General features: G+C 49.2%; 1 protein-coding gene across 1 annotated transcript; it reads left to right on the plus strand.

Annotated features, from left to right (window-relative positions):
- The first annotated feature begins 297 nt into the window (after nt 1–297).
- Anxa2 (annexin A2) lies at nt 298–43,640 on the plus strand. Its single transcript, XM_051156739.1, has 13 exons — nt 298–400; nt 12,143–12,205; nt 17,548–17,647; nt 28,190–28,284; nt 32,256–32,369; nt 35,633–35,723; nt 36,317–36,396; nt 38,085–38,144; nt 39,177–39,270; nt 40,114–40,209; nt 40,696–40,754; nt 42,309–42,431; nt 43,474–43,640. Exons 2-13 carry the CDS (start codon nt 12,158–12,160, stop codon nt 43,531–43,533), a joined length of 1,020 nt encoding a protein of 339 aa, XP_051012696.1. The 5' UTR covers nt 298–400; nt 12,143–12,157; the 3' UTR covers nt 43,534–43,640.
- The last annotated feature ends 10,638 nt before the right edge of the window (nt 43,641–54,278 follow it).

Raw genomic sequence — 54,278 nt, forward strand, 5'->3', positions numbered from 1 at the left:
AGGACTCCAAATATATGTCTTGAAACAATTCTACTCTCCACTACCTCGCCACCCGCCTAGAAGCCTAAAAGCAGAAGAAGTGAATTGGGCAAGCCAGTCTGCTGAAATCTGAATTACCCATGGCCTGGCAGAGCCCTTGGACCTACTCTAGGAGTAAGGGGGATGGGTGGAGGCTTTTTGGGCCTGGGGAGGTGGTGGGGTTGTCACGTAGGGCAGGGCAGGGCCTGGGCTGCGTTCCAGGGAGGGTGAGTCACACAGAGGAGGGTCGGAAGAAGCCGGGGAGGGAGGGGAGGCGGGGCGACCTCGCGCAGGGAGGATGGGGCGGGTATAAAAGCCCCACCCAGCCCAGCCGGGCTGCTCGGCTTCTAGGGAGGCTCTCAGCGCTAGGTGCCCAGCCCAGGTAAGCGGGGCGCGGCCCGACCGCCCGCTATGGCCTCGGGGTTGCGGAGCTGAACCCGGAGCGGGCAGGCTCCGGCGATGGGGACCCCGGGAGGCATAGAGAGAAGGTTCTGCAGCAGAGTTGCAAAGTGTCCCGCGCGGGGTCGTGACCGGGCTCTTTGCGTGCCACTCTCCTGGGGGTTCAGGGCAGAAGTGTGTAGTGGAATTGTGCTTCCCCTCGAAGTCTCCTGGGAAGCGGGGAGACCCTCTGTGTGTGTGCAGGCGTGGGGTGGCGGGGAGCCGAGGGGCGCAGCATTCCAGACGCGCTAGGTGCTAACGGAGGAGGAGGGGACTGGGTGTGGCTGCTGGCCCAGCAGTGGGAAGTCTGGACTTTTTGCCTTCGCCTTCCGCACTGCGATCTCTCACTCCGGACCATAATTCCTGCAATTTCAGGTGAATTTCCTTGCAACTGACAGATGTGCACTTGTGAAGTCGGAGCAGGGTACATGGGGGAGGCTCCTGGGGCACCAGAACCTCATGTCTTGAGTAGCCAGTGTCCTTCTTTGCCCATAAAACAATCTTAGCTCAGTCTTTGTCATGAACTCTAGATTGTCTGATAGGACAGCGACCTTAGACTTCATTCCTTATGGGGAGTTTGCCACTGGATAGAACGTGTGCAGAAAGAAGTGTGCCGTTGTCCCCCCTCCCCCCCACCCCGCCCCTCCCACTCCCCAGTGGTTGTAGGGGAAGTTACCTTGACTGCGCAGATGCCACCATGAGTCAGTTGATAGGGCCTAGGGAAAAGGGCGTGGCTCCTGGGCAGCAGGTTCCAATGCTGACATGGAGGGCTGTGGTTCCAAAAGTTTATCTATGAAGGTGGTTTTTGAACTCTTGTTCTTAGCGCCACTCTCACTGAGTTTATTGAAGGTTTCTGAAAACAAGTTCATTCAAAAACAGATAAGTAAAGCACACTGAAAAAAACAGTGTCATACAAATGTTTAAAAAAAAACTGTTACTTGAGACATAGAGGTAATCTCAGGAGCCAGAGGCAGCAAGATCTTGAGTTTGAATCCAGCCTGAGCTACAAAGTGAGTCCCTGTCTCAAAACAAACAAACAAAGCAAGAGCTGATGATCTAGATCATTGGTAGTGTACCCTAGTAGGGCAAGCTTCATTTCCAGAACCAGAAGGAATTATTCATTTGTGTAGTAGTTTGCCATATTCAACTCCAGCGCTTAACAACAACCATAAACTCTTGGAATCCAGTCTTCAGCCTGTGGCACAAAGGGTGTCATTAAGTGAGTCTGCAACTTGGCTAGGAAGCCACTCCCTTGCCCCAACCCTACAACGCTTTGGTCTTTGGAATCCCAGGCTAGCACTGGGTGAAAAATGCCTCGCACTGTATTTGAGTGCTGCCTAATGGCCAGGGAACAGTATGCAAAGTCGGAGGGGGAGGGGGCACTCTGTGGGTAGGAAGAAGAAATCCCGACTGGGGTCCAGGTTTTGCCTCTTTGTTTTAAAGGCGGTCTTGATTAAATCATGTCAGCTGGAAACCGTGTCTTTGTGCCTTCTCCTCTTTCTTTTCCCAGCTTTCCTTCTGCCTCCTTGCAGCCTGTGTCCCTTGCCGTGTTTCTGATGGCTTTGGGGACCTGCAGTCCCTCTCCACACCCACTTCCTCCTCACTTCAGAGCGTGCTACACCCAGCCAGTCTGTGGCTCTGAGTCAGGGAACTGGGAGACCAGGACAGGGCCCTGTCCTCGTCCGCTGGTGTTTCTGCAGACGTGCCCATGGCCTCTACTCCACAGAGGAGGGGAGACCTCCCAGGTGCATCTCTCTGGTGAGGGTTTCCTGTTTGTGGGGTATAGGTTCATGAAGTTTTGCCAAGTAGCCAGACAGCACTTGAGGCTTTGACTGAGAGCTCGGGCTTGAACTGACGCTTTGATGGTTCACATCCTGTGTCTTTGAGCTATTAAAGTACTCTATTGATTGGCATTAGGCAGGCAGTCTTGGTCACTGGCTTCCTGGCTAATTTCTGATTTAAGTAGGTTTCCTGGCAAGGCAGGCACTCTTCTAAATTACTATTGATTTTTGAGGACTGTGGTTTCTCCCTGCACCTTTGAGCCTGGATTAATGTGTGTGAGCGTTCATGGGGACTTTTGTTCTAATTCTTGGCTTGTGCAGGGATCTGTTTCATTGGGGGAAAGGTGCATGTGTTACAAAGGAAATCCAGGCACTGGGGGCTGTGTTAAGCATGCATTTGTTTTGTAAACTGTCTTTTAGGTATCCATGGTGTCCTAATCAGAGTTATGGTGCTGAGACTCCAACAGTGGACTAGACACACATATGAATGCACACAACAGGCCCACACTCACACTAGCACACTAACACAGACCTTGCTTTCTAGATTTTTAGTCTATTGAGGAAAGAAAAAAAAGAAAAGAAAGAAAAGAAAAGTGAATTAATTCTACAGATAGCAATTTGATTTGACATTTTTATGTTTTCCCAAATGAATATTCACTCCCAAACCCAGCTGGGCCTTTTCCCCCCCGGCTTCTACCCAGCTGTCTCATAGAACTGGACATGGGCTGAGTTATCCCAAAGAAGTGTACAGAGTCCCTGGATTTAACTGGCTTTTAGAGCAACTGTGAGACTTGGGTTAAAGTTGCTGTTCTCTTTTTCTGCACCTAGGAACAATTCTGCTCTTTGCTTCCCTAGGCCACACCCTCCTCTAGCTGTGGGCCTCAAGAGGAAATTCCAGGCCTTAGCAGAAAAATCTCTCCACCCATTGAGTCTGGACGGGGTTTTCTCTTATTGCCAGAGCCAGTGCCTGCCCATGTGGTTGAGGGGGCCTGTGATTCTGGTCTCCATGTGTTTCCATTAGAGGGCCACACGGAGGGTGACAAGTGCTCTGAGCTCAGATCTTCTTAGGGCACCGGTCTGCAGCACCCAAGTGGTCAGAGTTCTAATCCCAGACTTTGTGTGGACACTCTGACTGCACCCAGTGGCTGTGGCATAAAACCATTTGTCTGTGTCCTTTGTCTCCTGGCCACACCCGAAGGACACTCACAGCTCAGAGGAGTCATAAGGCCACGTGGATCCTCTGCCTCCTTTCCTCTCTGCCTCCCTTCCTCTGCCTCCCTCTTTGCCCTCTGGCTCTCCTATGGCTTGTTCCTCTGGCTGCTGTGGTTCCCATGCTGTCCTGAGGCGGAGCTAGGGCTGGTGGTCACATCCAGATAATGTGGAGATGGGGCTGGGTACCAGCTGTTTGTCACAAACGGGAAGAGGCAACCCTAAGATGAGCTGCCAGGCTGTAGGATGCTGATCAGAGGCTGGGGATGGGCACTCCCAGGCCCGAGTGGGTGGAACTGGGCCTGGATTTTATACACGCAGTCCTAGGTAGAGAAAGGAAATCGAGAAAGAGGACTTTTGGAAAAGAACCAAGCAGGACTTGAAACAGAAAGACCTGTGAACCATTCCAGATTGCCACTGACCCACCTGCTCTACGCCAGGAGTCAGGAGTGAAGTAGAAGCCGCAGGCCCCATGGCTAGATGGCATGGAAGATGGCCTCTACACACTCAATGCTGGTGTGCACAAGGAAAGGCAGGTCCGGGCAAGGTGACATCTGTTGTGATTCTCTGTGGCTTAAAGCCTCACTGAGATTTCCATTGGTCAAGACAGAGCACTCCTGGTAGAGGGGCAGATAGTATTGAGCATGCCAAAAGGAGAGCTAGTGGTCTAGCCTGGGCATGTACATGTGTGCATTTGTACACCAGTGCAAAGATGGTATTGAAGAACTAATAGCGTGTCACGGTGAGAGTGGGTAGAGTATTTGCCTAAGATCTACCTTGGCTATGTAAGGAGTTTGAGGCCAGCCTGTGCTACAGGAGAGACCTTGTCTAAAGACAGAGAACGGCAGGAGCGCGGTTGGGGTGGGGTTGGGGTGGGGTAGGGGAGAGAAGAAACCACAAACCTAAAGACAGGGAGGTAGGTTCAGCGTGCGGTGGGTTATCTTGCACTTGGGCTTGTCTCTGGCAGCCGAGCCCTGGTGGGAGAAGCCTAGTGTGTGAGCCATAAGACACTGAGGTTGAATTATAGACGTTCAGGCTGCCTTTCCCAACCCTGAACGTGTCCCACGCCAAATGACATCATTCTTCCTCGCTGACCTCTTTCCACCCACTCCAACTCTATTAGCAGGGGCTGCCGAGGCAAGAGTGGCAGTACTCGTAGCTAGCAAACAAATATTGATTCAGACCGGACAGCAGGAGAGACAGCGAGTGCCCGAGGGGCCTCTTGCTGAGTCTGATCAAGGCCCTGGGCAGAATTCCAGGAATCCTGGGGCTTGACTTGGCCCTGTGACTCAAGCATTAATCAGAACCATAAAGCTAAGGGGGAAAGTATGTGCCTTCCAGAAGGCTCTGTCGGGGCGGAGGGTGGGGTACAGTGGGAACTCCCTCACCCTCACCCATCGTCCATGGTTTTTTTTGGGTTTAAAATCCCAGTGTGGTTTGCACACTGTGGTGTCCAGGCCCTACAGGAAGGGCTGTGGTGGGGAAACCCATTCCTCCACACTCCCACCCCCACCCAGCTCAACTTTAAAATCCTGGCTTGAGGCCAACCATGGTTGCTAGGCATCTGTTTTGGGGGTAACCCAACAACACTGCTGTGTCTTCAACTACTCTCCAAATGGGTGTGTCTCAGAAACTGTTGGTTGGAGTCTCTACAGGCCAGCCCTGTCTCAACAGGCTCTTGGTTTTTTGTGCACATTAATATCTGGGCTTTCTGGAACTAGAATGTTTAATTCAGTGAATTGTGGTTTTACTGTTTTCTTATGTTTCCAGCGTTGCCCGTGAGGTTCTCCCCCCACCCCAGACTTTTTGCAAATGTTTGTGTTTCGCTTTCCTTTTGCAAGAGAGAGGTTACAAACCAACTTCAGTTGTGCTTTTCTGTCATTGTTGTAACTACGGTTTTTGGAAAAAAAACAATAAAATGTAGTAAGATCTAGTTATTAGTTGTTTTTGTTGTTCTTGTTTTGTTTTGTTGTTTGTTTGTTTCTTTGTTTTTGATAAACCAAACACCAAAGTTATTTGTAAAACAGATTAAGTGTTACGTATAGATGACTGAGCGGCCTTGCAACACCTCTGCAGAGTCGCTCACTGCCGAGCTGTGTCCTGAGAGCCTTGTGGCAGCAGGCTGAGCCTTAGTGATTAATGTTTCAAGGCCACAGGAGACAGTCTGTTCCCTTCATTTAGGGAGGCGCTGAGGCAGTCCCTGTTTTCCCACCAGTGGGGGTGGGGGGACTTCAGATTGCTGGAGCGGGGTGTGGCTTCCAGAGTCTCCCAGGACTTGGCTGTTTTTTTTTTCTCAAACAGAAACACCTGCCTGAGAAAGAGCCCTTTTCACAGTGTGGCCAAGTGCAGCCAGGTCCCAGCCCGCCCTGGGAGGGAAGGCCCTGGCAGAGTTCTCATGGACAGATAGCTCACCAGATAGTTCCTTCTGGTATGCAGGTCGAAACTCGTTGGTCAGATGGGTGAGGTTGAGGTACTGGGAGGAGAGACACAGTTCTGGGGAGCAGACTGCCAGAAAGGGAGGGTGGATCTGCGTGCAGTTAAGGTACCCTGACTTTTACATTTTGGAGGAGCTAGGAGTTACTTCAAGGAGGATCCTCTCATGTGCAATGTGAACTTTTTTTTTTTTTAAAGACAGGGTCTCATGTAGCTCAGATTAGCCTCAAACTCAAAATGTAGCCAAGGATGACTTTCTCACCCTCCCACTTTCCACCCCCTAAGAGCTGAGATTGCAGGTGTGTACCTTCACACCCAGCTTGTTTGTTTGTTTGTTTGAGACAGGGTTTCTCTGTGTAGTCTTGGCTGTCCTGGACTCACTTTGTAAACCAAGCTGGCCTTGAACTCACAGCAATCCGCCTGCCTCTGCCTCCCGAGTGCTGGGATTACAGGCGTGTGCCACCATGCCTGGTTTAACACTTAGCTTTTTGGAGAGCTCTTTTTAATCTTGTGTTTTGGTTAATGGGTATTATTCGGCCTAACCACTTTGCCCCTTACATGTTCCACCATTTCTGTGACCGACTTAACTTTGCACCATTCATTCAGGTCCCTGGCTTTCAGGGTCACCATATGGACATGACTTCCTTGGTTTTCTGAGGTGGGCTGGGGCTGTATCCCTCCCCAATCCCTTCCTTACTCCCTCTTTCCCTGATGTGTTCCTCTGGCTAGTGACTCACCCCTCTCAGCTTACATATAGAGGCCTCACCATTAGGCCCTGCCCTGATCCTTGTAACATAATATCTCCATTGAAGAACTGTTGGGGTGAGGTCTAAGGGACAAAGGCGGGGCACTCAAAGGTCCTGGGTTATAGCCCTGCCCTGCTGCGGGCCAGGGCTAGTCTCTTAAGTGTCTCTCAGACAGGTGGTGTATTCCTAACTTTTCTGGTTACACCTGGGAGGGAGAGGGGCCTATTTCAGCTTACCGTTTTAAGTGGATACTGTCTGTAACAGCAGGGAAGGCAGGGCCGCAGGAGCTTGAGGAGGCAGCTGGTCACATCACATGCACAGTCAGGAAGCAGAGAGAACCATCCTCAGCACATTGTCTTTGTTTGTTTGTTTTTGTAGCCTGTGACAGAAACTCATAGCACAGTGCCATTCACATTTAAGATGGGTCTTCCCATTTTAATGACCCTAAACTAGGAAACACCCCACGGAAACATCCAGAGGTGTGTCTCCATGGTAACTCTACGCCCACCCCAGTCCTCAGCAAAGACCTTCCATTACGGGTGGGAAGCTGTGGTTCAGAACGCTTCATCTGTGGAGTGCAGGCTCGGCGCGTGTTTATTCTGAGTTTGCGTGCGACCTGACTGTCGGCACCTGGGTCTGTATACTCCACCAGCAGCACAAAGGCCTTTTCTGACCTTAGGAGTCGCAACACGCAGACCCAATCTCATTACTCACACTAGTGCTTTGGCAATTGTAGTGAGAGGCAAAGCCCACACTGTTGTTTTTTTCCCTAGCAACTGCTCAACCCTCTTCAGAGAAACTGCACAGCCAGGGGATGAGGTGAAGAAGCAAAGGCTGTATTTTATTTCTAAGCTAAAATAGGGTTGTCATTAAACTTGCATGAGATGGGAAATATTTATGGATATGAGCACTTAGATATTGCTTGTCAGTGCCTGTGACTTTGGGGTTATTATGATTTTTTTTTTTTTTTTGGTACAGAATAGTTGTGATATAAATGTGACTTACATTAAAAACTGCTCTTAACCTGCATGTTTGGAGGCTCGAGAGATGCCTCACTGCTATATGCAATGAGGACCAGACTTCAAAGCTCAGCACAAAGGCAGCAAGCCAGGTGTCCCAGCTCTGAAGTGGGCTGGGACAGGAGGATGCCTGGGCTGCTAGCCTCAGCTTACTCCAGACAATGTGGCTCCAGGTGCAGGGAGAGAGATGCTGCTTCAAAAGAAACAAAGTGGTAGAGGAGGACACCCTCACGATCACACAGACAGACAGACAGACAGACACACACACACACACACACACACACACACACACACACACATGTATACACACACGCATGCGCACGCGAGTCTGAGTCTGTTTGTCACCTAGTTTGCGGAATATATACTCTTCATTTGTGTTGGGGTCTGGTAGGGGGACACGAGGAAAAGTGAACTTCCAGCTTTGAGTCATGGGTAACTATGTGCTATTTCACTACTTCTCAAATGCAGGGCACTGAACCCTGAATGAATGAAGGGACTTGGTGTAGAAAGGCTGGAGAGAGCTGTGTGGGATGGGGTTCTTCTGACCCTATGGGGCGATGTCAAAGCCGTGGTGACTACTTTGAATGGTACAGTGTGTCATGAAATAAAGTGAGAGCCTGGTGTGGCAACATCCCTACATAGTGACATCTTGGCGCGCTCTCTCTCTCTTTCTCTCTCTCTCTCTAACTCTCTCATTTTTTGAGACAGGGTCTCTCTCTGTAGTGCTGTCCTGGAACTCACAGAGATCCGCCTGCCTCTGCCTCCCTAGTGCTAGTGCAAAAGGCGTGTGCCACCACTGCCCTGCTGGCTCTCCGTTTTGTATGATATGCACATGCATATGTGTGTGCATACATATGGAGGCCAGAGTTTGGCCTCAGTGTTTTCCTGGATCACGTTCCATTTACTGAGGCAGGGTCTCCTGAAGGAGGAGCTCTCCCAGTTAAGACTAGCGAGCTGTCTTACTCCAGAGATCTCCTGTCTTTGCCTCTGGTGCACTGGGATTACTGGTGGTGGGCTGTCGCTCCCACTTGGCTTTCAGGTGGGCCTTAGGGATCTGAACTCTGACCTTACAACTGTGTGGCCAACACTTTATCCCCTGAGCATCTCCCCAGTTCCCTGACAACACCCCGATTTGAGGGGGAAGGACAGGAGCCAGGGGGACAGTAAACCAGTTTGCTACAGAGAAAGCCCAGGCAAGGAACACTCTGGGAACTAGTCTTCTTTTGTAAGGGGTGGGGCGCATGTTGGGGGATAGAGGGGGGCATGGCTGAGTCCTGATGCTAATCTTTGAAGGCCGTGCTCGGCTGGGTTTAGAGGAAGCACTGGCCCTGATTTCTAACTATCTCACAAGATCAGATGGGGAGATTGAGTTGGTAGCAGCAGGGAGGACCAACTTGATGAAAGGAACAGATGATTATAAAAGCTGGCACAGAAAGCAAGAGTTGTGAGGCTTCCAAAAATCCCTCTTACTTGTCCTCTCAAGGCGCTGAGGCACTGTGGGAGAAGAATTAACGGGGAGGGAGGGTGTAAAGTGGCCCATCAGACTGTCTTTGATCTGCACAGTCCTTAGGGGAGGCCTCCCTGAGGGTAGTTGTCTGTAGAGTGGGAGGACAGCTCGGAAGAACAGCTCAGTAAGACCTGGCTGTGCTGTGCAGCTGAGAGAGCGCCTGGACAGCAGAGCCGGGGGAGGAGCCTCATCTATACATGGTGATGGGCATCCACACCGTGTCAGTGGACACAACTGTGCCACTTGGGCAGCCAGCTGGCGCTCCTCACTAGTTTTATTCTGCTTTGCATTTTAATTCCTTAGTTTGCAATCTTGCAAGGCAGATGCTAAGTGCTCTTATCTGCTCTGGAAACTCTCAGGCTAAGTGAATCTTGTGTGGGAGGGGGGGTGAGGCGGAGCCTCTGCCAGGTGTGGGCCCAGGTGGAATGTAGGGATGGTCCACCAAGGAAGATGGTGACTTGTCTGTGTTGGTTGTAGCAAAGGCTTTGGGGCTAAGACAGGACTGTGGCTTTCGGGAATCCATTTTGTCCAGCGCCAGCATGTGGAGTGCTTATTTCAGTTTATTCTATATAGATGTAGATTGTGAACTGCACGTGCAACCTTGAATTTGTAGCAATCACATTAAACAACGACAATGGCCAGTGGGAAGGCTTGTTGCAAGTAAAAGACGATTGCTACCAAGACTGAGGACCTGAGTTCAGTGCTTGCTTTGGGACCTTCATGATGGAAGGCTAGAACCTACCACAGTTGTCGTCTGACCGCCACATGTATGCCACGTCATCCACCTGTGCCCATACATAAGTTAGAGCATTAATAATGATGATGATGATGATGATGATAATAATAATAATAATAATAAAACAAGCTGCACATGGTGGCACACGCCTTTAATCCCACACTCGGGAGACAGAAGCAGGTGGATCGCTGTGAGTTCGAGGCCAACCTGGTCTACAAAGCGAGTCCAGGACAGTCAAGGCTACACAGAGAAACCCTGTCTCAAAAAACCAAAATAATAACAACAACAGGTGAAGGGGCTGGAGAGAGCTTATAGGTCTGAGGACCTGTATCTGGTTCCCAGCACCCATATCAGTGGCCTACAATCACTTTAACTTCAGTGCCGGGGGAATCCAACAACCTCTTCTGGCCTCTGTAGGCACCTGCACTCCACATGCATGCCATTGACAAGTGAACACACAGGTACACACACTCACACACACACACACACACACACACACACACACACACACACACACACACACACACACTGTGCTCTGCCTTTATCTTTTCCCTAACCTTAGCAACCATTCATAGTCTGTCTATCTTCACAGAACCGCCTCTTCCAGAATTCCCTGTAACTGGAATCAGCCATGTGCCAACCAGCTCCTGTCACTCAGTAATGTGCATTCAAAGTTCCTCTGTGTCTTCCAATGAGATTGAGAACTTCTTAGCATTGGGCAACATTCCATTTTTTGGATGCACTACAGTTTGCCAATAGCGCAAGAGTTTTTTTATGAGCACACGGCAGGAGAATAGGCAGTGAGGGAGTGGAGGTGACTCAAACATCTTTGATTAGCGTGTGTGTGTGTGTGTGTGTGTGTGTGTGTGTGTGAGAGAGAGAGAGAGAGAGAGAGAGAGAGAGAGAGAGAGAGAGAGAGAGAGAGAGAGATATGAGCATCTTACAAAAGGACATCTTGACCACAGATAAAGGCGGCTCTTCTCCGGCACCCTCCCCCGTCACACAGTCTAGCACTCACTTAGTTCAGAATATGGCAAGCGGCTGTGTCATCTACTGTCTTCAAAGCAGTTCTAAGAAAACATTTAGGCAAAGCACGCTCCTTGAACAGAAGCGAGAGCTTAATTCCCGCAAGTACCAAGGGCACTGCTGGTGCAGACACTGTTGGCGAGCTTTTGGGGAGGCGGCTGTGTTCTTCTTTGGGGTCATCATGCAGAATGACTTGTCTCTCGCTCTCTGTGGTGGGGGCTGGGCGTGTGGGGTTGCCAATGCTGAGAACTTCCTCCATTCATCAGTGAGGCAGCCCTGACTGAGAAAATGTATTCGACTGACGATGACAACATTGCAACTGCTCTGAACCTTAAACGCAAGGTCAGCCCTCAGTGAGATGTGCTCATAGCGGAAAGGCGGTCTGTTTACATTTCATAAACAGTTTAAAACCTCTTTGCGTGTGCACACATGCATATGCATATTTGTGTGCCTGGATGTACTTGTGTGTGGAGGCCAGACGTCACCCCCAGATGTTATTTCTCCTCGGGTGATATTCACCTTGCTTTTTGAGGCAAGAACTCTCATTGGCTTGAGCCTTGCTGATTAGCTTAGCCTGGCTGGCCACTGAGCTCCAGAGATCCACCCATCTCTCAGTGCTGGGAGACTTCCAGACTTTTTCATCCAGGTTCTGGGGATCGAACTAGGTTCTTGTTCGCATTAGGCAAGCACACTGTGGGTGAACCCATAGTCCCTAGCCCCTAGTAGCTTCTGAGTACCGGTCACTAGAGGAAATGGTTGTGCAGCTAATAGTTAAAGGTTCTGTTTGGGATCGGGCCAACATGGAACCGCTGCTGAGCCCAGTTCCTGCCTTTATTACCTTGTGGAGTCACTTGTGAGTGGCACACGAGCCATGGCACTTTTGATGTGTTTATCACTTTTGACAGAAGAAAACATTCTTTGCCTGAGCAAGTGGTGTTCGCCACAGGAAGCTTTTGGACTTTGCGTTCACGGACCAGAATTGCCAGGTCGCTGTTTAACCAGAGCAAGAGACAGACCAGCTTAGTAATCCATCCCCAACCTAAGGCATCCGTCTCTAAGCTTTAGTTTTCTCAGTGGTAAGACTGTGAATTGTCTGCTTGAAACAACATTTGCTTTAACCTCCTCCGACGCAGTGGTCTAAGAACACACTAAAGTGATGCACTGCCGTGCTCCAGGGGAAAGAAAGCTTTCATGTAAAGACTTTGTGTTTTTGCTTTTTTTTTTTCCAGCTTTTCTCCCCCAAAATGTCTACTGTCCACGAAATCTTGTGCAAGCTCAGCTTGGAGGGTGATGTAAGTACCTAATCTTCACTTTGTGTGATTTTGCAAATTGGACAGCTGTGTTATGATCTCCCTGTATACACAAAGGAAATGGGGCCGTAATTCAGTCATTATTAGGTGTCTCCCTCATGCCTGGGCTTCTCATAGCTTTAACTGTTCCTAGCGGTTTCATTTGAAATAAATGTCACGCTGCTAAAACCTTTTTTTTTTTTTTTTTTTTTTTTTTTTTTTTTTGGCATCGAATGAAACTTGGACAGCATCATAGAGAAGGAAGTGGCTGGAATTGTGTCTGTCAGACTTAGCTACACGAGTGGTAATCAGGCTCTGACGACATGCGGGCTTGAATGTCAAGCCTTGAAGGCTCCAACCATGTTAGAAAAACATTCTTGTGTCATTCAGGCTCCTTAGACTATCTGGGATAGTCTTCTACTTAATGCTCCATGGCGGCGGCGGCGTTGTCGTCGTCATTATTATTATTACTATTAACCCACTGACTCCACTTATGTGCGTGAGTCTGTGTCCCCCTTTACAATGGGTGACCTACCAATGGTCACATTCCCAAAGAGAAGTGACTCTCTCAAAGCAAACACCAACTGCAATAGCTGTGGGGTTTTATTTTGTTTTGTTTTCTGTTTTTCTCGCTGTTTTGTTTTTCAAGCCTTGTCCTGGACTTGATTTGTAGACCAGAATGGCCTTGAACTCACAGAGTTCCTCCTGACTCAGCTGGGATTACAGGCGTGCATCACCTCACCCAGCATTAGAAGCTTTTTTTCTTCTTCTTTTTTTTTTTTTTTTTTTAAGATTTATTTATTATATATACAGTATTCTGCCTGCAAGCCAGAGGAGGGCACCAGATCTCATCATAGATGGTTGTGAGCCACCATGTGGTTGCTGGAAATTGAACTCATGACCTTTGGAAGAGCAGACAGTGCTCTTAACCTCTGGGCCATCTCTCCAGCCCCCTAGAAGCTGTTTTTAATCTAGCACCTGGGAAATCTCTTTTCTCCAGAATAAGCCAGAATGTGTGTGTGTGTAATTTAATTTAATTTAATTTTCTTGTTTTTTTGTTTTTTTGAGGAAGGGTTTTTCTGTGTATACCCCTGGCTGTCTTGGACTTACTTTGTAGAACAGGCTGGCCTTGAACTCACAGAGGTCTGACTGCCTCCAACTCCCGAGTGCTAGGATTAAAGGCATGCACCACCATGCCCAGCCAGAATGTATATTTTTAAAAGAATAAAATTATGCAATTAATCATAGGGCTTTTTGTTGTTTTCTTTTTCTTTTCTTTGTCTATCAGGCAGCACAGAATTAAAAGTTGCCTTTTAGAGAGCCACTCAAAAGACAGGTGACAACTTGGGTCTTGTGTACAAGAACCTCTTTACTGTCGGTGGCACCTGCTCTCCTAGTGTGCAAATGAACGGGCCTGTTTGAACACAGACTGCGTGGAATATCTGAACCTTTTTGTTGTCCCCTCATTTAAACCTTTGCTCTTCTGGGAACTTGGCCTACTGTTGGGGCCTAGACAAGTCTTGCTGTTATGTAATTTGTTTCTCCAGTGGATTTTATCTAATGCCTTTGATAATGAGATTGTTCTTGGTATCAGGTTTCATCAGTGGTTCCTGTGTGTGTGTGTGTATATGTGTGTGTGTCTTGTCTGTGGGTGTATCTGTGACTGTGTCTTTTTGTGTGTGTGTGTGTGTGTGGCTATGTCTCTGTGTGTGTGTGCATGTGTCTGTGTCTATGTGTGTGTCTGTGTGGGGGTCTGTGTCTGTGAATGTGTCTGTGCCTGTGGCTGTGTGTGTGGCTGTGGCTGTGTGTGTGTCTGTGTCTGTGCCTGTGCGTGTGTCTGTGTGCCTGTGTCTGTGCCCGTGCCTATGTCTGTGTGTGTGTGTGAGACTGTGTGTGTGTGTGTGCCTGTGTGTGTGTGTGCCTGTGTCTGTGCCCATGCCTGTGTGTGTGTCTGTGTGTGTTTGTGTGTCTGTGTGTGTGTATGACTGTGTTTGTGGCTGTGGCTGTGGCCAGGGCCAGGTAGGTAGAGTCCATGCCTAGTGTGTATATAAGTACATACTTCGCTTGTGAGAAGCCATAAATTTCCATCTGCAGCTCTGCATAAACCAGGTGTGGTGGGGTACACACCTGCAATCTCAGCACTTGGGACAGAGAGGCAAGAGGAATAAAAGTTCTAAATCACCATTGGCTATATATTATTTGGGGCTAGCCTAGGCTACGCGAGAGAGCCTTTCACCCATCTCTCGAGGTCGCTCTACCCTGGTAGGCCATGTTTCCCTGTATGGAGAGATGAGGCTACACTAGCAAACTGGAAATGTCCCCTATTGCCCAAGGGAAGGAAAGATCATTGTTACCTAATAACTTGATTTTCAGACAAGCCCATTTTATAGATGTTCAGCGATCCATTTCTTTATGTTTCTAGAGCTACCACAGAGCCACCCCTGCCTTTCTCCCACTCACTGGTGTGACGACACTGTGTCACCTGATCAGTGTAGCCATGTGTGGTGTGGCCGCATGGCCAGCTGCTCGCCCTTGTCAATAAGTAACTGGTGGCTCGTTAAGAATGAGAACAGGATTTTCCTTCCATTCCGGCCCACATTTACCTGTAGCTACCAAGGACGAGTGCAGAAAACATTCCCAGCAAGCACTTTGCTGGAAATCCCCTTCAGCTGCACCACTCCACATCAATACCCCCAGAGCAGTCCCTTACCTGAGCCACTGGGTCCATCTCCAACCCCATAGGCCCATGCACCCCGGGAGAGCTGTGGATGGGGCCCACCACATAACTGGAACCTTACTTAAAACACCAGGAGATGTTATTTCTGTAACTCGATCACCTCATTTTTGAGCATCAACTGTCGGTGTTCTGGGTTACGCAGGAGCTGCTGCGGGATGGTGAATTTAGCCTTCTCAGCAGCAGGGGGATCAGCCTCTGAGGGGATGAACACCCAGCGTCCTAGAGGCTCTTCTTATTGTTACACAAAAAAGCACCTTTAGCAAGTCAGTTTCCTCATACAAAACTTTTTATCTGATCTAGAGGTTGTCTCAAAAGACCCATCACCTAAACCCTTCTCAGCCATATGAGACTTCCTGGTTTGCCAGGCAGGTCTGGAGACTAAATTATGCAAAGGCTCTGAGAATCCTTTAAAAGAACCACCCCATAAAATCTCAGATAACACCATTTCAAAGCTTAGGAGCCATCACTACAGATTCGTGCCAGATATATCAGTTCCACTAAAATTCTGCTACAGTGAACTTTGTACGTGGTAATGTCATGTCACAGGGTTGGCCATGCCTGCAAGTGGCAAGCTTAGGCAAGGGCAGACTATGATAACACGGGCAGGAGAGATGGCTCAGAGGTTAAGAGCCAAGGTCCTGAGTTCAATTCCCAGCAACCACATGATGGCTCACAACCATCTATAATAAGATCTGGTGTCCTCGTCTGGTGTACATGCAGGCAAAACACTGTGTATAAATAAATAAATCTTTAAAAAAATCCTTCGATAATGCATTTGTGTTCCAGACCTATAAACATGAGCCAGATTTACCGTTTGGCCCCATTTAGCATTGTGTCTGACCTGGAACTTAGAACTTGTCCTGAGGGACACTTGGGAGTGTGTATCCCAGTTGCTTCCATGTGTCACTTATCTACTAAGAAAGCCCGATGGTGTGGGTGCTGGGCTGGCTCAGGCAACCTGTGGGTGAGGGGACCACTGACCTCACCATGATCTACTCTGAGGCCATCACCACTATGTGACACCATCACTTGTATGTAGCAGGGAGGCTGTGATGGGCCATTGCTGCATGAAGAGCCACTGGACAGGGGATTCATCCGCGGTGGCCAGTCAGGACCACCCACTGATCAAAAGTCACAACTAACTCCTGCGCTTATGACCTGCCCTTCATTTTGGGACAGACTGTCCCCATAGGAATATTTCATAGGAGAGAGGATGCATGGAGAAGTAGGCGCGTTATCTTGAGGGGTGGACAGAGAGTCCCATCCATCAGCCTAGGAAAGCGGTGTGCGCCGACAGGCCTCCAAAAAGGAAGGGCTGTTTAAAAGAGAGAGAGAGGAGAATGGGCCAGGCAGAGCAGTAGGCAGGGACATTCGGGGATGACAGAGGACAGCACAGAGAAGGCAGAAGGGAGAGGAACAGGAACTTGCCACAGTAAAAAGGATGTGGCACCCACCTCGGTGCCACAAAGGTAGTCCCAGCACAGTGCTGGAGGAAGTCCCCTCCCTGGCGCAGCTCAAAAAGGCACTGAGATGAGCCTTGCCCATTAGCTTGTTGGCTTTATTTTGGGGGCCAGGGTCTCATGTATCCCTGGCTAGCCTGAAACTCTCTGTGTAGCTGAGAATAGCTTTGAATTTCTGGTTTTCCCCCCTCCACCTCCCCAGTGCTAGAATAACCATTCCCTCCGCTCATACACTGCTGGGGATCAAACTCGGGGCATCGTGCATGTGGGGTACACACTCTACCAACTGACCCACACCCCCAGCTCCGCGCTGGCTGTTTAAAGAGTTGGAACCTGGGCAGCACGGGCCTGTAGTAAGCACTTGCCAAAGTGCAGCCATCTTTTGGGGATTTCCACGGTTTGAACTTAGTTCCAAATTCTTGTGTAGACCAGTTTCTTTCTCTTTAGAAACGTGAATATATGCTGGTGTCAGATCCCCAGCTCAGCGCCCCCTGGTTTGAAGCTCTCACCGTGCACAGAATGAGGCAGAGTAGAAGAGCAGTGTGTTCTAAGCCACTGGGGCCTCTGGAGAGCAACTCTTGTGGAAACAAGTGAAAAGTTTTCTCTTTCTTTTTTAAAATACAGTCTCAAGTAGCCCAAGCTAAGCCTCAAACTCACAATGTAGATGAGGATGACTTTGAACTTCTGATCTTCCTGCCTCTACCTCCAGAGTGTTAGGTCTACCAAGCCCAGTGTATGTGGTTTTGGGAGAAGGAAGTCAGGGCTCAGTCTAAGCTGTGCAAGCACTCCACCTACTGAGCTGCATATCCACTGTCAGAATTAACCTGCACCCACACATACACACACACATACACATGCACACACACATACACACGTATACACACACACATACATACACACACATACATACACACACACATACATACACACACATACATACACACACACACATACATACACCCACATACACACACACACATACATACACACACACACACACACACACACACAACTGGCATGTGACGGCTGGTTGGCAGTGGCTGGACTCTCTAAGAGGAACGGGAGTACAGAGTCTGGTTTTGGACGCCTTGTTCTGTCAGCGAGGATTTGCGATGTGTTATTTGGTTGTGTTTGTCTTCCTGTCTCAGCACTCCACACCCCCAAGTGCTTATGGGTCCGTCAAGCCCTACACCAACTTTGATGCTGAGAGAGACGCCCTGAACATCGAGACGGCTGTCAAGACCAAAGGTAGGCCGTGCGCCTGTCACCTTCCAGTCGGGGTGGCCTCAAACTCGTGCCGTAGCCGAGTCACAGCCACCCGTGATTTCAGCTCCAGAGTACACAGGATGTCCTCTTCAGGCGACACACACACACACACACACACACACACACACACGATCCACTCTCCTAAAGAAATTCCTCTTTCACCGTTGGGCATGCCTAGGTTCTTGTGGTTTCTCCACATGCCTTTGCAGAAAACCCATCTGGAAGTTAATGGTTAACTCATCTGACAAGGATGGCGTCTCTTACAAGCTTAGCACAAAGGGCGCATTTTATCCCTGCGTGAGAAAGCGCTTGGCCCGCTGGAATGTAAAGACTGCACAGATAAATTCTGGCCACAGCTGAAACTCACATGTTAATAAAAACACTTCCAGGCCTGTCCCAGAGTCAGCAGGAAAACACTGTAGTTCCCAAGCAAAGAAAGGCCTGAGGGCTGAGACGTGGGCTCCCACATCCCTCTGTGGGCAGGAGTGGCTGATGTCACCACTGCCATCATCATCTTGGTCATCTTCACTAAAATGTGTGAAGGGCTCATCATGGGCGGATATCGCATTGAGCTGTTTGGAGCCTCCCCGCCCTGCTGTCTTTCAGGTTGATTTTAGACATCACGTTGTGCCATTCCCAACTTACATATGACAGAGCTGAGGGTTAGGTGACATGCCTCATGCCCCCTGGCCTTGGTTCATACTTGGATTTGAACACAGTTCTGCCCATCCCCAGCCTGTGTCACAGCACCCAGCTGTTAGGAGTAGATTAGGTCATTTCCAGGCATGAAAACCAGTGCGCAGTCTGATCCTGTTGCCATCGGATACGCACCACAGTTGCGGTCCAGCATCAGCACCTGTTTCTTTTTCCTTTTATCCAGACCCCAGCACTAGTGCTCAGTGTTTCTACAGGGACTACCCTATGGTTTACTTTTCGTGTCTAGTCATTTTAGTGAGAGTTTTCTTAAGTCTGTTGCTCTTTACAATAAAAGATTTAGCATGTATTACTTTAAGTGTATTTTGTGGATGTTTATTTATCAACATTGACAATCTAATGTGCTCATTTTAACATTCATTCACCTCAAACTTGTCAGTTATTCAGAACACGACAGCAAAATAGAATATGTTATATGTTATTATGACAGTCACAGCGTTTTTACTCATAATGGGAAAAAATCAAAGGCACTGGTGACTGAATTATGAAATTATGAATTATTGATTCTTGTGCTTTCAGTAGATTCCGTTTCTGTGTTTTCCAAGTTTTCCATGATGGCTCTACATTTCCTTTCTAGGAAGGAAGAACAAGTTCATTAAAGACATGCCCCTGATATTTTCAATAAGCAGCAAAGTTAGGTAGCGAGCAGACAGGAATCCTGAGTGGTTAAGACACTCCTGAGTTCCTTCCCGCAGATCTTTTTTCAGAAGGTGGTTTTCTCTTGACAGTGAAGCAAACAGGGCAAACCTTGAGTGTCTGTAGGAAAGCAAGGGCTGAAAGAGGCCGCCCTGCTCCCTGGTGACCACGCCTCTGACTCAACGGAGGTGAGCTGGGCTCTTGAAGGCCAGGAGCAAGGAGAGGAGGATGGGGAGCCCACTGCCTGGGACAGAATAATTGCTGTTAAACCCGAGGCCCCAGGCGTGGGCGGAAGCTTGGCATGAGGACAGTTACCAAGAGGGGCAGAGCTGGCTCTCCCCGGTAACCCCTCTCCGACCCTTCTTCCAGCACCTATGTGTGCACACCTTCGGGCATATTTTAAAATGGGGCGTCCCTGCTGTTTCTGTTATAATCTCTCTTTCTGGCGTCATCTCCTATCCCCATCAGCTGGATTACAGCTGTGTAGAGATGACCACCTCCCTGTCTCCTGTGTCCCCATTTCACGCCTCTCTCATCACACAATTATGCTCAGTAACCTCTAGATCCGTCTCTTCTTGTGTGATTTTATTTCTTAACCTTTAAAAAAAAAATGCCCAGGACCATGAGACTGTGTGAGGAGGTGAAAACCCACATAGTATTCAGAAGAGGCACAGGGGAGGTGGGCGGGTCAGAGCACAGAGGGAGTGCAGATGCATTATGGGACTGGCAGCGAAAGTTTATTACCAAGTCTGGGTGTTGCCCAGAAGAGCAAATAGTCCCCATGAGCTTTGATCCACTTTCACCGGCTGAATTTAGCTCACTCTCACGAGCCAGCTTTTTCTCTAGTTGGAGGGCTGTGCAATATGTCTACTTGCGTTGCCCAGGCCCATGTATGGTTGCTGTGTGTTTACTCTCTGGCCTGAGGTAGACCGTGCAATACCTTACGTCAATTCATGTCTAGTTAGGAGCTGAGCTACGCCATGCAAAAGTAGTAATATTGCTTAATTAACAAGAGGTTTCTGAGACTTGATCCGTAGGAGTCTCTTGGTCTAGATTGGCCTTGGGTTAAATATATACTGTGGAGTGTTCAACACAGCTGGGGATGGTTTACCATATGGGCCCAAATAACTAGAAAGGAAAGTCAGCTAAATTAGAAAAGGATGAATCTCAACTCCATGAAATAGATGGTAATTAGCAGCAGCACAGCCCTGGAGTTAGCGCTGGTGCCAACTCGGCGTCTGCAGAGGGGAGGGACGGGGGTTGCAATATTATCACCAGTTTTGATGTGAGCAGTATTTGTGTTCTCCGGAAGGAGGAGGGCCCCCCTCCTTGTGAGCACCGCCCCTCAAGCAAGGCCCAACTATAGAAGTGAGTTTCTGCACTTCTTTTCTCTTAAGTTTGAAAATAGACCCACCTAAGATTCCTAGCAAGGCCGGAAGGCCACCCTCCCACACACTGGAGAGTGAGCCAGGACAGGGCATTTTGGTTTCAACTTGCACCCCTGGAGGTGGGTACAAGCAGCTGGGGTGCAGCGTATTCTCCTGAGAGTGCCAGGAGAGCAGAACATCTTACTTGTAAGCTTGGGATGGTGAGGGGAAAAAAAAAAACCTGCTGCTGCAGGGCGCACCCCAAGAGGAAGGCCTTTGCCTTTGTAACTCAATGGCTCAGATCCACCTCATCCTGCTGGAAGGGAACCTGTCCACTCTTTCTTTTGTAGAGGCCTCTCTCTTGGGGTTCAGGGTCACTGCCAGACCAGCCCTCATCTTCAGCTGTTCTCCAGGGGCAGACCAGTCCCCTTTGGAGTCACAGCTGCCTTAAGTCCTGAGCACAGCTTTTCTCTCTAAGGGCGTTGTCTGTCCCACTGTGTTGGTACCGGGTGGCTGTAAAACACGGGAGCCGAGTCCCCGGGGCCCTCTCGTTGCTGGCATCAGCCTTCACTGGCTGCCTCTCAGCCCTTTCTTCTTTGTAAGAGCTGCCCTTCTTTCCGATGAGGAGATCCAAATACCAGTTTCACCCAGGAATGGCAGAAGAAACCAGATTCATATCTGTGTGAGTGAGGGGTGAGCCTGCTGCTTTCTGTGGCAGCTGTTCAGTTTTCCCTTCAGCGATCCTCGAGGCAGCTGGAGCAGCAGGGCGTGAAAGGTGCCCCCATTTCACACGTGTTACTCCGTTTATGATTCGTGCCACTTCTTTGTATTTTTCTGCTGGCACTGCATGGAATTTTAGAAACATACCAAGAATGTTCTCTAACAATTAGAATTTTTTTTGGTTTTTATTCTAAGTTAGGGTCTTTTATATTGTAGAACTTGCTATGCAGCCAAGGGTGACATTAAATTTCTAACCTTCCGGCTTCCAGCTCCCAAGTGCTAGGATGTTCCAGGTGGGCACCATGACACCCAGCGGTGTGGTGCGAGGTTCCAAACTCGGGGCTTCGTACATGCTAGGCAAGCATTCTATCCACGGAGCGCTGTCTCCAGCCCTGGGCTCCATGTTGATAGCACAGTAGACCAGGCCTTAGGTCCTTTCTAAGAAACTCAGCTGAGGAGACATCAGAAGAGATTGGGGATAGAAGTGTGGTCTTTGAGCTAAAACGCCTGGGAGACATCAGAAGAGATTGGGGATAGAAGTGTGGTCTTTGAGCTAAAACGCCTGCTTTGGGTTCTTAGCTCCTCGAGGCTGTCCTTGAACTGGACCCATGTCCCTTAGCTATGCCCCACCTGTCAGAGGTCTCCTGCTCCTCAGCCCTACCCTGTGTGTACAGGCTTACTCCCAGCTCTCAGGGAGCTTCCATATTTTACCTTGAAACTGCTCGGTGGATCTGGGCGTGATGGCACATGCCTGTAATCCCAGCACTAGGGAGGCAGAGGTGGGCGGAAAGCTGTGAGTTCGAAGACTGCAAAGGGAGTCCAGGACAGCCAAGGCTACACACACACACACACACACACACACACACACACAGAGAGACACAGACACAGACGCAGACAAACAGACAGACAGATAGACAGCCACACACACACACACACACATACACACACACACACAACCCTGCACAGACAACAAACATGGCCGTGTCTTCTCTCTGCCCTGTGTTTTCATAGGCCAATCATTGAATCCAGGCAGGGGCTGGGCCTGCTGCAGAGAAGCCAAGGGAAGGGTTTGCCTCGTATCAATGGTTCAGTCTTTGTGTTCTAGCAAAATAAACCTTAACAATGGTCCTTGTTTTATATATGTGAAAGCCAGGCATGGGAAAGCATCATGTCCGAAGGTCATACAGGCCTGAGTCCCAGGTACTTTCCAGAATATCGCCTCTGCCGCTGCTGCAGGCACCGCCTATGCAGAGGCCCCCTGTATTAGCCACTTTTCTCATCCCTGGGTCAAAACATCCAACGAAAGCAATGTGAAGGACAGAGGCTTTATTTTGGCTCACAGCTGGAGAGTATAGCACAGCATAGTGAGGAAGGCATGGCAGCAGGAGCCTAAGGCAGCCAGTCACACCGCGTCCACAGAGCGATGAATGGCGCGCAGCTCTCGTTCTCCGTTTCCTACAGTCCAGGACCCCAGCCTACAGGATGCTGCTGCCCACAGTGGCAGTGGGTCTTCCTACATTCGTCAGCCTTCTCCCGGCAATCCCTCACAGTCGTGCCTAGAGGTTTGTCTCCCAGGCGACTTCAGATCCTGTGAAGTTGGTAATCTTAACTATCAGGGTGCCCCTGGGTCCCTGGCCCAGCCCGCTTCAGACCCCTATTGTAAAGACAGATGATTTCTTCTAAGCCAAAAAATATCAAACTAGCTAGGAACATGAGCTGTGTGCTCTCATCCCCCACCCAGCAGATAAGGCAAATTTCCTTTCCTTTCCAACCAGACAGCCTCCGCCCTGAGGCCTCTTGAGCCCTCATCAAACAAATGAAATCCACTCTCTTTGTGCAGTCAGCGTGTCTCTGCTGCTGTGAGTCAGCGTCCTGTTCCAAACGGATCTTGGTTCCTTGCCACGGACAGTGGAGACACACATTTTTTCCATGGACTGCAGGAAGGAGTACAGAGCAGACTTGGGATTTCTACCCACAAAGAGGAGGAAGGGAGGGGCGGGCTTTGTGGGTTTGGATTCAGCCGACGACGCTCAAAACTTTGTAATGCTTGAAGACTATGGTGGATGGTTGGAAAGACCCAACCTCCCAAAGTCATTGCTGGAGCCCACCTAGCAGTCATACTTTCTTTCTTTCTTTCTTGCTTTGTTGTTTTTGTTTTTTTGAGACAGGGTTTTTCTGTGTAACAGCCCTTGCTGTCCTAGACTCACTTTGTAGACCAGGCTGGGCTCAAACTCACAGTGATTTGCCTGCCTCTGCCTCCCGAGTGCCAGCACTAAGGGGGCGTGCCACCACGCCCGGCTCAATCATACCTTCTTAGAGCTGTTATTGCTTAGAGCAATTACTGACCTCTCCCGTGTCTCCAGCTGGAATATTGACAATATGCGGATGGTTAGATTAGCTAACCATCTTCATCCAAGGAAAACATGCTTAACCTTGGTCCTGTGCCCATGTGTTATTTTCTCACCCAGAGCCAAATACATCTTGAGTCTTTTTCCATCCTATGAGTCTTCAACTTCCGTTAAGGTTTGAATCTGTTTGATACATTTTAAAAAGATCACGTGAGTGGGGCTCAGCAGTTAAGATAGCTCGCTGCCCTTGTGGAGGGACCCACGTCTGGTCCCTAATACCCATGTTGAGTTATTCACAAACACGTGTAACTTCAGCCTCAGGGGTTCTATGAACTTTCACCTGGCTCACAGTTTCTTATAGTCCCAGACCCTTCTACCCAGCCAGTCCTGCCTTAAGTGGTGAGAAAGTGAGAAGTTAGAAAGAACCTAGTCCACAGACTCAAAGCCTACTCCTCTAGGCTTCTGGAACTCAGCCTGGGAAAGCACCTGGCAGTTGCAGGATATTTGATCCCGTTGTGAACCCTGAGAACTGTAAAACCCTGTTTCTTGTTTGGTGTGGCTCAGCCCCAACGCACACCTTTAATCCAGGAACTTTCTGTATACAGGATTTGATAAAGTTAACCCTAGGTTAAGAGGCAGAGCAAGAAGCTGACAGGGATTAAGTAGAAAGAAGAGACTTTGAGGGAAGGGTATTTACTACAATATGGAGAAGAAGAGATGGCTTTTGGCTTTCTCCTCTTGGGCTGTCAGGTGAGCTAGCAGGACTTTTCCTCCGGAGCCGTCAGCTGAGCTAGCAAGCTTTTCGACTTGGGCTTTGGCTTTTTTCTTGGGACATCAGCTGAGGAAGCTCAGCTGGGTACTTTCTCTGCCTCTCTGAGCGAGCAGGTTTTCACCCCAGCATCTGGCTCCTGAGTCTTTATTGGCAAAATCAAACGATTGGCATTTTCTTTCATTATAACAACACCTGGCCCTCAGTATTGACTACAGTGGCCACCTGGGTGGCTGAGTATTTGGCCCACTTCATCTGCATTGAGGCAGTGATGGCAAGTGGCCGCTTGCTTGATCTCTGCAGCCTCAACCCACGCTGGGTAGTTTCTCACAGGAAAAAACTGTTTCACCCACTGGGACATCAGGCCAAAGAGAAGCGGCAGTGGTCTGAAGATAATGTCCCCCATGGGCATTCCGGTACTTGGACACAGGCTATGCCTTACGTGCTGTGTGCTAAACAGCAGGTGCTAGCTTTCTTGATTTCAACTTGAGACACACAGGCGGCGTGTCCTGTGACACAGCTATGATGCAGATGAGGGTTTAGGGTCCGGGGCTGCCCAGTTATAGACAGTCTCCATGCAGTCACTCTACCTTGGCTGGCATCAGCATGAACTTGTTGAGTGCCGGCACATTAGGTATGACATCTCAGCAGGCCATTTGCTTGGTAAACACCATAGGCAAAATGCCCTTACATTCCTTTAGGCTGTAGCTGGTGATGCCTCCTAGACAAGGCCCATACCACTTCCAGGGAGTGGACTGAACTCCAGTTCAGCTACCTGGATTTGGGCGGCTGAAAGGAACGTCAAATACTCTTGTGTTGGCTGGAAGCTGGGATTGTAGCTCAGGCAGCGATCCCTTTCCAGGAGTTACTTCTTACCTGAGTTGTTTAGAGAAAAGTAAATATTTCCTTGCCAAAGACTGCAGTCAACCCTCTGCCTCACAGAAGCGGGTGGAGACATAAAAGTACAGCGTGATGATACAGATCTCCTGTTCCCCAGCCGTGGCCACCCATTTCTGTCAGAGTCTCATAGAAGGGATTGGCTGGGCGTGGTGTTCAAATGCTGCTTAGAAGGCTCAGAGCTCTGTTGGGGCACTGAGGGTTTCTTAATGTTTGTGTTGATTGGTTCATTGATTAACAGTACACGCAGGAATGCCACGTGCACATGTGGGGGTCTGAAGACAACTTTTGGGAGTTAGTCTTCTCCATCTGTGAGGTGGGTTGCACCAAAGCTCCAACTCAACTCAGGTGGTTGGGTTTGGCAGCAATTGCCTTTATCCACTGAGCCATATTGGTTGCTAGGGACAATGTTTTTAGTAAGGGTTCTGAGATTTCGGTACCGGTCAGCTGAGGGTCACATTCTAGCTTAGCCTTGGAACCTTAAGGAGTCTTTGACTAACTCTCCTGCCATTGTTGATGACACCTAAGTATAGGCTAAGGTCTGCCTCCATGAGAGCTTCACTGTGGAACTGTGGGTGTTTGTCCACCGCCCCTAACTTGGGCAAAGGAAGAGAGTGGTATTCACGGGAGCCAGTGTTTCCACAGCTCACGGATGCAGACCTGGGCCCCTGGTCTGAGCTGTGGACTCCCCATCTATAAAAGAAAAAGGAAAATAGGCTTGCCCTCCTTTCTCCTCATTTCTTAATAGTTTGAAAGCTTTGCTATATGACTTGGGCTAACTCCAAACCTGCAATGCTCCTGCATCAGCCTCCGAAGGGCTGAGATTCTAGATCTCTGCCAGAACAGGCTTAGTGTCTGTCAGTTGAGGTCCCTGGCTGATTCTAATTCAAGGACTCGTGCAACAATTCACAGTGTATTTCACACACACCCCCTCTATGGTCATTATGTGAATTTTACACATATATTTAATCACCTCGCCCTAAGATGATCACTTCTGAGATTCTGAGCAAGATGCTTCTAAAGCCAGCTTTATACACAGATACGTATTCTCTTTTATTGTTGTTTTTCAGAGGCAGGGTTTCTATGTGTAGCCCTGGCTGACTTGGAACTTGCTTTGGAGACCAGGCAGGCCTTGAACTCACAGAGACCCACCTGCCTCTGCCTCCTGAGTCCTGGGATCAAAGGCATGCACCACTACTGCCCAGCTACAATAGGATATTAATCAGCCCCTTACTGGACCCACGCGGGTGACATAGCCTCCTCAGAACTGACCCAGGGACTAGCAATAGGGTTTTTGTGTTTATACTGACTACTCTAAAATCTAATCTGAAGTTATAGACATTTGTTAGCATGTCAATATGTTTATTGGTGTGACTTCACTTTGAAATGAGTATATAAAATTTTTTTTATTAATTTATTCTTGTTACATCTCAATGGTTATCCCATCCCTTGTATCCTCCCATTCTTCCCTCCCTCCCATTTTCCCATTATTCCCCTCCCCTATAACTGTTCCTGAGGGGGATTACCTCCCCTTGTATATGCTCATAGGGTATCAAGTCTCTTCTTGGTAACCTGCTGTCCTTCCTCTGAGTGCCACCAATAATGAGTGAGTTAACCCAGAAGCAGAAAGACTCAAATGGTATATACTCACTTATATCTGCATACTAGCCCAAGGGGCATGTCCCACGAAAGCCTTCACTTACCAGGAAACTGGGACAGAGGGGAGGACATCCTATTGGGACTCTAAATGAGAGAAGCATGGGAGAATAGCAAAGTAGAAGGATCCAGAGGGTCCTAGAAACCTACAAGTAGAACATTATGATAGGCAGATTTGGGCCCAGGGGTCCCACTCAAACTAAGGCACCAGCCAAGGACAATACAGGCAGTAAACTTTAAACCTCTACCCAGAGCTAGCCAATGGTCAGAACATTCTCCACAGTTGAGTGGAGAGTGGAATATGACTTTCTCACGTACTCTGGTGTATATAAAAATTTTAAACCATCTTTATTTTTATACCCAGAAAGTCTAACTTTCTAAATGGCCGTGAAGCGTCAGGATGCTGCTCCTGTCTGTCTGTTCACTTTCTTGCCCTCAAGCATCATAGTCCTGGGCTCAGAGTGCCTCGGGACAGTTCCGACTTCCTGTAAGACAGGCTATGTTCAGTTTGCAAATGACTTGAGTGCTCTGAGACTCCAGAATGACCTACCAGTTATGACAGAGACTTTTTATTTTATTAAACAAAGTTCGTAGTCTGGTGGGAGGAAGCCTCCCGGAATCCTCAAAGCCAAGCTTCCCTGAGTTAAATGACATGTGAGGAATATTTCTGATATAAAATTGGAAACTTTCAGATACCACTAGGCTTTGCTTATCTTTGTAAATACACATGTTCCAATTAAAATGGGCACTGAAACATTTGGGTGGCACTTCAAAACTCCCAATTTAGATTTAATTTAGATTAAAACACTTACTCTTTTTTAATACAGTTGTAAAATTGATTATTAAAGTCACCTATTGAAGATTGAAAGCACAGGATGTGTGTTTTCCTTGTGAAACAATCTCGTCTTCAATAAGTGTGGTTCTATTCATCAATTAGCTATTAAAATATAACTGCCATATTAAGCCTTACTCATTTGCCATGACAGCTGGTATAATTATAAAAATTATACCTAGCCATTTATACAGTCGTAATCTTGCAATAAATATAAATAATTGTCTCTATTAACTCATTTTGAAGGTTCTGTCTATTAATTCTCCAGTTAAGCGGCAATTTGGGGACCTTCATTTAAAAGCCTCTTAAATCTTTGTTGTTTGTTCCATCTGACTGCCAGAGCTCTACACACTCACCTTCCACTGTTGACTTTGGAAACCAATTCATGAATAAAATAGCTTTTTAAGTACATATATTTAAAGGGTTGAGGCCCGAGGTCTGAGGCTTTCTGGGAAGCCTTGGGAAGACAGAAGAGCTGGTTGTGCTGCCCTGGTGTGGGGCTTGGGGAAGAGTCATGGGTTTCACTGTGTAAACGTCTCCTGGAGTGCGCGGTGGGGTAACTGTTCTCAACTCCGTTCTCCACAGGAGTGGATGAGGTCACCATCGTCAACATCCTGACCAACCGCAGCAATGCACAGAGGCAGGACATTGCCTTCGCCTATCAGAGAAGGACCAAGAAGGTACTGGGATCTTAGGGTGGAGGGCCAGCTTTGCCGAACGGATGTCCTCACATAGTGCCTGCCCTGTTCTTAAGGTGTGCGTGCCCGTGTGTATATGCGTGTGCGTGTGTGTGTGTGCCCCTTGTCTGTATACCCTGCACACACCAAGGTGGTAGGCCCGGAAGCTTCCCAGTAATTGTGTCTTCATCTCCCATCTTGTGTGCTACCATATCTGGCACTCTTTTTCACACACACACACACACACACACACACACACACACACACACACACACACGGCTACCTGTAGCAAGAAGAACCATGACACAATCAGGAATTATATAAATGTCACATTCTTAGTGTTTTGGCTATTTGTATCTGACAGCCTTGAAGAAAATATCTTTCCTATCTTGGTGCATCTGAAATTCTGAATGTAAATCAATCTCTATCACATACTGTCATTATCAACTTAGATGACCTATCTAGACCTAAAAGCATCTTAACCCCTAAACAATTAAGCTTCATTGTAAAACTGGTCTTCAACTCCCTCAGAGACTTGAGAAGGCATAAACTTGATTGTCTGATTATCTGAGTATGCTGGGAGTGCAGGTTAGTAGCTTTCTAAATGAAAAGATGACACAGACAGTTTTCTACCTGAACAGTCATCCAAAACTCTATAACGTTGGAGCATCTTCTTCAGCCTTCTGGCCCAATATATCTGACAGACATATTTGTGAGGCAGGAGCTACGGAGGTTGCTTACCCTGTCTTGGCAGAGTTCGGCCATCAACTCTGCCTGCGTCTGGCACTCTCATATCTAGCATGGTTACCCACTGAGCCATTCTGGGCTCCCGGCCCCACCCCTTGTCCAACTTTTTTTTTTTCTTCCTGTGAATTGTGGTTCCTCTTTAACAAAAAAGAGCCCTCTAGAACCCTTGGGTTGCTACGCACACAGGCATATACACATATGGGAGCTGGAACACAAAGTGCCCTGGAACACGTTAGGGAGGCCTTCTGGAATAGACCACAAGGAATAGCAGCAAGGGCACCACTCCTTATGTGCCTGCTCTGTGTCCTCAGTACTTCAGGTGGTGCAACTCATCTCTCCCAATGGCTTCTCACACTTCGTCATCAGATGTTGTGAACTTAGTGTTACGATGGTTTCCTCCACTGGGCATGAATCCTAACTCTTCTTGTTTGCACTGAGGGGCTGGGGAGCCAGCTCAGTTGGCAAAGTGCTTGACACACGAGCGTGAGGACTTGAGTTCCATCCCCAGAATCCATGTAAAAAAAGCTAAATACACTGGCTTGTCATTGTAACCCCAGCTCTAGGGAGCCCAGGCAGGAGTATTCCAACATTCCTAGGTTCCCCAGATGAGCAGCCTAGCTGGTTCAGAGTTGAGGAAAGAAGTAGACATCAACCTCTGACCTCCAGATGTTACACACATGTGCACACACACACACACACACACACACACTGTTTGGCTTCTTCAAATCGTTGCAGCAAGTGAGCTTGCCTGAAGTGCTGTGATCTACCTCGCTATCTGCAGCATGCTATTTTAGGAGTCTTTCTGTGTGTGTGTGTGTGTGTGTGTGTGTGTGTCCTTTGCTGGTCCACTAGTGGTTAAAAACAGCCCCCATTTGTTCATCTTATTTTGATGCAGCATTAGGAAATTTTATCTTTAAGGGTGTGCTACTTAATCTTTTAACTTCTTGCTATTCAAAGCTTTTGATTTATTCTCGGACGGTGCCATCAGAGTGGCTTCATGCAGCTCCCGTCCAACTCGGGGCTCTCACTTCCAGCCACAGTAAAGGGGACCTGAAAGGATGCCAGAAGAGACTTTGTGTCCCTGGAGGTGATATGCCCACCAGGTCCTGGGAGTAACGGGTCAAGCCTTTCTGTAGCTCTGTCTCCTGTGCTCTGAAGCAGTTGGAAAGGACATAGATAGGAGAGCAGCTGGCCCCCTTCATGCGTGGGCGAGGCCGGCCCCCTTCACGCGTGGGTATTAAAGTTCTTCCTTCTCTAGCCTCGTATTAATCTTCTTCAGCGAGGCCTGAGAGCGGGTGTTGTATGTCTCTAGCTTTCCCAGAGGATCTGAGAGCTGGGAGAACCAAGCTGCTGTTGGAACAGGAGGTCGCCCACTTTGGACAGCGGGAAATAACGGCTCATTCACCGTGGTCTTGGAACTGCGTATGCACACAAGCAACAGATAGATGGAGAACACAGGTCCCTCACCGCCCGCTGCAGAGTCATGAGAAGTGTCCCCGAGCACACAGGCATTGTCACGCGTTAGGGACAGCCTGCCAACCTGATGGTCCTTAACGGCCAGGATGATTGTCACAGCTGCTTGAGGCAACTTCTGAAGGACGCCCTAGCAGGAGCGTTGTTTGTCAAGATACAGTCTAGAGTAGCAGGTGTCAATCTGTGGGTCTGACCCCTTTTGGAGGGTCAAAGGGCTCTTCCACAGGGGTCACCTAAGACGATCGGAAAACAGATATTACATTGTGAGTCTTTTTTGTTTTGTTTTGTTTTTTGAGACAGGGTTTCTTTGTGTAGCCTTGGCTGTCCTGGACTTGCATTGTAGACCAGGCTGGCCTAGAACTCACGGGGATCCACCTGCCTCTGCCTCCTGAGTGCTGGGATTAAAGGCGTGTGCTACCACCGCCCGGCTGCATTGTGATTCTCAATGGCAAAATTACAGTTACAAAGTAGCAAGAAAAATAATTTTGTGGTTGGGGGTCACCACAACATGAGGAGCTATATGAAAGGGCAGAGCAGCATTAGGAAGGCTGAGAACCACCAGTCTCGAGGGATACAGCCTGAGCCTGCCCAGGTAGTGAGCACAGCTAGGAAGAGGCCATGAGAGAGGAAGGAAGTTTGGATTTTGTGCACACTCAAACTAGTGCTAAACACGAGGTTTCTCTCCACAGAGAACAACTGTTCTTTTATTAATCCTGTCTGGGATTGTTTGAGCTGAGTCCTATATTGGACATTTCTGAGCCATGCAGGTCAAAGAGGAAGAATCCAGTAGGTTCCTGGATGTCCGCTGAGGTTAGAGCAGAGATGGGGGTGTGGAGTGTCAGGGGTGGCTGGACTGAGCTGGAAGTCACTTACCCTTGGGGGTCCAGTGTAGGCAGCTGGTGTTATAATTGGTACGTGTTGTTTTAGAAAGACCTTCCTACCTCCCATGCATGTTTAGGATATCAGGAGCCAGAGAGAGAGAGAGAGGCTAGTCAGACTGCTCCCAGTGCTTCCTCAAGTGTGCGCATCCTAGAGCAGATGGCATGTCAGCTGTAGAGCCAGGGGCAGGTGGGTCCCCCAAAATCCAGCTACAGGGCCAAGTTCCAGGCCAATGAGAAACCCTACCTCAAACGGACAGTGGAGGGCACCTGAGGAATGACACCTAAGTTTATCCTGTGACCTTTATACACATGTGCATCTTGACACATGCACACATGTATGTACACACACACACACACACACACACACACACACACACACACACACACACACACCCCACGTGAAAACAAGAAAGAGAAAACAATTGCAGTTCAGCTCAGCTATGGCTCAGTCTATAGCCATGGCCGGTAAGAGTCCAATTCTAAAAGCCACCCTGAATTAAGGACATCTGCCTACCTATGTGACTTGATTAGAACCGTGTGTTCTCACTTCTTTCTAATCCTGACTTTAACTTTGGAAAGTGCCCTGTCTCCCACAGGGTGTCCAGGCTGTACCGTGAAGCTCCACCCTTAGCTCTCACTGGGATCTGTACACTACACTGGTTTTAGTAGTGGACTGCCTGGATGTTAGTGGGTTTTGTTGCCGCGTGGTTCCTGCCCTCCTGGTCTGATGAAGGGCTTGTGGGGAGGACACTCTGCCCTGACCACAGACTGGTCACTCAGCCTACTCTTTAGACAGAGCCGCCTTCCTCTGCCTCGCTGGGTTTAGAGTGGTGTCGGTAGCGAGAGCGGCTCTTAGGCATCTCGCTTTTGCAGGAGCTACCGTCAGCACTGAAGTCAGCCTTGTCTGGCCACCTGGAGACGCTGGTTTTGGGCCTGTTGAAGACACCTGCCCAGTATGATGCTTCCGAACTGAAAGCCTCTATGAAGGTAACCGAGCAAGCGGAGTGTGGGATGTCACCTGTCAACCGCCCATTAGCATTTGCGAATTACAGCCTTTTGAGTGTAATTAGGTGATTGTCAGTTGTGTTGAATTCTTATTTGAAGTAGTTTCCCTCCCCCACCCCTAGTGCTATAAGTTGTCAGGATTTGAACCAAAAATATTTCAATCTCTCTCTCTTAAAGACTGCAAAGAAATTTCCTGATGCTGAGAATCCAGTTAGCAGCTGCTCAGGCTCAGCACCTGGGCGATTGGAATGCCTTTTGGGAAAACTGCTTCCTTGATTACACTTCCTCTTTAAGGAGGATGTGTGTAGTTTTAAGGAGTAAGAAAGACAGCTTTTGTTCAGCAAAGCTTGCAGATTCTGCCCCCGCCCTCTAGGCTGCTGACTTTTTCCAGTCCCCTCAATCCCCACCTCCCCACCCCCAACTCCAAGCCTCCTCACTTCCCCACCTCCCACCCCGAGTCCCACCACCCCCATCCAGTTCTGGGCCAAAATTCAGATTTGGTCCAAAAATTAGCAGTGTAATGCGGGTGAAGGTCGACTTTGGGTTGGAAATGGCACCTGAATTCAATGGGACGTTTTGACGGGACATAGTACTGTTTTTCCAAGCTTTGATTTTCCAAAGTTGTTTTGAACACGGGATTTGAGGTTAAATTAGTAAATTCTAGTTTGGAAGCACCCTTGGGTTTTGTGCCCACCTGAGCTACACAGTACTACTTAAATGTAAGAGATATTTAAATGCCCAAACCCGCAAAGCTCAGGGCCCTCTTCTATGTGCGCGTGTGACGCGTTGGATAATCTAACACTGCCCTCTGCTGGTACATCTTGGTAAGGCACTGGCAGTGAGGGGATGCCCTCATTGTTGGGCTGTCATCCTATGCCCAGAACACACACAGGGAATGAGGCCCCTTCACAGACAGGGTATAACACCTCCACGATCCCTCGATGGCTCAGAGCCTCTGTAGGGCTTGCTAAATCACTCTTTCTTTAGGTCCTCAGCACTCTGTATTTGGCACTCTGTGTATTTGGGGTGGGCTTACTTCGAGTGTCCTAGGCAGGCTGTACTACAGGGGAGATACCAGCAAGACCACTGCTATGTCAAAAAAGGCATGGGGTGCGTGCCAATAATCCCAGCACTCCACAGGGGCCGGGAGGCAGGGGGACCAGAAGTTCAGAGTCTTCCTTGGCTACATGGGACCTTGGAGAGAGAGAGAGAGAGAGAGAGAGAGAGAGAGAGAGAGAGAGAGAGAGAGAGAGGGAGAACCTGAGATCAGCAGGTCTTTGCACCACTCAGCCCGTGTGTGAACCAGTCTTTTCCTGGGGTTCTTTAACTATCAACACTTAGATCAGTTCATCTCACTTCTGTCAGGAATCCACTTAGTTGTGATTCAAGCGACTTTACTGGTATCTATTATTAGGTATCATTGACTTGAAGCAGACCTGTGTGAGCTGTCAGCCACTCCACTAATCTAAGGAATTGAACCCGAATGGACGGTGCTTTCGCTGTGCCATCTTTGACTCGGTGCCAGCTCTTCCATTAGCTAGCACGGCTGAGTGGCCCCTTCTGAAATACACAAATCTTGAAGTGACATTTAACTAAAATGATGCCTCCCTGCCCCCACCTCCTCAAATCTGTTTTCACTTCAGGCAATACCAGTGGCAATGCCTCGCCATATGTCACAGGAGAAGTTGCTCCTGTGATAAGAATTGTGGGTACGCCGTGAAAAGCCTGAGTTTTAGAAACTGCCAAGGTCACCTTTGAAAGCAGAGATAAGACCCCAATAGGACTCTCTGATATGTGGGTGATGGAAGGAGCGATTGATTCCACGCCGATCTCACTTCCCTTCAGTCAGGACACTGTGTTTCTTCTGGCATGCGAGTTAGTGTCACTCTGCCATCTTTGAAAAAGCTGCCTCTCCCTGGAAACACTCAAAGATGCTCTGTGGCTGCCTCAGAATCCCCCTCAGAGGTTCAGGGTGCTGGAGCGAGTGAAGGATTTGAGGGTTGTGCTGGAACCTGTGAAAGATCATGACTTAAAAATCTCCAGGAGAAGAGTCAAAGACTAGATTAAGACTAAAATTCAAAATTAACCATTAACCCGAGGCTTAGCTTAGATTATACAAGGCACATTTTAAAGGGGGCAGATGCACTCTAATAAGTTTAATTAATAGCTGACACACTTCTCATGTGGATAAGTACCTTTCTTATTGTATTAACACCTTATAATTGATTTACATTTTAAACAGTTGTAATTCTGCTTAGTTCAAAGTGGTACCTCTAGATTCGTGAAGACATACACTAGAGGACCCTGGTTATTAAGTCTCCACTTTGATCAGGAGGCCAGCTTTGAAATACATGTTTCACTGAGGCCTTTCAAGCTCTCCGGCACGCTCAAAAGTGTGTGTATTAAACCCGAGTATCTCACTCATCAAACCCTCATTTCCCAATAAGTGCTGGTGTCTAGGCTTGTTTGGTGCTTTTTTATTATTTCCTTTTCCTTCCTTCACTAAGATATCCAAAAAGTGCAGAGTAATCAAGCAAAAGTGGGAGTAGCAGGATGCATTTTTTTAAACAGTAAGCCATTTTTTGCGTTTCAAGGAAGAGAGGCTAATTTTTACCCTAACAGCACCAGCACCTTTCTCTGCTCTAAGGCTATGGCAGCTGCCTGACAGTGACCAGATACCGTTTCTTATTCGACTAAGGCAACTGTTTCCTGTTTATTAAAATTGTGGGTGGCATGATAGACACCAACAAAGAAAAACAGCAAGCAGGAGTCCCATGGCCTCCTCTCGCTCGCAGGGAGAGTCTAGGTTGTGCCTTCCTATCCTTCCTTTCTTCCTTTCTTCCTTCCTTCCTTTCTTTCTTTCTTTCTTTCTTTCTTTCTTTCTTTCTTTCTTTCTTTCTTTCTTTCTTTCTTTTCCCCAAGAAAGGTTTTCTCTGTGTAGCCTTGGCTGTCCTGGACTCGCTTTGTAGACCAGGCTGGCCTCGAACTCACAGTGATCTGCCTGCCTCTGCCTCCCGAGTGCTGGGATTAAAGGCGTGCGCCACCACACCCATCTACTTATGCACCATCTTGGGATCTGGTGCTGTGACAGGAAAACAGCCTTAGCTAGTGCTTAAGGAGTGAGGTGCAGGCTGCTCAGAAGGGCTGTAGCAGGGAGAGGAGCCATCGATGTACAGTTGACGGAGGCCAGCGGAGCACACTGAGGTGGGGAAGTCCGGCTGATGTCTGGGTTTCTTGCCTCACAGGGTCTGGGGACGGATGAGGACTCCCTCATCGAGATCATCTGCTCGAGGACCAACCAGGAGCTGCAGGAGATTAACAGAGTCTATAAGGAGAGTGAGTGCCCGGTTCTTGAGCTCCGCCCTCTTAGTCACTTTCTTTGTTGAGCTCTCACTAACCCTAGAGCTCACCAGTTAGGCTGGGCTGGCTGGCCAGTGAGTCCCAGGGTTGGCCCTGTCTCTGCCTCCCCAGTGCTTGCATTATAAGCACACAGCTGCCACATGATGCACACTTACAGAGGTCAGAGGATAACCCCCAAGGCAGCTGATTATATCTTTCTACTCTAAGGGGTCCGGGGGCTAGAACTCAGGTCATCCGATGTGGCTGCAGACACTTTTGCCTACTGAGCCATCTCACCAGCTTGAGAAACAGTGTTCTAATTAGAAAAGTGTTTGCTGATTAGCGAGCCTAAGGACTTCTGGGTTTGACTTAGATTTGTCTGTCGCACTGACAGTCACCCTAGCTCTGATCTCATGGGGGGGGGGTGGACATCCTTCTAGGGACTTCCTCCTCAGCTGGGGACTCAGGAGTAGGACTATGTCCACACTAGCACAAAGATGCCTTCTGAAGCCTGGTAGGGGACAGCTAGTTGGGGTGAGTGGTTGGGCATACCAGCGGGAAGCGTCAAGCCAGATGTGTTGTTTCCCCAGTGTACAAGACTGATCTGGAGAAGGACATCATTTCTGACACATCTGGTGACTTCCGGAAGCTTATGGTCGCCCTTGCAAAGGTGCGTCTCTCAGCCTCTGTCTCTGTCTCTGTCTGCCTCTGTGTCTGTCTGTCTGTCTGTCTCTGTCTCTCAGTCTCTGTCTCTGTCTGTCTGTCTGTCTGTCTCTCAGTCTCTGTCTCTGTCTCTGTCTGTCTCTGTCTCTCCGTTTCTGTCTCTGTCTGTCTGTCTGTCTCTGTCTCTGTCTGTCTCTGTCTCTGTCTGTCTGTCTCTGTCTCTCTGTCTCTGTCTCTCAGTCTCTGTCTCTGTCTGTCTCTCTGTCTCTCAGAGTCTGTCTCTGTCTCTTTCTGTTTATCTGTCTCTGTCTCTGTGTCTGTCTGTCTGTCTCTCAGAGTCTGTCTCTGTCTATCTGTCTGTCTGTCTGTGTGTGTCTCTCTGTCCATCTGTCTGTCTGTCTGTCTCTCTCTGTCCCTCTCTCTCCCCCTTCCCTTCCCCCCTTTTGCTTTCTTCCACAGCAGGCACAGCTCCTTCTATACTGGGGAGGGAATTAACTAAATCCTTGTGCCTGCTCAGAAATTCTGTTGCATTCCTGTCGCTGCAGAGCTGTCATATTTGTTAATAGGATTTCTTATCCTGCAGAACCGTGTGGACAACTGGACTCCAGGGCTAGGGGAAGGGTGGGCAGCTCCCAAGCTCTGGCCTGGATTTCTGTGCTAACCTGCACCGAGTGACTTAAGGAAGGTCACTTTGTCCCTATTTGTGGCCAACCCAGACCCCTTAAGGTGACCTTACTTCTTTCACCTTTTACTGTGTTGTGTGTGCAAACATGGCTTTCATAGCCCTTTGGAGTGAGTGTGTGTGTGTCTTCGTGGGCTCCTTGTTAAGGTCAGCACATTAAGGCGTGTCTCCTGTGACTCTCTAGTTCTGGGCAGTCTGCACCTGAGCACCTGTCTGTCAAGGGAAGGGAGTTCTCTCGGGGAGCCCTGTGGCAAATGAGTGAGGTGTGTGCTGCAGTCTGGCCCACTTCCATCTCCGTGACAGTGACAACCCTGTGCCTCTCCTGTCTCCGTTTGCTCCTGTCTGGGTACCACAATCTCTGGGTCTCTTTAGAATCCACTTGCATCATTCTGCTTCCTTGACCAAAACCCATTGCTGTTGCATCCTATCAGAAAGCCCCACCACTTTCACCCTGGGCCTGTCAACCCTCATCTTCATCACTGTGATTCTGTCCTGCTCTGTGACCCCTCTGGGCAGGTGCGTCACTCACCTGTACGCCTGTCCCACATCCTCCTGTCTTGTACAGTGTGGCCCAGCCTGCCATTGTACTGCTAGCCCCTTAGGGTTGCGCGCAGGCCCCATCCTGTTATTCCCGAGCTCAGCTTTACTGTTTACCACAAGAGCGTCCCCTCTGCTCGCACATCCACACCGTCACAGCACTCCCATTGTGCACAGTTTGAGGGGAGAGACTTAAACAGGTTCAGCTTCTCCGGGGCATGGGTCAGATGCTTACTCGGCACTGGGTCCCCAGGGATGGCTAACGATGGCGGTGAGGCATAGTGTGCCCGCTTCCTTCTCTGGCCGTCTCTCTCTTCCTCGGCCTTGTCTAAATTAACATGCGGCAAACTGCAAGTGGCACTTGTTTGTTCAGGAATGAAGCCATAGCTCACCTGAGTTGGCAAGGGGACACCCCCAGCTTTACAGCGCACTAAGAGCTGGGGCTGATGGTCCCTCTTGTTCCTGTTTTCCTGTAGGGCAGACGAGCGGAGGATGGCTCAGTCATTGACTACGAACTGATTGACCAAGATGCCCGGGTATGTGCCAAGCTTCTTGGCTGAATTTTACATGGCGTGTGCATTTGGAGGGGGTTGTAGGCCATACAACCATTTATTTAGATCCAAGGAATAATCTCAAACTAATATCTGTCAGATTGCCTGGGATGGAGACTTGGTTGACCAGATGATTCTGGCTCAAGGTCTCCCAACGTGGCTGTAGACAAGATGCTGCTTAGGGCTGCAGTTAATGAGAGTGTAACTGGATCCGAGGGACCTTCCCTGTGTGGCTCATGTGTGGCTTACTGCTGGCAAGAGGTGTTAGCATTCCTCCACACAGACCTCCACAGGCCTGCTGCATGGGTCCTAACAACATGGCGGCTGTCCCTGGAGTGAGTGACCCAAGAGGGGCCCAGTCCCAAGTGTCGTACCCTGGCACTCTTGTCATATTCTGATCATTAGAAGTGTGAGTCCATGGACCCAGCCCACAGCTGTGGGAGGGGGGAGGGTAGAACTAAGTTATGTCCCTCCCAAAAGGGGAATGGCCCTTTTAAAGCCCCGCTGCATCCGAGAAGATGAGGTTTGGTTCTCCTTTCTGGGAACCGTACTTGCGATGCTGGTGTTAATGACCGGATGTGGTGTTGATTGCATGGAAGTGCTGCGTCCTGACAGTAAGCTAGTAGAAAGGCTCCCTGCTCCGCTCAGTGGGGACAGAGGAAGGTGACAGGGGCCTGTCACCTCCTCATAAAGCTGACTTGGATAGCTGTGAACCTGGAGGGTCGGCTGTTGGGTGATCTCAACGCTTGTCATGAAATCATGTGCATCAGTTGTAAAGCCCATATAGAGAGTCTGGCCCGAGAGAAGGATTTGTAATAAGCTCTTGGAGTGGCTATGTGGTCTAAGGGGGTAGCTCAGCGTGGCCCTGGGAAGCCAGAAGTTTGAGTATGCCTGTTCTAACATGGTACGCTCCAGGTCACACCTGCAGTGTGGGCTTGCACGGTCAGGTGTTGCTTGCTGAGTTAATGCTTGCTCGAGGCTGTGTGGCTAACTTCTTGGTTTCTGTGTCTTTCACAGGAGCTCTATGATGCTGGAGTGAAGAGGAAAGGGACCGACGTTCCCAAGTGGATCAGCATCATGACTGAGCGCAGTGTGTGCCACCTCCAGAAAGGTGGGTGCTGGGCCAAGGAGGCCTCAGGTGCTCAGGGGCTTTCTGGTGGCGTAAGCGTAGGCTGTGCAGAAGCAGAGCTCTCCCAGAACAAGGCTCGGTTTCCACTTGGCTATAGGTTTCCTTCCTCATTCTTATTACGAAACCTCTGTCCCCAAATATGTCCTATATTTGATATGTTAGTTTCGCCTTGTGTGTGTGTGTGTGTGTGTGTGAGGTGGGGGTGGCCAGAGGTAAGCCTCAGATGTCACACCTTTGGAGCTGCTCACCCTGGGCTGTTTTTGTTTTGTTTTGAGACTTCAGTGGCTTTAGTTCAACAACTAGCCTAGGCAGGCTGGCCAATGAGCTGCCATCTACCTGCCTCAGCCTTCTCAGCACTGGGCTTGCAATCACACGCCACCATGTGGGGGCTTTTTTAAAAAATGAGTTTCATTCCTTATGCCTGCAAGACAAGCGTGTTGCCCACTGAACCGGCTCCCTAGCCCTTGCTTAGCCCCTCCTTCCTGGGGGATCCTTTGATTTCGCTCTGTTGAAGTAGAAGACACGACCAGCTGGCTCTCTACTGTTTCTCATGACAGCCAGACAGATGGAGATGGTCCCGTTCTGTAGCCGAGGTAGAGCCGTTAAAGGAGCCAGACCTGGGTCCTCTGGCGAGACAAGTACAAATCAGCTCTGGTCCACCAGGGTGACCTCCAGCCGCTGGGATGGCATCCATGATCACCTTTAGTTGTCTGTTGCTGCTGCTGTTGCTGCTGCTGCTGTTGTTTTTAATTGTGGTGTATAAATATGTAGGTGACTGGTGCAGCTTCAAGCAGCACTTCTGATTTTCTTTACTGCTTTCCTTAGTGTTCGAAAGGTACAAGAGCTACAGCCCTTATGACATGCTGGAGAGCATCAAGAAGGAGGTCAAGGGGGACCTGGAAAACGCCTTCCTGAACCTGGGTGAGCGGATGTGGCCCCTTCTTCCCGACAGGGAGGTCAGAAACAGGAGGGAGGAGCGAATGGCTATGTGTTTACTTCGAGGGGGCGTGGGAGGCGTGGTGCGTTTTCTGCATGCCTGGGACAGTTTACGCCTGGAGGTGTAAGGACGTGGAAGTGCAGGTGGGCTTCAGTGGGCAGAGTGGACAGTTGCCAGGGAGGACTGGGCATCTGGAGAAGGCAGGGCCGTGACGGGAAAGCTCCCACGTCACCGAGTCATCGCTGACCTGCATGACTCATGACTGGAAACACCAGAAGGGGGGCGAATGTGGTGGTTCACAGGAGTCTGCATTTTCCTGAGCCGTCTACATCTGCGTCCGGGTGGCAGGCCTGTTGCGGTCAGTGTCTTGGGGCCAGGCCATCGTCGTGGTCAGTGTCTTGGGGCCAGGCCTCGTCTTCCAAATTGCAAGAGCAGCTTCACCCCTGACCTGTGTCGTCTTCTTCCCACAGTCCAGTGTATACAGAACAAACCCCTGTACTTTGCTGACCGGCTGTATGACTCCATGAAGGTAAGGCCGCTGGCTGGCTGGAAGGCCCCATTTTCACCAGCCCTCTCCTCTATCTTGGCTCAAACTGAATCTTCTTGGCTAAAGTTTAGAGCAGAGGTTCTCAACCTTCCTAACGCTGAGGCCCTTTAGCACAGTTCCTCATGTCGTGATGACCCGCCCCCCCCAACCATAAAGTTATCTCGTCGCTAATTCATCGTTGTAATTTTGCTACTGTTATGAATCATAATGTAAAATATCTGACGTGTGGGATATCTGATATGCAGTCCCAGAGGGGATTTGACCCATAGGTTGAGAACCGCCGGCTTAGAGGAAGGGTTCCTGCCAGCGAGCTGAGATTGTACTTGGCAGGCGAGGAAGCGCCAGTCCATCCTCCCTCAGCTGTTTAAGAATGTGTGACACAGGATGAAGTGTCACTGGTAGGGGAAGGGTAGGGGACAATGGTGTCTGTTTCCTGTTGGGGGTTTCAGTCACAGCCTGCCTCCTGTTCTCTTCAGGATAAAAGTAAACAGGATGAGAGAGACCGTCAGCAGGTACTAGGCAGTAGCTTCTCAGTCCCCTCCCCAGAGTCTTGACAGGAAACCCTGCAAGACCTCCACTTTCACCTTCTGGAGCCTTTTCCCCTCCCCCCCCCCTCGGCCAGCTTGCAGGCACACCGCAGAACCAGCGCTGTGTGTTCTTCCTGCATGAACTGCCCCAGACCAGTCTGTTTCTCACCCCTCACCCTGTCACGAGTGTTCTGCTTTCTAGGCCTTTGCTTTGTCCTCTCTGGAGCCACCTCCTTTGTCCATGCCTCCCTCCTTGGGTTCCCTGTCACAGAATTCCCTCACTGCAGGCTTCTCTGTGCATTCACACAGAATCATGAAAACGGCATGCTGGCCCGTCCTTTCTGCATCCCTAAGTGTCAGCAGCCCTTTGTGGCATATGCAAGCTCACGGGCTGGCCTCCCTAAGCACAGAGCTGACTGGAGAGGTGGCTTAACAGTTCAAAGCACACACTACTTACTACTGCGGAGGGCCTGAGTTCCCAGTGTCTATTCTGAGTCACTCATAGGCCCCTGAACCTCCAGCTACAGGGGATCTGATGCCCTCTTCTGGCCTCTGTGTACCTACATGCACACACATGCGCTCCTCCATACACATACTTGAAAATTTTAAAATAAATCTTTAAAAATTCAACTGTGCTTGGAAATCCAAGATGCTCATTTTTTGTTAAGGAGAGAGTGTCAGTACTGTGTTTTCAGTCTTGTCAGATGGCAGTACCTAGGACCGTAAGTGGCTGGAGAGATGGTGTGCAGGCACTCACAGCAGTCACTGCTCTTGCAGTGAACCTAGGGTTGGCTCCCAGCACCATACTGGGCTCTCTTACACACCCCAGAGGGCACCCACCCACCCATCTACCCACCCAACACAGGCAAATTTAAAAAATAGAAAGCAATCTTTTTTTTAAAAATCCAAAACAATACAAGCACAGTAGAGGCAGAAGAATGAGGTAAGTGCTTTTTATAACGATAACATTGTCAAGGAAGTTAACTTGGGCCATTGATTTGACTTTCAGGGCAAGGGGACTCGTGACAAGGTCCTGATTAGAATCATGGTCTCCCGCAGTGAAGCAGACATGTTGAAAATTAGATCTGAATTCAAGAGGAAATACGGCAAGTCTCTCTACTACTACATCCAGGTACGACGTGTGTGTGTGTGTGTGTGTGTGTGTGTGTGTGTGTGTGTGTGTGTGTGCAGGTGGCTGGAGAGGGCACTGGGCTGGCTTTGCCAGGCATGATGTGTGTGTATTCATGTGTATGTGTGTATATGCACGTGCGTGTATGTGCATGCATGCCTCTGTGTGTGTGTGTGTGTGTGTGTGTGTGTGTGTGTGTGTGTGAAGGCCAGTGGCCAACCGCTAGTGTCATTCCTTAGGAACTGTCCACCTTGTTTGTGGCGACAGACTTTCTCACTGAGGCCTGGGGCTCACTGACTGGCTAGTGGACCCCAGAGGTTTGCCTGTCTCTGCTCCCAGTGCTGGCATCACGCTGTGCATCGCCGACGGTGGCTTTTTGAAGTGGGGGATTGAACTCAGGTGCCCATGCTTGTGTGGAAAGCACTTTATAGATTACGCTTCCTCCCCAGTCCCTCCTTTTTTCACTTTGAGAAGAGTTCTTACTAAGATGTGTGAGCTGACTTTGAACTTGTAATCCTCCTGCCTCATCCTCCCAGGTAGCTAAGCTTATGGGTGTGCCTTGCCAAGCCAGGCTGTCATAAAAGACCCTGGCACTTGCATGGCTGTCTTGGTCTGTAGTCATCGAGGACAATGGCAGAGGAGGGGTCAGTGCCGCCGCCATGCTTGTTAGCGGCACAGGTCTCCAGCCAGGGACTGTTAAACTCTTAGAAATCATTTCTTCACTTTGTTAGTCATTTTCGTAGAATCCACGAAGCTTCAAAGGGAAGCAGCCGAGGGTCCACAGGTGCTGCAGGACTCCCTGCAGGAACTGCAGTGTGGGCTCCATTCTCTCTATCCTTGCAGTCATGGTAGGGCAGGAAGCACCATTTCCCATGGTGCTTCAGGGTCCGGGCACTGGTACCCTGTGCAGCTCTGCAGCATCTCTACAGCACACCAAGGCTATGGCAGCTTGCTGTGGAGTCTGTTCTTTTTTGTTTTTGTTTTTCCTGACACTACAACTTTTTCCTTTCCTTTTCTTTCTTTCTTTCTTTCTGGCCACTTGTAGCAAGACACCAAGGGTGACTACCAGAAGGCGCTGCTGTACCTGTGTGGTGGAGACGACTGAAGGGCTCGGCGTAGGGGCTCACCCGGAAGTGGCCCTACCTGTGTCCCCCACCTAACTTCTTAGAGAATCATCTTGCCACTAATGGAACCCTGAGCTCCTCCCTGTAAAGATGATGACAGAGCTGCCGGCCCATCCCCCACCTTAGCTGCCTTAGCACAGCCTGGCTTCCCCTTTATTCTTTCCTTTATGCCCCCCCCCCCAAAAAAAAGAAAGAAAGAAAAAGAGAAGAACGTTCCAGGGAGTTGGGCACAGCGTCTGTGAGATGAGACGTGCCACCTCTTATGTACCATGTCGTGAATAAACCATTTTTACTTTAGAAACAACAATGCCGTTGCCTTCTTTTCCAGTGCTATTATTCAGAAACCAAACATGCTTGGGACTTGATTGTCCACCCAGGGAGGCTGCTCCTAAAGGAAGAAAGTTCTAGAACTGAGCCTCTAAGGATGAATGGATTTAAATTATACACAGTTCAATGTTCAGTTCTTAGGCAAGGGCTATAGCACTCATCTGGGTTTGTACGCACTTTTCCTTGAGGACAACAAACGTTTTGCTGGGTGGTGGTGGCGCACGCCTTCAATCCCAGCACTCAGGAGGCAGAGGCAGATGGATCGCTGTGAGTTCGAGGCCAGCCTGGTCTACAATGCAAGTTCAGGACAGCCAAGGCTACACAGAGAGACCCTGTCACGAAAGAACAAACAAAACCAAAAACAAACAAACGTTTTATTCACACACCGACAACACACCAAAGGAATGACCCCATCCCGGTCTAACTTGGCGAAAATGAACTTAATTGGGGTTACTCGCGAAAATGAACTTAATTGGGGTTACTCAAGAGAACACAGGCCGAGGGTTACTCACTGGAACGTAGAAAACTTAACAGTGGCTTCACCGATAAGAAAATGTCCCAGCAACAAGCACCTGTCTTGTGTATCCTCAAGCCGGGCAGTAGGGTGGGCGGTACACTTCTCCCCACACTCACGCAGTATAACACTAAGGATGTGTGTGTACATCCTGGGGCAGCGGGAGATTCTCACAATGCCTTCCCTGCTTCATGGTGTGCGGGCTGTTACTGAGTAGGTGTCACAGCTGCTGAGATTTCAAGTGGGCAAAGGCCCCGCCGTGTAGGAAGAGAGCCCTACAGCCCCCGTGTGCCTGAGCCCTCGCACTGCCTCTTCAGTCACTCTGTCCGTAGTTCAAGAGCTCAGTAGCCACTGCTGGCCCAAAGAGAACACCTGCGCTCTAGTGGATGCTCCTTTTGGACTGCGTCACATGCCTGTGGTTAGAAGGCCAGGGGGGCAAGGCCCCAGGGACTCTTCAGCAGGTAGAAGAAGAAGAAGAAAGCAAGTATTTACATTGGCCATAAAGTGGGGGAGAAGTCTGAGATAAGATAGAATTATTTTGGATTATCTTTGGTTGTTGTGATGGGTTTGTTTGGCTTTTGCTAGTTTAAAAAGATTTATTAATTTTTCTTCACTATGTGTATGTGTGTTGCCTGCCTGTTATGTATGTGCATGTGAGTGCAAGTACCTGAAGAGGCCAGAAGAGGGCATCGGATCCCCCTGGAGCTGGAGTTACAGACAGTTGTGAGCCATCTGATTGTTGGTGCTAGGAACAGAAAAGTCCTCAGCAAATGCACTTATGTACTCTTAACCTCTGAGGCATCTCTCCAGCCCTTTTTATTATTTCTTTCTTTATTTTATAGAGTCTCAAGTAGTTCAGGAAGCTGCTCATTATATAGCGGAAGATGACTTTCGGCTTCCAATTCTCAAGTGCTGGGATTGATTGCAGGCATGTGCCACCATGCTGGATTTAATACAATGCTGGGGGCTGAACCCAAAGCTTCATATATGCTAGCAGGCACTCTCCTAGCAGGCTGAATTCCTGGCCTGGATCCTACAACCAATGTCACAAATGTCTCTGGAAGTCATTGGGCTTATAAAATAAATTGCATCCAATCCCGGCCTCAAGAGCCTGCCTGCCAGTGAGTCAGGCTACAGCCAGCATGCTTATAGAGCAGGGCTAGGCTACCCAGAGTGGAGTGGGAACATCGGGAGGGGGGCGGAGCGCGAGGAGAAAGGAAGCGCCTTACAGATGGAGTGGAAACATGGGGGGGGGGCGGAGCGCGGGGAGAAAGGAAGCGCCTTACAGAGGACTGAGGTAGGTGACAACAAGATGAGAACATTTGATCTGGGGCCCTAAAGTCTTTGGTGTGACTTTACAGCTGGGAGGAGGCCTGCCATACAGACCCCAGTGGCTCATGCATCCAGGGACAGGTCATTCACAAGTAAGAGGTCCAACTGCAGCCACTTGATAAAGCCAATGACCCAAGAGGCCAGATGACAGCAGAGCAAGCTTTATTCAGTTGGCCAAAGAATGGAAGAGCGGGAGCCTGTGCTAGCACCGCAGTCTCAGCTCCAGCAGGAAGGGACTTCAGAGGCAGGGAGAGCACTGAATATTATTCATGCATGGCCCTTCCCCGGGCCCTCTGGATTCTAGGGCAGCAGTGGGTAGAGACCCCTTTGGGGGGTTGAATGGCCCTTTCACAGCGGTTGTATAGCAGATACCCTGCATATCACATGTTTATATTATGATTCATAACAGTAGCAAAGTTACAGTTATGAAGTAATTTTATGGTTGAGGGGTCACGACAGCATGAACTGTAACTAAAGGGAGCAGAATTAGGAAGGGTGAAAACCACTGCTCTAAAGGGACAGTACTGATGGGATGGATTTATATAAAATAAAATATTTATTACATTGGCTTACACAACAGGGTCAAATAGTCTAATGATGGCTGACATCACCATCCTCATCCCCAGCAGCACCATCCCCATCCCCATCCCCAGCAGCAGCAGTGGTCTCACCATCCCCATCCCCAGCAGCACCATCCCCATCCCCAGCAGCACCCATCCCCATCCCTGTCCCCAGCAGCAGTGGTCTCACCATCCCCATCCCCAGCAGCACCTTCCCCATCCCCAGCAGCACCATCCCCATCCCCAGCAGCACCATCCCCATCCCCAGCAGCAGCAGTGGTCTCACCATCCCCATCCCCAGCAGCACCATCCCCATCCCCAGCAGCACCCATCCCCATCCCTGTCCCCAGCAGCAGTGGTCTCACCATCCCCATCCCCAGCAGCACCCTCCCCATCCCCAGCAGCACCATCCCCATCCCCAGCAGCAGCAGTGGCCTCACCATCCTCATCCCCAGCAGCACCATCCTCATCCCTGTCCCCAGCAGCAGTGGCCTCACCATCCCCATCAGCAGCATCCCAATCCCTGTCCCCAGCAGCAACAGGGTTGGAATAAACTAACTCTACAAAGGCCAAGCAGCAAAGAGCTGATAACCTTCCTAACCCTGTATCCTTTTTGATCTGGGTTGCTACCAGAAGGTGCTGCCTACATCTAGACCTTCTCACATCTGAGAGAGAGAGGGGGGGGGGGGTGGGGGGAGAGACAGAGACAGAGAGAGAGAATAAAAAAAGAGAATTCTCTACTGGTTCCAACATGTCAACCTGAGTTGAAGCAGTGGCAAGTTGACATTTTAAACCATCAAACTCCCACACTGGGGACCAAGCCCAGAGCTTCATGCAGGCTAAGCAAACACCAAGCTACTGAGCTGCCCACCCACCGAGTCGTCTCCCTACAGGTTTAACCTCATCTTTGTGCTCCTGTCATGGCTTTTGTGCCTTTCACTTATGGGGGCTTGTAGGTGCTGTCTTAGTTAGGGTTCCATTGCTGTGAAAAGTTGCCATGATCAAAGGAACTCTTGTAAAGGCAAACATTCAATTGGAGCTGGCTTACAGTTTCAGAAGTTTAGTCCACTATCATCATAGGGGGCTGAGATTCTACATCTTGATCCAAAGGCAGCCAGAAGGAGACTGTCCTCTAGAGGCACCCAGGAGGAGGCTCTGAGCATAGAAGCCCTCAAAATCTACCTACACAGTGACATTCTTCCTCCTCCAACAAGGCCACGCCTCCTCCAACAAGGCCACACCCCTCCAACAAGGCCACGCCTCCTCCAACAAGGCCACACCCCTCCAACAAGGCCACGCCTCCTCCAACAAGGCCACACCTCCTCCAACAAGGCCACACCTCCTAATAGTGCTGCTCCCTATGGCCAAACATTCACACACATGAATCTATGGGGGCCAAACCTATTCAAACCACCACAGGTGGCTACAGCCCAAAGGCTAAGGCCACAGAGGAGACAGACAAACATGAAGACAGATGTCAACAGCATCTTCCTCGAGTTCCTGTCACCTATGGGAGTTCTGCCGGTCTCACTGAGAGACCCATATTTTCAGCAAGAGTGGCCTGAGGGTCCCTGGAAAGTGACCTAGGTAATTGTCATAGCCAGCCCCACTTTCTAGGCAGGGCTAGTGGGAGGCAGACGATGTGTTGTCTAGGTGTATGGCCTCCGACATCGCTGGCTTTCTAAAGATACATATTGTATGTTGAAAACATCCTTCTCATGTCTCCTCCACCCTGCCTGCCCCTCTCACTGGTGCTTTTTACACCTGCTTTCATTTAGTATACACACACACACACACACACACACACACACACACACACACGCACACACACACACACGATATTTTTTTGTGTGTGTGTGAATTTATAATATCTAGGAGCCATAAATGAAAGAAAACAATCCATGTTTTTTATTTTTTATTTTTTTGGTTTTTCGAGACAGGGTTTCTCTGTGTAGCCTTGGCCATCCTGGACTCACTTTGTAGACCAGGCTGGCCTTGAACTCACAGGGATCCGCCTGCCTCTGCCTCCCGAGTGCTGGGATTAAAGACGTGCGCCACCACGCCGGGCTCAATCCATGTTTTTTAAATGAAAAAAAAAAAAAAATCGTCTTTTCTGTGACTGGCCTGGTTCACTTAAAATGATCACGTTCATTTTCCTGCAGATGACATAACTGTTCTTTTTTTATGGCTGAAAAAAAAAAAAAAGCCGCTGTGTACGTAAACCACATCCCATTATCCACTCTCCTGTTTGTTGCTGGACACCTAGGTTATTTCATAATGTCCTCAGTGTGGCCAGTGCAGTTGTCATTACTGACATACAAACATCTCTGGGCTACACTGACTTGAAGTCTTGGGGGTGAACACCCAGGAGTGGCACAGCTCAGCCATGGGTAGTATTTTTGAGGAGCCCCCTTACTGACTTCCATAACGACTCTGGACTAATTTACAATCTTTCCAGCCCAAATGCGTGCATGATTTTTTTTTTTTTTTTGAGTCAACCAAGAGCAAATAAGGTGAGTTTATTTCGACTTTGCCTTCGTAACACAGTAGCGATACAGGGAGGATTCGGTGTGGTCCTCGGTCCTCTCTGATAGGTGCTCAAGCAAATGGGCCGTGTAAGAGAAGGGTGTGTGTTTTTATATTACCACCTGTGACTCAATCATGTGAACACCCCGAGGGTAGGCTGCTGGCCCAGGGTCCTGTTGACTGCGGCTTATATCAGTAGTGCCCCCAAGAAGAAGGAGGGGCCTCCCCAAACCCCTAACTACACCTACCTGTCTGCCAAAGGTTGTGCTCAATGGTCTGTAGGTATTAACCAGGCACAGGACCTGTAATCGAGAACAGCCGTGGACAGAGTGGGAAGTCTACAAATATGGATGCCACCTGCCCTGCACCCGCAATTCAAATGCAGTTAAAGCAATAACAGCAGCAGCCACACTGGGTGAGCTAAATGTGTCTGTGAGCGGACTGGCTTGCTGCTATGACACTTGAGATGGCTCCTGGGTCAAGAAGGGCCCATAATGCACCTCTAAGGCCACGAAGATGTCTATACCAATATCAGGTCACATGGACCTAGGCTATTTGATCAAATAATCTCCTGGAACATTAGAATCAGTGCCCCAAACCCTCAAATCTACATATCTGTTTGCCTAGGGGCAGAGTTCAAGGGAGTGGGTAAGAACTGGGACCTCTCTCTTTAACCCCGAATTATCAAATTATCCTGGTGAGTTGAGAGAGCTGGGCAGAGGCTGTCAGGGCAGTGTTTCTGCCCATGTGTGCAGCTCTCTCTACTCTCTTCAGAAAATGAGCTTCAGGGTGCAGGGTGGGGGAGGAGGAGGCGGCAGAAGGAAGAAAAAGCCAGACTCCCAAGGACCAGAAGAGCCTGGCCTCCAGTCTGCTGGCCCTGACCCTCCTGGCTGGTGAGGGCAACTCCAAAAAATAGGCTAATGAAGAAGGGCTCCTGAAAACCTGTCAAAGCCTGTTTGCTGCCTTCTTTTGTGTGGTCCAGAGTCTTCCAAAATCCACGGCAATGGCTGTTGGGGTTCCATCCCAATTTCTTCGTGATCCCAGCCTGTTCTCCTCAGTCAACGTACCCAAAGCATCTCTTGAAGCAGAGGCCACTGCCTGGAGACCAACTCTCTCAAACAACTTCCTTTGTAAAGAGATAGGGGTGTGTGTGTGTGTGTGTGTGTGTGTTATTTTGTCAACTGATCACAGCACAAAGTTTGGTTTTATTCTTTGAGGCATAACAGGCAATGGATGTGCTGTGTGCAACCATGGAAATGTGTTGCACTCTGACCGTGTCAGTGAGTTTTTCCTCCTTGACCTGCATGTGGGCTCAGGCCAACGTCGTGTCATACAACTTACCGTGCTCTGCACATTGAACTCCATGGACATGGATGCACCATGAAGTTGTGTAGTGCACAGCCTGAGTGTCCAGCTATGACGCGGCTCCACTCTAACTCCCAAGGCCTGTATGAAATGGTCCCTTAGGACTTTTCTAGGACGCAGGCTTCCAGATTAGGAAGCAAGAAAACAAGGCAAGATGAGTCTCAGCTGGTGGGTGATCGCCCTAGCGTGCATGAAGCCCTGGGCTTGATTCTTAGCACTGCAGACGTTGGACATGGTTGTGCATGTCTGTTATGCCAGTACTTCGGAGGCAGGTTCAAGATTACCCTCAGCTTCATGGAGATTAAAGCGAGCCTGGGCTAAAAATTAAAAAAGCTAATTAGATAAATTTTTTAAAAAGCAAGAGACAAATCTTAGCTGGGAGCTGCTGAGGACACCCTAACGGTCCACGATGTCCTCTCGGCTTGATCACTGGACAGTGGGCAAATGATAGCGTGCAGGGATCCCCCTCAGGAGACAGAGTTTTCAGCGTGCGGATTATTAATAAAGCTAGCTAAGGCCGGGGAAATCAGGCTTACAAAGTAGCCAGCTACATTTAGCTAGACAAATGGTTTGAAGGCAAAAATCCTCTCGATAATCCTGAGCTGTCCAAGGACTCTAGCGTCTGGGCTTCTCCCTGTGGCTTGATATACGGGGTGTCTCTTTCACCTCCTTTTTCAATCAGTGGCCAAGACTAAAACTCTGGTGCAAGGGAGAAAGGGGGCGGGGAGACTCAGGGTGGGTGAGGAAGAGGGAAGCGGGCAGGGAAGGGAGCAATCTGAAGCATCTCACAGCAATGAGGCAGAACAGGCTCCGGCCATCAAGCTCTAGTGTTGATCCTATTTATTGAGAAAAGCCTGTAGCCCGATTTCTTTTACTCGCGTACATCTGAGCAAGCGGAAGTTTCTAGAGATGACTTATCTCATTACGTTAGAAGGGTGACTTGCTATCTCAGCATCTATAAGCAATCTGAACGGACGTTGCCTCATGAAGAAAGGCTTTGGTAGATATATGTGAAAGACGCCATCTCGTCCGGCGTTAAGTTGGAAGAGGAAAAAAAAAAAAGCATTCCATTTGTGCATTCAATTAGCTTGACTGTGGCTGGAACTTTGTCCACGGAAGGCAGCATTTCTGTAGAAAGACCGAAGCATCCTCTGTGTGAGACAGAAGCACGTCGCCCCCTCCAATGCCCTCTTTTGCATTTGTGCTGGTCCCAGCCATGCATCCCTAATCAGAATGTTTAGCCTAGCTCTTCGCACTACAGTGAGAGGCACGTGTCAGCCAGCAGTCACTTTATATGGGCATCCTGGTGGTGGTACACATGGGTGGGGAGAGCCTTCTGCTCCAAAAGCAATGTTGAGTTCTGAGCAAAACTGGGGCATCATCAGGAGTGGATGTGAGTCCTCTCAACCTACCTCCTGGATGCTCTCCTTCCAGGGCCTTCAGGATGCTGTTTAAGCCTTTGCATGCCTGGCATGGTGGCACAGATCTGAAACCCCAGGACTCAGGAGAGTTAGGCAGGCACATCTTAAGAGCCAGGGCAACATCACACACACACACACACACACACACACACACACACACACACACACACACACAGAGAGAGAGAGAGAGAGAGAGAGAGAGAGAGAGAGAGAGAGAGAGAGAAAGAGAGAGAGAGAGTTAGAGGCCAGCCTGCACTACAGTAAGGATCTGTCTCAAACAAACAAACAAAAACAAAGAAACAAACAAACAAAAACAACAAGAAGGGAGGGAGTTGGAATTACGCCACTGGGTATATCACTTGCCTAAGGTTTGGAAGGTCCTGGGTTGGACGCCTGGTTCTGTAAAAACAAATAACGAACAACAAATACTAGCATCACAGATATCAGCGTTTGGTTTGTTTGGCTAGATGGCCTACTCTGGTTTCATTGCTGTTGCTGTGATAAAACGCCCCAGACAAAAAGGCAGCTGGGGGGGGGGGGGGCTAATAGGTTTTATTTAGCCCTACAATTCCAAGTTATAGGCCAACGCGGTGGGCAAATAAAGTGAGGAATGCCAAAAAAGCTGCTCGTATCATCTCCACAGTTCAGAGCCGAGAGCAACAAATGAATGCACACATGCTCACTTGCTTGCTCACTCTCGCTTGCTATCTCTACTCTTACACTGTTCTGAAGGCATCTGCCTAGGAAATGGTGCTGCCCAGAGTGGGCTGGGTCCTCCCGCACTGATTAATGTGATTTATCCTATCCCCACAGACATATCCACAGGCCCCAACACAATAATCCTCACTGAAATTCTCTTCCTGGACGGTTCTAGGTTGTATCAAACTGATGATTAAGATTAACCATCGCACAGCCTGAACGCCTTTCGCAGAGGCGAGCCTTCAGGGTTGGTCTTATCTTGAAACTCGGAGTGGAGGCACTGTCTTTAATGAGTGGAGCATGAAGAAATAGAGGAAGGTTGGGGTACAAGAGGGCTTTCCTGAGCTCCTAAAATTACAGTTAAGTAATGTGTTTAATGTAGCCATGTGTCATTTGATGGCTGGGCTACTAAACTAGTTACTCTGGTCATGGCTGTGATGGAATACCTAACAGAAGGTAAGAGTGCCACCTACTTCAATGAGCTTAATCTAGATTATCCCTGGCAGACACGCCCAAAATGACCATGTTCATATGGCAATTCTAAATCAAATCAAGTTAGCAACAAAGATTCATCGTCACTGGGCTTGGGAGATGGGTCAGTGGTGTTAAAAGCACTGACTGCTCTCGTAGAGGACCATAGTTTGGCTCCCAGCGCTCGCACGCTAACTCCAGTTCCAAGGACTCTGACATCCTCTTCTGGACTACCTCTCCTCCCCCCTCACCATATCCCCCCTCCCCAGCACCAAGCACTGACATACTGTACACGCATACATAAAGGCACAACACTCATACACATAAAACGGTAAAATAAAAATTTTTAAAGTTTTAAAAAAGATTATGGGTGTCATTACTAGGTGAGTTTTTGCCACTACAAATACCACAGAGGGTACAAACCAAGATAGCTTACAACGCCACTAGGGAATAAATAATCCTATGAAGCAATAATATATTTTCTTATGGATGATCACTAGATATGACTGAAATGCCACTTTATGATGTGTGACAGTGTTTAGGATGGTCACCAGCTCTCCTTCAACAGAGAGCCAAACCATGGCTCTCTGACACTGAGAGTTTAGCCAGGAAGAAACAAACCTGACTGTGGAGACGGCTGTTAACTTGTAAAAAGCAGGAACTCCCCTTGCTACTTGCCCATTACAGCACAAGGCTATTTACTTTCAAGTAGTTTCCCACACATTAGCTGTAAGCTAAGTGTGTGTGTGTGTGTGTTGCACACCCACAGTCCCCAGCACTCGGGAGGCTGAGGCCAGAGAGCCACTTGAGCCTAAGAGTTGAAGCCCAGCCATAGGAAGACCCTGTCTCCAGAAAGAAACAAGATAAAATTAACTATAAAATTCAAGAAGTAGAGGCTGGAGAGATGGCTCTGAGGTTAGGAACAAAGGCTGATCTGGCAGAGGACCCAGGTCTGACTGACTCCCAGCGCCCACATGTCAACTCACAACCACCTGTAACTCCAGTTGCTGGAGATTCAACACCCTCATATGGCCTCCATGCGGTGCACGGACACACACGCAGGCCAGTCCCTCAGGTACATAAAATCAAATTGAAATAACGTAAAACATTTCAAGATGTCACAAGGAGCTGGGAAAGGAGTAGGCAGATGTTTTTACAGAGGCGTCAGCGGGGAGTTCGAGGTTTACCGTGGGTCCTTGAGCTTGGTTTGATGCTGAGGTGTCTTTCACAAGCTCACTTGGCTAACGCCAGGTTTCCAGGTTGTGGTGACATTTTGAAGGCCACGGGGCCTGTAGGAGGTGGGGCTCGGCTTGTGGCAGTAGGTCTGTGCAGTTGGCCTGCGAAGCCGATGCCTGACCCCGCCACTCCAATCTCCCTCTGTAGTTCTGGTTTTCCACAGTGGCAACGTCTTCACACCATATTCCCACAGCCACGGACATCCCCGTGACAGACTGAGATCCTCCCAAACTGTGAGCCAGAATAAGGTCGGCCCCGCGAGGTACTCTGTCCCT

This window comes from Acomys russatus, chromosome 14, assembly GCF_903995435.1.
Source record: "Acomys russatus chromosome 14, mAcoRus1.1, whole genome shotgun sequence".
In the NCBI taxonomy this organism is placed as follows: domain Eukaryota; kingdom Metazoa; phylum Chordata; class Mammalia; order Rodentia; family Muridae; genus Acomys; species Acomys russatus.

Coding starts and splice junctions, on each gene's coding strand:
- Anxa2 (XM_051156739.1), top strand. CDS start 12,158: ATGTCTACTGTCCACGAAATCTTGTGCAAGCTCAGCTTGGAGGGTGAT. Junction 38,145..39,176: donor TGATTGACCAAGATGCCCGG/GTATGTGCCAAG, acceptor TGTCTTTCACAG/GAGCTCTATGATGCTGGAGT. Junction 40,210..40,695: donor AAACGCCTTCCTGAACCTGG/GTGAGCGGATGT, acceptor TTCTTCCCACAG/TCCAGTGTATACAGAACAAA.